Here is a 72,089-nt window from a genome sequence, read left to right on the forward strand (position 1 = left end):
TATTTAGTTTTTGATATATTATAAAACTCTAATCCTGTAATCATATGAATTTTTATTATATATATCTCGATATTATGTTGAGTTATTGTTAGGTTTGAGGCTACGTACTTTGGGTGACATGATGATCGTGTAATTATCCTTATTCTTGAGGATTTGGAGTGTGACAAAAGACTTTGAGTCGCCCACGGGATTAACAGTCATGGTGCCTTGCCCAGCCCTGGTCCTCGCAAGCATAACCGAGGTACTCAACAGCCTAGACTCAGGACTTGATCACCCAGTGACCCAACTTAGGTCTTGGCATCCTTGAACGGGGTCCCCGAGCCACGATCCAAATCCTTGTGGCCTGAATAGTGGACCATGCTGGCGCGGGAGCACAACACAGACCGTGCCAAGGTGACCCACTTCGTAAATGCACTGTGCCGGGGCGTGGTAATTGGATTGTCCTCCACTTATAAGAAAAACATTACATGAACTCATTAAGTGGACCGATATTGTCATTATCCAAATATGCAAACTCGTAATGAGATCCACGTGATTAATAGCTATAATAATGTTTGTCCATGTGTCATTACTTCTCAACTTATAAGCATATGGTTTGAGCTAGAACTTTTTCAATATATGCTGTTAAATCCTAAAGGAACTCAGGTTTAGCAAAAAATGGAGCTTTTCATTTTCTAATTATAACCAAGGTTCCATGTATGTACGTAATGAGGTCATCCTGCACTTTGCATTCCTTGACAGAGAAGGGAATGTGGTGGGAAGGCTTCCAAGGCAATACCTGCTTGAGAACCTTGTATGCCCTTGCCGGCGGTGGAGCATCCTCATCTCACGCACGTTCGTTATGGAGAGGACAATAAAACCCTGAAAAATGTACATTTCAAGAACATTGTCATTAATTACTGGGGTTTACCCCAGCGGGCCACCTTTCTACTTGGGAAAGGGGAGGTGGAGAATTCGATTCCCCACCTCCGCAGAGGGGCTAGGGGTGGGAACGTTTAGTTTCATATGTGAGTTTTGACTCTCACGCTCTGAAAGGAGGCAAGGCAAAAGTCTGAAAGTGAGTTGAAAAATAGAATAAGATAGACAAAAAAAAAAATAAAAGAACATCATCATCAGCCTTCACTATTGTTGATAGAACCTCTACTCTGGCTTTGTTCGGAGATATCTGTGTCTCAAATTACTTGCCTCTCGGTGTATGCAGGCTGGAACGGACTAGGAAGATCCGCAATTTTGCTGTGGAGCATTGAAATGACAGTCGAAATGGTGGGCCTATCTTTTGCAAGTTGTGTGCAAAGAAGAACCACATTTATGCACCTTAAAGCCTCTGTTTCAAAGCATCTAACAGATATTTTTGGGTCTGCTAGTCCTAGAGCATTGTCTTCTTTCCGCAACTTCCATGCCTGCATAAAACTGGAGTCAGTTTACTACTGTGATGTCAGTTTATGGAAACGAATCAAAGTTCTCCATCAGTAACAGCTTACAAATCCAAAATGCAGAGAGGTACTAACTCGGTCCCCACAACTCTTCGTGTATATGCTCGATCTTGTTGCCTACAAAGATCCTTGCCATCCCAAATTCTGAAATTTTTGGATTGAGCTCTTCATCCAATAGGATATTACTTGCCTTTGGATCTCTATGAATTCTCGTTAGTCTAGAGTCCTGGTGAAGGTACAGTAGGGCTCAACAGATTCCATCAATGATGTTGAACCTTCTCCAATCAAGATGTTCGCGCTGGAGTGGATCTGAATAGACCACATAAGCAAAATGCAGACAATTTGTATCATTTTGTGACTGGGATAGAGTGAAATGCACAGAAAGAAGTTTAAATGCAAGCTGAAAATAACAATTATTTGTCAGCACGGTAGAGTCCAATGCATGGCTGACATTAAGAATGTCAAGTGGGATTAGTCGACAAACATTAAAAGAAGAGATATCTTACCAAAAAGAAAAGCGTCAAGACTTTTTTTTTGGCATGAACTCATAGATTATTATATTCATATCTCTTTCGACACAACAGCCAAGGATTCTGACAAGATTTCGATGTTGGACCTTAGAAATGACCTCCGTTTCATTCATGAATTCCTGGAACCCTTGTCCTGAAGCTTTCGATAGTCTTTTGACTGCTATTTCTTTGCCATTTGACAGTCTCCCCTGCATGCAAGGACTCGTGAGTCGAGGAAATTAGAAAAGGGAAAAGATGTTACTACCCTTTGCACGATAAATTGTTACCTTGTATACTGGCCCAAAACCACCCTGCGCTAGCTTATTAGTGTCGGTAAAGTTACTTGTTGCTGTGGCCAATTCTTCCAATTTATTATAGCACTAGCTCCAGGATATAGCACAGACAACATCACCCCAACACAGTTCATCAGAGACCCGGATGCTGTAACTTCAGAAGGCAGCGTCTTTAGGCTGGGATTCTTCAGCTCTCTGGGTCCTGCCAATCGATATGTGGCCATATGGTACAACCAAGTCTCTGTTGTCTCGGTAATTTGGGTGGCCAACCGAGACAAGCCTCTCAAGGATTCCTCAGGGACTGTGAAGATATGTGAGGACAGCAACAACGTGGTCTCCAATGGACAGAATGAGGTTCTCTGGTCGTCGAACCTGTCAGGCATCGCAATGGCAAATAGCACTACTCGCGCGCAGCTTTTTGACACGGGGAACCTGTTGTTGCAATAGATCATTCAAGCAATAACAGTACAGTGACTGTTTGGGAGAGTTTTGGGAATCCCACGGACTCCTTCTTGCCGAGCGTGAAAATCACCAATGGCGAAGGAAAGGAAGCGCTTAGATCTTGGAAAAGCTCTTCCGATCCATCTGTTGGGAATTTTTCTGCAGGTTTAGACACTCAGAATATTCCTGAAGTTTTAATCTGGAAAATGGGTAGTCCGTATTGGAGAAGCGGGCCTTGGAATGGTCTAGTTTTCATTGGAGTCCCAGATATGAGTTTGGTGTATCTTAAAGGCTTCACTCTTGCGGATGACAAGGAAGGAACTATTTATCTTACTTACACTGTTGTTAACCAGTCATTCTTGTCCAACTTTGCATTGAATCCTGAAGGAAACCTGGTACAGAAATACTGGGATGATGCGAAGCAAAATTGTCACATTTCATGGTCAGCCTTAAACTGTGAATGTGATGTTTATGGAACTTGTGGTTCCTTCGGGTCTTGCAATCCGAAGAGTTCACCGATATGCAGCTGTTTGAGAGGCTTCGAGCCGAAGAACGTAATGGAATAGAATGCCGGAAATTGGACAAGTGGATGTGTTGGGATAACACAAATACAATGAGAGATGACAAACAGTAGTCCCGAAATTGGCAAAGCAGATGGGTTTTTCAGGTTGGAGAACATAAAAGTCCCCCACTTTGCAGAGTGGTCAAGTGGGGATAATTGCGGAGATCGCTGCTTTGCTAATTGTTCCTGCATAGCTTTTGCATACTTTTATGGGCTCGGCTGCATGATATGGACAGGAAATTTGATTGATATACAGAAGTTCTCCGAAGGTGGCATCGATCTTTACATTCGTGCGGCAGATTCAGAACTGAGTATGCTGCACTTTGCTCATTCATTCAATTATTCATTGTCCTTCAAGAGTCGAGTTTCAATAGTTCCGGTTTGTAAACATTTCCATTCTTAATTTGCAGATAAGAACAGGAACGTGAAAGTAATTATATTTGCAATGGTGATGACAGGAGCGGTTGTCTTCACTTTCTTCCTATGCAGATGCATGGCTAAGAGTAAAGGTAAACGCATGATGAACAGTCTGCTCAGTTGTGTTGGAATGCACCGAAACCCGGTCAAGAGGTTGTTACTTACTATAACTTTTGTATCTAGCTGCAAGCAAGGAATTATTACTCTCCAGAAGAGAGAAGGCATATCGAGTGTATTCTGGTGGAAATATGCCGGTCGATGAGATAAAGAAGATGAAACTTCAGAACCTACCGCTCTACACTTACGGTATGCTGGTAATTGCTACAGACAATTTCGACTCATCCAATCTGCTCGGGCAAGGGGGTTTTGGTCCAGTGTATAAGGTACTGGTTCAGCTTCTGAAGTGATTGACTAGTGCTGTCTAAATGCTCTTGAAGCTTATATGTATGGTTGCTTTCAGGGGAAAATGCCAAATGGACAGGAGATTGCTGTCAAGAGATTATTGCAAGCCTCCGGACAAGGCCTGGAAGAATTCATGAACGAAGTGGTGGCGATCTCGAAACTCCAACACTGAAATCTCGTCAGGCTACTTGGATGCTGTATCGAAGGAGACGAGATGATACTGATATACGAGTATCCGCCAGACAAAAGTTTGGATGCGATTCTGTTCGGTAAGAACATACTCGTGCCATATTGTTTTACTGTAGCATGAGCATTGAACAAAATAAAACCAAAATGCTAGAGTTCATGCCATTGATTAGCTAATCATTCACCGTGTTTCTTGCTTTGCTTTTGATACTGTTCCTGTAGATCCCCTCGTGTGTCATGAGGTCGATTGAAGGAAGCGACAGAGTATAATCACCGAAATCACTCGAGGCATACTTTACCTTCACAGAGACTCCAGACCGAGAATCATACGTAGGGATTTGAAGGCCGGCAACTTCTTATTGGATGAAGAGCTTAATCCAAAGATATCAGACTTTGGATTGGCGAGGATATTTGGAGGAAATCAAGACCAAGCCAAAACAAGAATAGTAGTTGAAACATTGTACGTATTCCCTCCTTTATTCCCAACTAATTCACATTGCTCTTTGAAGAACTTAAATCTAATTCTATTGCAAAATATGCAGCGGATATATGTCACCTGTATATGCCATTCATGGTAGATTCTCAGAGAAATCCGATGTATATAGCTTCAGAGTCCTGTTATAAGAGATTTTAAGCGGAAGACACTGCACCAGTTTCCATCCCGACGATCAGACCTTGAGTCTTCTAGGATTCGTGAGTCTTATCTTGTTACTTGCATTGTGACTCAAAGTTCTGGGTTGTTCCGGGCTCCATTATGACTTTGCTAATGTCTATAGGCTTGGAAATCGTGGACTGAGGAGAACATGGCAGCTTTCGTCGACCCGGTGATATATGCCCCAAGTGATGAAATTGCCATTTTAAGGTGTATTCATGTGGGATTGTTGTGCGTGCAAGAACATATGCGAGATAGGCCATCCATGTCAACTGTCATATCGATGCTTAATAGTGAAATTCTCGACCTTCCTAGCCCGAAGCAACCGGCATTCACAAGCACTCAGGCTGATGTTTATACTCAACAGGATCAGAAGCCGTGTTCTGTTAACAATCTAACTGTTACAATTGTCGAACCTCGATAAAAGCAGGAAATTACTGGGAATTGTACATGTAATTCGGCATGAATCATTGTTCTTCAAATTTATGTACGAGTGCTTTCTTTAAAAACTTATCCGTCAAACAGACACATCTGTAAGTAATTCACGCAGAATAGCAATTATTGCAAAGTAGTAATCTACTGAGTGATTCCTAAGAGGGCCATTCCAGAAGTATTCGCTAGACATTCGACGAAGTTGAGTTAGAAGATATTCCCATCATAATGCGGATAGATATTCAAGATAACAAGGCTCCTGAAGCTCTCCAGCTGCAGCATAGAAGGAGAAACTAATCTTCACGTTTCCTATGACTGTTATGAGAATCGTTCACAAAATGTAGAAAGAAAAAGGCAAATCAGTGTGACGTACTTCCCTCCAGTGTTACCGAATGAGAAATTAGTCTGATTACACCATACCCTTCGTAAGGATTGTCTCATTCATTTGACGGATTGAGTGCATCAATTGAATCTTTACTTTATCTGATATCCATCATTACTTAAAAAGGCAAAAATCACCAAAAACCTTAAATTATGCCTACTGTGACACAATTGCCTTAAACTTTAATTTCTTTTGTGATACAAAAAATCCTAAACTTATATCTATATGACACATTAACCCTCCATCAAAGTTTTGTCAATGAAAAGTGTTAAAAATTTGCCTACATAGACGTCAGAAAGCAAACGGTGTTTACATGGTAGCCACAAGACTTAAGTGAAATAAAAACGAAGTTGTTTTGGGCGAAAAGGAAACTTGACGGAGAGTAATTCGTCACATAGGTACAAATTTAGGATTTTTTATATCACAAAAAAAGTTTAGGATGGATGTGTTTTAGTGGGCATAGTTTGGAGTTTTTAATGTCACAAAATAGAGTTCATGGTAAATGTATCACGATGGGCATACTTTGGAGTTTTTTGTGGCTTTTTCCCTTCTGCAAATGGGTTAAAGGCAAAACTAAAAATAAGGAAAAAGCCACAAAAAACCCCAAAACTATGTCAACTGTGACACATTTATACTTATCATTTTTTGTGACATCAAAAACTCCGAACTATGCCCACTATCATATAGTTACCCTAAACTTTTTCTTGCGATATTAAAAATCTCAAACTTGTATCTATGTGACATATTTACACTGAACAAAGAAAATTTTCATCGTCCATAAGAATGTTTAAACATAAATTGTTGTTGATAATGAAAATATTTCTCATTACCTAATAATTTCAAATGATCATTTTAAGGAAAATATTTTTCAAATCATTCATTTTCTGCGATAAACTATATACGGATGATATCAACGTTTAGGGTCCATTTGTCTAAAGGAAAACTATTTATAAGATATTGTTTTCCACCTTTCTAGTGTTTGGATGATGGAAAACTAATCAATCAACGGAAAATTTTTCCATAGACTAAATACCAAACAACAAGCTTAGATCGGAGGGAAACTACTGCTCCTTTAGCAATAAGGAAATCACTTTCCCTAAACCATCAAACAAATAAAAACTAACCAATTTCCTTGAAAATGACTTTCATAGAAAAAAAATTTTATCATAAAATTTTTAGTGAAATAAACATACACTTATAGTTTATATACACCTATCAGAAAACTTTTCTATTGCCAGAAAACGTTAATCTTTTAAAGTAAAATATGCAAATGCCAAAGGGATAATAACACAAATGGTTCCTAAACTTTGACACAATGTGCAATGTGGTCCCCGAACTTTAAATTTGTTCAATACGGTTCCTAAACTTTAGCCCAATGTGCAATGTGGTCCCCGAACTTTTAATTTGTTCAATGTGGTCCATGAATCTTTGATATATGTTCAATTTAGTCCTTAGACTGTGTGAAAATGTTCATTGTTGTCCTTCCATTAATTCAAGCTCGAGGACAACACTTAACATTTTCATACAGTTTAGGGACTAAATTGAACATGAACCAAAGGTCCAGGGACTACATTGAACAAATTAAAAGTTCATGGACGACATTGCACATTAAGCTAAATTTCTGGGACCACATTGAATAAATTTAAAGTTCGGGGACCACATTGCATTGCACATTGAGCCAAAGTTGAGGGATTATTTGTGTCATTTACCCAATGCCAAATAGCAAAAGAGAATTTATGTAATTTTTTTTTTTGGTAAAAAAAATCTACGCAATTTAGAAGTTGTGGTCTCAAGAACTTTCTTACGGATTTTAGAAGTTGTGGTCTTACGAACTTTCTTACGGATTTGGTACGTTTAAACCACCGGCACCCTCTTGTCTGTGTCCTTGAAGCTGAATAACAGCAGAAATGGGCATGAAAAAAGCATCTCTATTCTTGGCCTATATAAGAAGGTCATCAAAATGTGCGGTTCTCAGCTCCGAATCCTCCCGAAAAGAAGCAACAGACCTCGTGCAAAATGTGTTTCGACAATAAATTGAAGTGAGCTCAAATCTTTGACTTCCCAAAATCATCTTCTTGCTCATCACAAGCAAGAAGAGACCTGGAACTGATACATCAATGGTTTTGCTTGGCATTACAAGCTTCTTGGTTCTTGTTCTCTTCCTCGTCTCGTGTCATCTGAAGTTTCTCACTTGCGCATACTCCATCACCCCGGCATAGTTCATCAGAGACCCGGATGCTGTAACTTCAGAAGGCAGCGTCTTTAAGCTGGGATTCTTCAGCCCTCCGGATTCTGCCAATCGATATGTGGCCATATGGTACAACCAAGTCTCTGTTGTTTCGGTAATATGGGTGGCCAACCGAGACAGGCCTCTCAAGGATTCCTCAGGGACTGTGAGGATATCTGAGGACGGCAACATCATGGTCTCCAACGGACAGAATGAGGTTCTCTGGTCATCGAACGTGTCAGGCATCACAACAGCCAAAAGCACTACTCGCGCGCAGCTCTTTGATTCTGGGAACCTTGTGTTGCAAGAAATAGATTCGAGAAATAACAGTCCGGTGACTGTTTGGGAGAGCTTTGGGCATCTCACGGACTCGTTCTTGACAAGCATGAAAATCACCAATGGCGAAGGAAAGGAAGTGCTTAGATCTTGGAAAAGCTCTTCCAATCCATCTGCTGGAAATTTCTCTGCAGGTTTAAACCCTCAAGAGTAACCCTGAAATTTTCATCTGGAAAATGGGTAGTCCATATTGGAGAAGTGGGCCTTGGAACGGTCTAGTTTTTATCGGAGTCCCTGACATGAGTTTGGTGTATCTTTATGGTTTCGATCTTGTGGATGAAAAGGAAGGAACTATTTATCTAACTTATAATTTTGTGAACCAGTCGCTCTTGTCCAACTTCGCATTGAATTCTGAAGGAAACCTGGTACAGATATATTGGGATGATGGGAAGCAAGATTGGGAAATTTCATGGTCAGCCTTAAACAGTGAATGTGATGTTTATGGAACTTGTGGTTCCTTTGGGTCTTGCAATCCGAAGAGTTCACCAATTTGCAGCTGTGTGAGAGGCTTTGAGCCGAAGAACAAGGAGGAATGGAATGCTGGGAATTGGACAAATGGATGTGTTAGGAGAACACCACTGCAATGTGAGAGGACAAACAATAGTCTTGAAATTGGCAAAGCAGATGCGTTTTTCAGGTTGGAGAACATGAAAGTGCCGGACTTTGCGGAGTGGTCATCTACATTTGATGATGAATGTGGAGATCGCTGCTTGGCTAATTGTTCCTGTATAGCTTATGCATACAATAATGGGATCGGCTGCGTGATATGGACCAGAAACTTGATTGACATGTAGAAGTTCTCTGAAGGGGGAATCGATCTTTACATTCGTGTGCCAGATTCAGAACTGAGTATGCTGCACTTTGTTCATTCATTCAGTTTTTCATTGTTCTTCTAGAGTCGAGTTTCAATTGTTCCAGTCTTGTATACTTTTGCCTTCTTAAATTGCAGATAAGAACAGGAAAGTGGAAGTAATAATACTTGCAACGGTGATCCCAGGAGCGGTTGCTGCTTCTGTCTTCTCTTTCTTCCTACACAGATGGATGGCCAAGAGGAAAGGTAATCACATGTTGATCAATCTTTGCTCAGTTGTGTTGGAATGCACCAAAATCTGGTGAAGTGTATTTGTTACTTACTATAACTTATGTATCTAGCAGCAAGCATGGAGCTATTACTCTCCACAGGAGAGAAGGCATATCGGGTGTATTCTGGTGTTAATATGCCGTTCGATGAGACAGAGAAAATGAAACTTCATGACCTACCGCTCTACACTTTCGGTATGCTGGTAACTGCTACAAACAATTTCGACTTGTCCAATCTGCTTGGGCAGGGGGGTTTTGGTCCAGTGTATAAGGTAAGGGTTCAGCTTCTCAAGAGGTTGACTAGGGGTTGCTAAATGCTTCTGAAGCTTATATGTATGGTTGTTTTCAGGGGAAAATGCCAAATGGACAGGAGATTGCTGTCAAGAGATTATCGAGAGCCTCCAGACAAGGCCTGCAAGAATTCATGAGCGAAGTGATGGTGATCTCGAAACTCCAACACCGAAATCTTGTCAGGCTACACGGATGCTGTGTCGAAGGAGATGAGAGGATATTGATATACAAGTATCTGCCGAACAAAAGTTTGGATGCGATTCTGTTTGGTATGAGCATGCTCGCTCCATTTCTGTAGCATGTGCATCAAACAAAATAAAACCAAAGTGATAGAGTTCATGCACTGATTTACTATTCATTCACGATGCTTCTTCCTTTGCTTTTGGATACCGTTCATGTAGATCCCCTCACGTGTCATAAGCTCGACTGGAGGAAGCAACAGAGTATAATCACCGAAATCGCTCAGGGCATACTTTACCTTCACAGAGACTCCAGATTGAGAATCATACATAGGGATTTGAAGGCCAGCAACATCTTATTGGATGAAGGGCTTCATCCGAAGATGTCGGACTTTGGATTGGCAAGAATATTTGGAGGAAATCAAGACCAACCAAAAACAAGAATAGTAGTTGGAACATAGTAAGTATTCCCTCATCTTTCCCCTACTTATTCAAATTGCTCTACGACAAACTTAAGTTCGATTTTATCGCAATATTATGCAGTGGGTATATGTCACCTGAATATGTCATCCACGGTAGATTCTCAGAGAAATCCGATGTCTATAGCTTCGGAGTCCTGTTATTAGAGATTTTAAGCGGAAGATGCTGCACCAGTTTCCATCCTGATGATCAGACCTTGAGTCTTCTAGGATTCGTGAGTCTTATCTTGCTACTTGCATTGTGACTCAAAGTTCTGAGTTGTTCCGTGCTCCATTATGACTTTTGCTAATGTCTATAGGCTTGGAAATCGTGGACTGAGGAGAACATGGCAGCTTTCGTCGACACGGTGATATATGCCCCGAGTGATGAAATTGCTATTTTAAGGTGCATTCATGTGGGATTGCTGTGCGTGCAAGAACATATGAAAGATAGGCCATCCATGTCGACCATTGTATCGATGCTCAATGGCGAAATCCTCGACCTTCCTAGTCTGAAGCCACCGGCATTCACAAGTACTCAACAGGACCAGAAGCCCTGTTCTGTAAACAATTTAACCGATACAATTGTTGAAGCTCGGTAAAAGTATGCGATTACTGTATAGAAGGGGGAGGGTTCATGACTCATTATTTGGGAAACTAAACTTCACTTGATTCTTAATGACTGTTATATATCAGAACCAGTTCACAACAATGGAGATGGAAAATGTGAATTAGTGTGCCACAAAATGCAATTAAGAAGGGAAATTGGAAGTAGTTCTGCACAAACCACATTCATTAGTCTCTACAGATCACCCTCCATGAAGATTAGCACATTCATGGTATTAGCGTGCTCCAATTACTTGACGGACGAGGGAAATTGTCCAAGCAGTCCTAAACCTATAGTACGGATCCAAATTCAGTAGTCCTCCCTGTCAATTTTCGCCGGAAATTGCCGACGCTGCTCTATGCCATGCAGGACGGTTGGCGAAGAACGGAATGCCACGTCAGGGATTTTCGCACAGTAGGCGTAGGGCTGATTGTATAATTGTCCCTCGACGGATGAAACCGAACGCAAACATAACAAAATCATACAAAATCCGTGAGTACTTCCGATTGTCGAAAAGAAACAGAAGTTGTCTTGTGGACTTTTATGTCAATATTTATTTTGTTGGCGTTCCGTAGCGGCAAATTCACACGGGGGCAAGTACGGTCGGGGAACCAACCGATCGGAATTTGGAACTGGTCAAGATGGTGCGCCAAAAGTAAGTTAAGGAGAAAGATAGAGTAGACCTTGTGATAAAAATATTCCCATTATTTTAGACAACCGTTGATTACATGGTCATTTCCCAAGTCCATAAGGCTAGCGGGACCCCTATATATTACTAGTTTGTATATGAAAAGTTTGGTATTCGACGTCTGTGACACGGTTTAGAAAAATAGAAAGACCGCAATTGATCGTCAGGATAAAAGGTCTTGGGGAAAATTATGGAAAAAATCATATATTTATTGTACGACAGCCAAATTCGATCGTAAACCTTTCAGCAATTTGTCAATCTAGTCCTTCCGGCCCAATTTTAGCCAGAAATTGCTAATGTAGATGCCGGACATTCTATGCACATCTAGCGTTAATTTGGACAATTTTTGCAATTTCTTTAAATTTTTCTGTACTTTTATTTCTTTTTCTTTTCTTTTGGTTTTTACTTTGGGTAGGCAATTCCTTCTCGGCCATAGGCGAAGGCTAGCGACCCTCGGCTGGTCTAGGCATGCGCGTTGCAGCCCTCGCCAGCTACAAGCGAGGAGCTCGTAGCCCTTGCTAGCCAAAAGTAAAAAGGAAAATAAAAGGAAAAAAATTAATAGAATAACAAAAATTCATAAAAAATTTTAAAAAAATTGTTTATGTCAATGTTGACCGTCTGCCGGCCATGTCACGTAGAATGATCGGCATTCACGTCAAAGAATTCTGGCCAAAATCGACCGAAAGAATTAGATTAGCAAATTGTCAAAAGGTCGGAACTAAATTAACACAATCAAAAAGTTTAGTACTAAATTGGACACCACACGATATGTTTAAGATTTTTTCGGTAATTTCCCCGAACGCCATATGGGTCGGGAAAGCCGGGGTACGAAATCCTTTCGGATTGCTTGTATTCTTATTTTGTATTTGCGAAAATATCACACGTAATAACAAGAGAGATAGGGCCGTGTTCAAACCCCCGTTGAGTGTACGGTACATCTGGAAATATATCTGTACATTTCTGGCAAAGTTACCAGAAGCGTCTGGTATTCCCACCAACACGTTTGGGCAAATACAGACAAGTTACGGCGTAAGCAAAGTTGCATTGTTAAGATATTGACCAAATCTCTCCCTCTCTCTCTCTGTGTAAGTTATTGCTTGAAATGGCGTTATCGTGCATTGCCGTCCAACCCAAACTGCAATAAAAGGAAAAGTAAAGACAGAAACTTCTGCTTCTGCCATGGATACCTGTGAAAACGCACCTTCCCTCGCAACTTCGACGAAACTTGGGGCTCTCTCTCTCGTTCATCAAGAGAGAAAGAAACAACCCATGAAACTCTTTATGAGCATCCAATGACGGCAGCCATCTTCACATGACATCTGTGTCTCTGATCTGTACCTTGGTTGTCAACTGATGCCCCAGTTTCCTTGGCCTCCAAGACCTTTTCCACGGCACACGCGCAATTCAGGTGAGGTTCCTCTATAATAACCATCTTCCCATCTCAAACCAAATCACACCCGAGTGCACACACACGCATCGGCTTTTTTTCCGAACGTAACTAACGACAGAGAGATGGCGGCGCGAGACGGGGCGGTGGCGTTCGAGGACTTCTTCCCGGTGATGGTCGAGAGGCTGGGCGCGCGGGGGTTCATGGAGGAGCTGAGCAAAGGGTTCCGCCTACTGATGGACGAGGAGAAGCGGGTGATCACACTGAAGAGCTTGAAGAGGAAGGCGTCCCTGCTTGGGTTGCAGGCCATGACCGACGAGGACGCGAGGTCGATGGTGCGGGAAGGCGATCTCGACGGGGACGGGACCTTGGACGAGAAGGAGTTCTGCGTGCTCATGTTCAGATTGAGCCCCGGCTTGATGAAGGGTTCCAAGGAGATGTTGGAGGAAGCCATTGATTCTTCTTGACTTTTTCGATTGCCTTGTTACTATCGATCTACCATTTCATACTTTGGATATAATTTAGGGACGGTATGTCCCGATACTGCTTTTTTCTCCTTTCCTACACAACTCGTTTATCTCGAATTATTCCAATTACGAACCATCCGTCTAATTTTCAAGACGATGCGACGTAGAATCTATACATTTATGCTAAATGAAATTTTGGGTTGATAAGAATATTGGTCCGGCACATACGGAATTTTGCATAGAACCATTCTCACGAAAGGCGAGACCATCTAGACATTCAAATTCGGCATTTTGAGATCTGTATCGGTTGAGCCTATCTTAATTCGCGCGAGATATTTCGATTTGTTTTCCTTCGAGCAAGCTAAGGGAAGTGACTCATTTAATGAGCTTTCTGCTAGGGATTTATCCAAGTAGAAACACATTCTAATTATTTTTTATTCCAATTTTTATAAGATAATAGAAATTTTAAAAGGCGTGGATACACGTCATATGGGACTTAGGATGAGGCTATGTAAACTGAACTCCACGTGCAGAAGAATACTTTAGCAAATCAATTCTTGTAGACTAATATTACCCATTGGTAAATTGATCCAAGGTAAAATTCCACCTTCCATCCTTGAATATGAATACTTTTATTCCAAGTAAATTCTTGAACTTTTGAATTGTCTAATCTAATTTGACCAAATAAAATTGTCTAATCTAGATTTGTGGGACTTACCTAATCTCTCCAATCGAATCGAGTTAATAACTGTAGGTATACCTGTCGGTATTGGCAAGAGTTTGACGTTGAAAATCTTTGGCCAAAGTAAACCATCAGATAAATTGCGAGACTGAAAATCTTAAATGATGAAGATCGTAATTGGAATTTGAGCAATGAAATTTATCAATGCGACAGTGAAGCTTCTTACGTCGAAACTCTTGTCGGCTCCAATGGAAACGTCAGCTCTAGTCGTCCGAATTTGGGGTTGGAGCAATTGCTTTTCTATTTTTAGTCAGGCTTTTTGCCCATGCCTTTCTTCTCCCACTTTTAAGAGTTCGAGCACCTTATCAAATAATTTAAAATTCAAATAGTTGATTGATAAAAATCTGCAAAGATCCAAAGTGAAGTTTTACCTCAATCCAAAAATTCAAATCCATTTGAACACATTGTTACATTTGTCCAATTTGTTTTTTTTTAGCCACAAGGAAATTTGATTTTTTCCTACATTTATAATTTTATTAATATGGTTCTTTTACATTTCCATTTCATCATTCAAATTGAAAAACAAAATTGCAGTCATTATTTTTTTTCCAAATTTTAAGCAAATTGAAAAGTAAAAAGCTTAAATTTGTTGCATTGGAATATCAAAAGGCTTTTGAGATATTTTTGTTTTCCCAAACGACAATTATACCAAAATTGCGTTCTAATGTATTTTTTTCAAGGGTTAATACCACGAAAAACTCTAAACTGGTACACTTGTGACACATTTACCCCAAACTATTTTTTTGACCATAAAAAATCCCAAACTGGTACACCTGTGACAATTTTACCCCGAACATACCACAAAAAACCCCAAACTGGTACACATGTGACAATTTTACCCCGAACTAATTTTTAATATTATTTTTTTGAATTTTTTTGAATTTTTTCTTTTTTCTTTTCTTTTCTTTTCTTTTTTTTTTTTTCCTTCACCTTCAACCTCTGGCCGGTCGCCGGTCCGGTGACCGGCCAGAGGCGGAAGCCGGCAAGGGCCGCCCTCGCCTGAGTCGGGTGAGGGTCGCCCTTGCCCTGGGCTGGCGAGGATGGTCCTCGCCCGACGCGCGGCGAGGGCGGCCCTCGCCCGACGTAGGCGAGGGTCGCCCTCGCCGGCTTACGCCTCTGGCCGGTCGCCGGACCGGCGACCGGCCAGAGGTTGAAGATGAAAAAAAAAAAGAAAAGAAAAGAATAAAAAATAAATAAAAATTCGAAAAAAATAAAAAATAATATTAAAATTTTAATTCAGGGTAAAATTGTCACATATATACCAGTTTGGGATTTTTTGTGCTAAGTTCAGGGTAAAATTGTCACAGGTGTACCAGTTTGGGGTTTTTGGTGGTCAAAAAAATAGTTCATGGTAAAATTGTCACATATGTACAAGTTTGGGGTTTTTTATGGTCAAAAAAATAGTTTGGGGTAAATGTGTCACAAGTATACCAGTTTAGGGTTTTTCGTGGTATTAACCCTTTTTTCAATTATAGCATACTAATCTCAATTACTTTCACCCAATGTACTTTTACTCAAAACACTTTCTTGAACTGAGCTATTTACACGTTAATGCTACAACAAAACAATGCTTGAGATTGCCTTTAAATGAAAGGATCAATATCACGAAAAATCTAAACAGGTTTACGTACGATATATTTACACCAAACTAATTTGTGGATCATTAAAAACATCAAACTGGTACAGTTGTAATAAATATATCCTAAACTAATTTTTGAGTCACCAAAAATTCATATTTACCCTCCATTAGCTTCCATCAAATCTTACCTTGAAAATATTAAGTTGAATGACACATGAAAATCCATATCAGTTTGGGGGTAAATTTGGCATAAATGTACAAATTTGAAATTTTTAAAACGCGAATGATAACCATTCTCTTCTCCGGTTCTATTTTTGGCTAGAAATAAAAAAAAATCTATTTCTATTTCCTTAATGAGTTTCTGAGCAAAAAGTAGCGTTCAATAACGACAGAAATTTTTTGTTCCTAGAATAGAAATTCGTTTGGTATGTTATTCTTAAATTTTTGTTCCTCGGATGGCCGGCGGGCGGCGGACGGTTGGCGGGCAGCGGGCAGCGTACGACCGGCGTGGTGGGAGGCGGCGAGGGCAAGCAATAAAGAGAGCTATTATTTCTGTTTCTATTCCAAAAATAGAAAAATAAAAAAAATCTACTTCTCATTTCTGTTCCAAATCTATTTCCGGGCTTAAAATTTATCTCATAAATAAAAAAAAGTTGAAATTGCGTTGCCAAACGGACTTCTATTTCAAACCTGTTGTCGGAAATAGAAAAATAAAAAAAAAACAAAGAAACAGAATGGGTGTCATCATTAGCGTCTCTGAGATAAATTAATTTGACCCAAAAATTAATTTGAGATAAATTTGGTATATCGCCGGGTTTTTTCGTGGTATCAATGAAAATCTTCCCGAAAGCGGGGGGGACAGAAAGGGAAAAGCGACTTCTATAAGACGGTTCGCGATTCAATGTCTGTAGGGCACCGATTTCATCCCCAAATTTCATTCTCTGCATCACCTTCTTGTTCCTCAATCCATCGTCCCCCTCTCTCTCTCTCTCTCTCTCTCTTTCTCTCTTAAACACTTTCGGAGAAGGCGGGCGCGATGCCTCAGCGGCACTCGAAGAACAACAACGACCTCGCCTTCTTCACGTACGACGAGAAGCGGAAGCTCGGGTACGGCACCCAGCGGGAGCGCCTGGGGCGGGACTCCATCAAGCCCTTCGACGCCTGCTCCCTCTGCCTCAAGCCCTTCGTCGACCCCCTCTGCTGCCTCAAGGGCCACGTCTTCTGCAAGGAGTGCATCCTCCGCTCCCTCCTCTCCCAGAAGAAGGACATCCAGAGGTAGGGTCCCCCTCTGGGGGTTCGCCCCCCGCGTGTGGATTCGTCCGGGTTCCGTCGGCGGCGTGTGCTTGGTTTTCTCCGTCCGTCGAATCTAGGGTTTTGAAGGGGAATGGAATTTTTTGGGGTTTTGGGCTTTTAGTGTCTTTAAAGGGTATTCAGGTGTCCGAATTTGAAATTCAGCTCGTTCGATTCCTGCTTGGGTCCGAGATCGTGCGGGGCGTGTGCTTGGTTTTCGTCAAATTTAGGGTTTTAAAGTGGAATGGTATTTGGGTTTTGGGCAATTAGTGTCCTTAAAGGGTAGTCCGATGTCCGGAAATGGAATTCAGCTCGTTGGGTTCCCTGCTTGGCGTTCTGACGGGTCAAAGTTTGATTCTTGAATATGTACTTTTTGTGCTGTAGGAATCTTTTCTTTGCGTAAATTGTATTTTGAACGGTTTGGGCATATAAGACTTGAAGCTTGGTTGACGGTTCAAGAGAGTCGATTGATATGTTGAACCATATCACAGTCCAGTTGAGACCTCTAGCAATGTTGGCTGTTTTGTGTCTCTTTAACTTGGTCCGTAAATACTTATGTCAGTGTTCACGGAGAGCTTGCGGAATTTTTTTTTTTTTCCTGTTCGATCTAATGAGTCGGCGCTACTACTTGGACAACTTAACTATACTAATTGGGATCAACAGCTCAGTCTTTAAAGATGTCACTTTCTACTGTGTTCGAGAGTATTGGATTGCCGAAGGCGTAGCTAGAGGTTATTGGTCCCCATGATAGGTCTTCCTCAGGTAGGAGCTTAATTTTTATAGCAATCAGAGTCCTGAACTGTTGGTTATCTGAGCCTTTGGGCATGGGCATTACTTGGCTTGTGGAAGGTTGTTGAGTGGGCATTGTCATAATTTTGTAAGAGCATATCCCTTTTCCATCTTTGTGCATCTGTGCCACTGTATGTGCATGGGCTTTCATGTGAGAAAGAAGTCTGTGGTGTGGAGGGAGAGGGATTGTGGTGGCTTTTGCTGGGATATATAGGTTCTTCTATTGACCCAGAAGTAATTTAAAATTCTTATGGCTGGTTCAGAGAGCAAGATGAATTATTTTCCAACCACTTGGTTGATGGTAGGGGTTGACACTTTAATGTTCGCTGACATCTGAGCTGTCCCCTCGTCAAAAGATAATTCAGTAACATGCTTTCTGTGGTATTTAATTCCTGTCTGAATCACTAGAAGTCTCCCGATCATTGCCTTGATGAGATAGGAGCATTAAGTGCTGGTGCCTCTGGGAAAAGAATTATGTACAACAAGAGATGCTCGATCGAGACTTAAAAAAAGAAAGTGGGAGTTTTCTATAGCCAACCATACTATCTGGATTTACAACTATCTGAGTGATTTGATCTTTTTAACTGTGGGAAAAAAGACTGTAGATATCATTTGACATCCAACATTTTATTGTTACCTTTTCCTCCCTATTACTGGTTCCGTGCTAAAAGTCTTCTTGAACTGGCAGAAAACTAGCTGCTCATGAAGCTCAGCAGAAGCATGAGAAAGAAGAGGAAGAAGAGAGGCTAACGCTGCAGAAAGCTAGGGAACTAGATGCATTCGATCAACAAAATCATGGTGCGGTACCTCAATACACTGATAAAAATCACAGCCGAGACAAGAATGGCTTCCATGGTGCAAACAGTGTCAAGGTTACTTCTTATGAGGAGGAAGCACTTCGAACCATGAAGGCATTTTGGCTGCCCTCAGCTACTCCAGAAGCTCCTCTTAAGGTAGACGCACCATCCACCAGCACAGTCTGCCCAGAAGGCAATGAGAAACTAAAGCTGAAGACCCTTTTTCCTATTTGCTTCATAGAAGACACCAGTGAGAAGAAGAAAGCCAACTCCCTGGACAAGACATATATATGCCCTAGCTGCAAGGTCACATTGACCAACACGGTGTCACTATCTGTGCTTAGCTCCTGTGGGCATGTCTACTGCAAGAAATGTGCAGAGAAGTTTATTGTTGTCGATAAGGTTTGTCTTGTTTGCGATAAGCCGTGTAAAGAGAGGAATTTGGTGAAGTTGGAAAAGGGCGGGACGGGTTTCTCTGCTCATGGGGATCATCTTGAAGCGACTGACTTCAAACATTTGGGGAGTGGTTCAGGATTAGGGCTGGTGAGACCTGCAATGAAGACCTGAATCTTGATATTTTAAGTTTTGTCTCAGCCAACATGTTTATTTTCTTAGAGGAAAATGGGGCTGGCTAATTTCGAATTTCTCTTAATTAAGATATCCAGTTGTGCTCTGCATCCTTTTTGTTGAAGATGGTGTTGTAAATGTACCCATCAAATGAATTGTTTTATCCTAAGTGCACCAGATTGTCTTGAACTGTGTTATCAATTCTCAATTTAGTCCTAATACTTCTGTGTTGGGTAAGTGCCGACTCAAGAATTGACATTGTAAGCCTTAGTCAATTGAGGATTTAAGTGAACATTTTGGCTATCTAGTACCTTGCATCTTTGAAAAGCGTTGATCAAGTATTGATCTTGCCCTTCGTAGATTTTAGACGTCGGAAAATTTATGTCGGGTCGAATGTGGAAATTTTTGAATCCGACGCCTCGCCATCTCACTTTTCTCTAAAAAAAAAAATCCAAATCAAATTTGAAAGCTCAAACCACAGCTAGTCGTGGTTTGTTTTTGCCAGTTGAGATCGTGAGCTAAAATCGAAGATAAAGCCTACAAAGAATCAAAGGCATAGGTAATTTTTCGCTTGGTATTTGGTGTGAGTGATATAGGTCAGTGGGCGTCCAGTCATAGATGTGACATCGTACAGTTATAGCTGAGATTAAACCTGTAGCGGAAGTAGTCTTCCACATTTTTTGGGTTTGGAGCGATGCATCAGAAAATGTACCCATCACAAAGGAAGAAAAACAGAGAATTTCACTTAAGTCAATCTGCCGCTCTATCAAAGACCAACTCACTGCATATGCCGCTCATTCTTCACATCATGAGGATTCATGTTCTGATACCATTTGCGACGATCTCGCTTGAAACATAGAGGCCAAGGCCCCCTTGTGCTTCATTATTTAACACCAGTCAGTGATGTGTGCAATAACACTAGAGGTCGAAACGTTTCACCAAATTCTGCGTACAAAGTGTTTGTAGCAAGGACAGATTAGGTGTTTAAGTAAGGCGTGTGCGTGTGCCCAACATCGATAGAAGACTGGTAGTTTTTACTGAACATATTATTTCTGTTGAAGTTTATATGTAGGAAATAAGTAGCCTGGTAAAGCTCAGATAAGGCAGGGCACTTCAGAAGAAAGGAGCAACATTTCTCATTGAAACCAAAGTATTTCTGGATCCAACTCCACTGTGAATCAGCATAATACAATCTGTGAAACAGAATTATTAGACACATCACAATAACAATACAATCCAACAAAATGAAAAGAAAAAGGATCCAAATGATATAGAATGAAACAAGGATACAGATGAAAATCACAAACTGGTACAATCTAACCATTGACGCTAAGCTTTGCTCTAGCATGGCCTTCATTGATTTGATACTGCTCTCCAATGCCTAATTGAGCCATCAAGAGCCGAACGAAAGTCACGAGCTCCCCGCCTTGACTATGTACTTGGGCATGTGTCTCTGCTCTGCAATGACTTGCAGCGTAGGACAACAACTCCACCCACACTCTACACATGATCTTCCACTTTTCTGGCTCTCGCTTTTCCAACTCTTTGGCCAAGATGCATCCGTCAAACAAGACCGATTGGTTATTCTTTAATCTACAGTATTATAATACATCTTAGCAAAAGATATCGACATTTTGGCCATTCCACACCTGTTCATGTTAGGATTATGCAAGCAAGTTTTTTGTCTAGTCGGTTTCATATGTTCTGGATTTGCATTTGAAGATTATTTGCCGTTTTTTTAGGGTTTATTCGTCTTCAATAGGACATGCTTTCATTTCCAGTTCTTGTGTCATGAACCACAAAAATTGCCCGTGCTTTAAGCAAAAATAACATACCATTATAAATTCTAAACTCGTACATTCATGACACACATACCCCAAACTAATTTTCGTTCTGCAAAAACTGGTACCTCGTGACACATTTATTAAAAACTAATTTTCATCTTACAAAAAATCTCAAACTAATACCCTGTGATACATTTACTGCAGACTAATTTTAGTTTCGCAACAGAACCCAAATTGTTATCCCCGATCCAAATCTACCATCCGTTAATAGTTCATCTAATATCCTGTTAAAATACATACTTGTCAATACACGTAACAAACGAATGCAAGGTGGATTTGTGACGAGGAAAATCCAAGTATTGACACTATGCAATTTAAAGAAGGGTAGATTTGGACCATCAATACAAGTTTGAGATTTTTATGAGACGAAAATTAGTTCGAGGTAAATATGTTTTAGGGGTACCGATTTGAGATTTTTTGTGAAATGGAAATTAATTTGGGGTAAATATGTCAACATTTATTAATTCAGTTGTAAGGAAAGCTTTTCAGTAAACAAGGAATTTAGTAGCTACCTAACGCCGGTTCTGAAACTCCTGCCTCCTTTGATGCTCACTCTTTGAGAAGATTTCTCTTGGAGTCATAAAATGAGTGAGAGACAATGTGGTGGTAGGGTTTTTAATATGGAGAAGTGGTTAGAAACGTGTCCAAAAAAATGATTTTTGAGGCCGAAAATCTTGAATTGAACTTTTGGCAATTTTTTTGTCTCACTCCTCTCTATTATGTACATAAGTGTGGGATGCTCAAGGGCTCATATCCTGGACTTGGTATTTTCCGGTCCAACCCCCAATCCCTTTATTGGCAACTTTGGCAATTGGCCTAGTGACATCTTGCTCTAAATGAGCTTTTTCGTAGAAGTGGTAAATGGGTCAAGAACCCATATATTAACCCATATGTAATGATTGTTGGTTATGAGTGGGTTGGGTTTAGTTTTAAAAATAGAATTAAATTGGTCATTAATGGGTTGTTTATTAACTTAATGGGTCTTAAATGTGTATTAAATGGGTCATAAATGGATTACCCAATAAGCTTAAGTGAAATTTTCAATGTTTTTTTAATTTTCTGATTTTTGTAATTTTTATACTCTTTTTATTCTTTTTCTTTTTCTTTTTTCTTCTTCCCCTGCCGGTGGCCGACCACAGGCACGGGGTGAGCTCGCTAGAGGCCGACGAGCTCGAGTCTCACCAGGCGAGCTCATCCCTCGCCTATGGCCAGCTGCCATCGGTGGGGGAAGAAGAAAAAAGAAAGAAAGAAGGGAAAAACGAAAAGAAAATAAGAAAATAAGGAAAAGAAAAAGAAAAATAATTAAAATGTGATTTTTAAAAAAAATAAAAATATTACAATGAATGCATAGAGGAAAATATGATTTTTCATACTAAACGGCGGAAAATATTTTCTAGTTCATTCCAGGTTTCAACCAAATATTGGAAAATATTGTCATTTTCCTGAAAACATTTATTAGAAATGTTATATTTTCCGCGAAACAAACGGAGCATCAAGTTTTTTTAAAAGATTTGTATTGCATGAAGATGTTTCAGCAATACAATTTTTTTAAATAATTATTAGAAATAAGTTTTCCTAGATTCCGTTAAATGGGTCGGGTCGGGTATGGGTCAAGATTTTTGCCTTGCGATAAATGTGTCATAAACGAGTTAAATGGGTGAAGTTGGGTCGGACCATTTATGACCCGACCTATCCGTTTAATAAGTCTACTTTTCCGGTTGTACTTACTTGCATTGTAACTCTACCTGGATCAGACTCTATGTTCTATTCATTATATAGAAAGCGTAAAAGTCGCTGCATTAAATAACCTGCAAAGCTTTCTTGGTCTAATTGTTGAATGAAGAAGTGAGGTTAGGTACAAAACTTTCAAAATGAAGTCCTCGAGATTTCGTATCAACGTGACTCACATGTAGATCTCGTTTGAATAGCCATATGTTGCTCAAAAACAATCTGTCCTATGGTATCTTCAAGAGTACACTAAGCAGCTAGCGTGCGCTATTTATCTCATACTTTAACATGGCAACTAACTGTTGTTTGTCGCGGCTCGTTTACTCTAGTTTAGGTCGAGGCATGAAGTAATTGCACAAATCATAAAAAACCGAGCTCTCCATATTCCAAAAAGTTAGCGTGCGCTAGCAATTGCACAAACCATAAAAAATCGGCTCTCCATATTCCGAAAAGCTAGCATGTGCTATTGATTTCGTGTTCTACATCGGAACCGACTAGAGACACATTTATTCCAGGTGAAGGCATGAAGTAATAGCACAAATCACAAAAAAAAGTTAGTGTGTGCTATTTATCTCATATTTAACTAGTAAGATGCCTAATGAATTGCCGCGAGCAACTCGCATTACAAGTTGTACTTAAAATCAAGTTCAAAAGTCATGAAAGTAAGTCAGCTTGAACATAAAATGACCTGAAGCCCGCCAGTGCTCGGGCAAGTACGTTAATGTCCGGCCTGCATTTTCTTTTCTCTTTGTATGGCCACCGTCTGGCATGGTCGGACACCATTTTGTGTGCTTGGTGAAGTGAGATCGCGCTCGTTATGATACTATTTTCAAATTGTTGGCAGATGCCTTGATTCAGGAAACTTCATGTGACGTCTTGGATTAACTCACTGAGATATTGTTTACTTTGGCCCATCCCATACTAAGCCTCACGGTTTTGTTTTTTGGCATACAGGTGGGCACCTTCCCTGGAGTTCATCCATCATGGGACTGCTTTCACCTGAGCATGCTTAACTTTGAAATTCCAAAGCAAAGTTTGTCGTTACGTTAAATGGCGCCTCCGTGAGTTAATTTCAGTTTTTACATATATAGCTCAAAATTGTTTTCCTCCTATTCGGTACATAGTTCGGTTCATTCTTGCCCTCTTCGCCATGCCTGTCAGGAGCCGCTCCTTGCCCAGGCCCTCTGGCCTCGTCGACTACTATCGACCCTCGTCGGACTGGGTTGTTAGACTTCATATTCATTTTTGTAATGGATGTTTCATTGAATCGCGCAACTGGGGCTGGACACTGATCCAAAAAACTGTGTGTGTGAGGTTGAGAGGCTCTTTTGGAGTTCTATAGCTATCGTTATTACACAGGCGCAACTAGGACATTGATTTGGTTAAACTATGACGATCACTCTCCATTCGTGGACATAGTTCCTTCGTGAAGGAATTTTGATTTAATTGTCCCCTAAATTTTATGAACATTCTTTATCGAGTGACGTGGATACGTATTAGTCACTAATTAAAGGATGTAGGGATCTAGGACAACAAGCGTGTTATTCAATTCATGAAAAATCACATACGTATTAGGCTCTGTTCGTTTGGCGGAAAATATTCTCTTTTTGGAAAATATTTTCCCGGAAGTCATTTTCCTGAAAAATGTTTTCCCGGAACACAATTTTCTGGTGTTCGGCTAAAATCTGAAGAAGTTTCGGAAAATATTTTCTGGTGTTCGGCGACCGCCAATCCGGCGGCGGCGGCCGGCGGCCAACGACCGGGGGGCAACGGCGGCAACCGGAGGGGGAAGGAGGAGTTTGGCGGAAAATGATTTCCGCTTAGCGGAAATCATTTTCCGCCAATTTGGTCATGTTTTCCCTCATTGAGGGAAAAATGTTTTCCGGGGAAAATGTTTTCCGCCTCCGAACACCGGAAAACACGGAAAATGTTTTCCTGGAAAATATTTTCCGCCAAACGAACACAGCCTAGTCACTAATTAAAGAATTTTGAACTTTTTATTGCGTATTTTATTTTATGCATTTGTCTTCTATGGCTTGTTACTTTCGGCAAGTTGAGATTTCTGTTGTTGCTTTATCTTAGATTTTTGTTTGATTTGTAACAGTGTTCACTATTTGGTTGTTCCATATCACATAAACGATTGACATGTAATTTCAAAGAGCACGTTTGTCGAAATACAAAAAAACGAGACAAAAAAAGAATCGATTGATCTTTGGTTGACCTTGGAATCGGACCGAACCCATAAAGTTGGTTCAATCCTTGGTCCCCGGTTCAACATCGTTGGTCCTCAGTCCCAAAATTTGGGGACCATCACTGTGCGGGTTGGTCCCTCGGTGAAATGGTGGATCGGCCCAACTCGGACCATGCTCAACCCTGTGGATGGGGGTGGATATTCACCAATCCTAGAACATCTCCGATTGGTTTGACCACAGGCCAAGCCTCGAGGCAGTTTTGCGGAGGCCGATTCAAATGAAGTAACTTATGCTAACTATACTTTACTATAAGAGAATTTTCATTTTCTTTGTTCCTAGTAAACTTTACTTGGATTGTGGTAAATAATGTTAATTGGAATAAAAAAGCTTACTAAGAATAAATACCACGGACAAACGATGTTTATTAATGATTGTTCTTACTAGGAAATGAGATGATTTACCATGAACCAAGTAAAGTTTACTATGAACAAATATATTTTACTTACAAATACACTCACTTTACTCTTAACGAAGGGGATGTACCACAAAACAGATGAAGTAACTTATAATAACTATACTTTACTATAAAAGAATTTTCATTTTCTTTGCAAGATGAAGATCTACTAAAAATGAGATCGATTTTACTTTTCGTTAAGACGATTTTTTATCAATGAACTTTGGACCTGTTAAATCAAATAAGAGACCTCACCTTGTAGTGCGGTGAAGTCACCTTACCCTAGAAGCCCACCTCTCGAACCATATACATCCAATAAATAGTCTTGCAAAACTAAACTGAGCACTCTAGATGTTAATTCAAACTGGCTGCTACAATTATCAGCTAAGTTCTCCATAGAAACGAACCATGATTGCATTGGAAGATATATACAAGGTGTTCGCAGCCATGGTGCCTCTCTACGTCGCCCTGATGCTCGGCTATGGCTCCGTGAAGTGGTGGCGCATGTTCACCTCGGAGCAGTGTGACGGCATAAACCGCATGGTCTGCTACTTCATCTTCCCTCTTTTCAGCTTCTAGTTCATGGCCGCGCACGCCAATCAGATGAATTACTCCATCATAGCGGCGGATGTTATCTCAAAGTTCCTCGCTGTCCTGATGCTTGCCTTGTGTGCCAAATGCAGCAGCAAAGTGGACTATAGCTGGTGCATCACCACCTTTTCCTTGCTCACCTTAAATAATCTCCTAATTGTCGGTACACCAGTATTGAGATCGATGTATGGTCAGGTGGGTGTGGATCTTGTGGTTCAATTAATGGTTATGCAGACCATTCTTTGGTTTCCGCTTCTTTTGGGTTTTCTCGAGTTTTGGAAAATGGGGATGGAATTTTCTCCAACGATCGCGAACACTGATGATTCCATGCCAAGCGAGAAAGATATCAAGGGAACGGCCGAGGCTGTGGAGACCAATAACACACGACCAAGATTGTGGACCGCCGTGATAATTGTGGGTCTGAAAATGGCTTTGAATCCTAACATCTACACTTGCGTCCTCGGCGTCGCTTGGGCAGTAATAGCACAAGGGTTTGCAATTCAAGAGATGCCTTTTGTTTTCGCAAGCAATGTCAGATTGTCACCGAATATTCATCTACTCACGTAACTATTTCTCTTGTAAGGTTCAAAGTGAAAATGTCAGGCATCGTCAAAGAATCCATACAGATTCTATCAAGAGCTGGGTTGGGAACTGCTATGTTCAACATTGATAAGTAAAGAGTTGGCTTGAACTAGAACCATGTGTTGGCATGTTATTAAAAGGTTCGGCCTATGTCTAAGAGGAACTACATCTAGTTATTTTCATTTACAAGAGTAGGATTTCATATTTGCTCTCATCTGATGTGTGCAGGTATATTCATCGCAATGCAGAGAAGGGTGATAGCTTGTGGCATGAAAATGACATTTTTGGGAATGGTCTTTAGGTTTATTGCTGGACCAACTCTGATGACCGTGAGTTCCCTTGTTATGGGACTGCGCGGCGATGTTCTCAAAATCGCTATCATACAGGTAATGAAACTAAAGTTCATTGCCTATATTCGACCGCGGGATGCCATTAGATTCATTCCATCTTTTGAACTCAAGCAATCGATAGCTCATATTTTAAATCCGCCAATGTAAACTAGTATTGCTTAAGTAAGCCTAGTGATAGAATTTTCAGTGCTATAGCTCTGGTTCTGTCACTTTTATTTAACTTCCATGGATCCATAAGAGTGGTTGCCTTTTCCCCGGGAATAAGAACAGCAGGAGTGCCATAACTTTTGTACAGTGCTCACTTGAGTGCCATAACTTATTTTTCGATCACTTAAGTGCCACATCAGGGTAAAATCGATCATTGAGTGCCATTTCCAACAAATCATCCTACACCAATTTTTTTTTATTAATTTCCTATTCCGACGTGGAATTGTTTTTTATTTTTGATTTTTTTTATTAATTGTTTATGTCAGCACCAGCTATGCCACGTCGGATTTTCCGACGAGGCAAATTGCCGATGGCACTTAAGTGATTGATTTTTCAAATTTGTGTCATTCAAGTGAGCGTCGTACGAAAGTTATGGCACTCATAGTATACTTATCTAAAAAATGCTTATCCATAGGAGTGATTATTTAAATATTTAGGAAAATTATCAATTTAGTTTTAAACCTATTGTGTGGATGTCAATTCAGTTTTAACTTTCCAATTTTGTCAATATAGTCATACACATTTGCACGATATTTAAATGTAATCTTTCCTACCAATTGTCGTCGCAAATTACGACATGGAAATCAACAAATTGCCTACGTTAGCATGCCACTTAGGATAGCCAGCGATGACTAGACACCATGTCAGAGATTTTTTTGTGGCAATTGGCAGAAAAGACTACATTGAAATATCACCAAAAAGTTTATGACTACATTAACAAAACTGAAAAGTATAGCTGATTAATTGGAATAATTAGTTATTGACAAGAAAATTATGACAATTGTAATTGCATTATAAGACAATTCAATCAAACCATTGGCAAACATATATTTTTTTGTCAATTCTAAATATATCAGAATTTCCAAAGAAAGAAAAAAAAAAGGTAATAAATAATCTTAAATCTGGGACCTGCAAGAGATATTGTGATCAATTTAAGGTAATAGGGAGCGTCGGAAGTCAAAAAATGGATAAAAAGAAGGCCTTTATGTGTTTATCTTATTCACATAAGTGTTCATTTAAATGTTAAACCTAACCTACTTATTTATATTTGAGCTTATACGAGTAAAATAAGGAGAGAGTATGATGATTTCTAGAGTCAAGGGACGTACGGTGGTTGGGAAAAAGGAGAGGCAAATGAGGTAATTTATAATTAATACTACTTATGTCATAATAATTATTTTGATGATAGCTTAATTTCGATCTTTGTTGAAAATTAAATTTAGAATATTTTGGATTTTATATGCAATGGGCCTCATTCATGAGAAGTACCTAGATTTATATATATGGTACCAACTTTTATTAAAATGTCTTATAAATAATTAATTAATGCAAGGCATTTGTCTACGTGGGACCCTTATGGTAAAGTTCAGAGGGATAACTGCATTAATTGGCTCTCCCCAATCTTTTCACTTATAAATAAAAATGTTTGGGATAAGAACAGCTAGAGTGTTATAACTTTTGTATGGTGTTCACTTAAGTGCTACATCGGAGTAAAATCGATCATTTGAGTGCCATTCCTGGCAAATCGTACTACGTGAATTTTTTTTATTAATTTTCCATTCAAACGTGGATTTTTTTATTTTTGAATTTTTTTATTAATTGTCCATGTCAGCGCCAGCGATGCCACGTAAGATGACTGGCGTCCACGTCGGATTTTCCGGCGAGGTAAATTGCCGATGACACTTAAGTGATCGTTTTTTTCAAATTTGTGGCATTCAAGTGAACAAAAAAAAAGTTATGACCCTTAAGTGAGCGTCCTACGAAAGTTATGACACTTATAATGTACTTATCCCCTTTTCCCCATTCGCAGGCAGCACTACCACTGGCGATTACAACTTTCATCTTCGCCAAAGAGTACGGATTACATCCAAGTGTTCTCAGCACTGCATAAGTTGTCTGAATTCATTCAAATTAGTTCCATCCACAATGTTCACCCAAATCAACTTTCATTGGTCTAAGGAAGGCATCTGCACTTGTATACTTGTAGGGTGGTCTTTGGCACATTGGCATCCCTTCCACTGCTGATAGCCTATTATGCCGTTTTAGAGGTTATATAAAAGCTGATCCAGATCCAAAGATTACATAAGAAACATTTTCAGACAGGAAATGGAGGATCAATGCAAGAGCGATGAGAAAATTTGTGGCAATTAACTCATGAATTATGTAACGTCGCGAATTCCTTAGTTGTGATTTGTACACCCCAGAAATTCCCGAGTTCATATACAGAATTCACGTTAGAAAAAGAAATTTTAGGGGGGTTTTGATTGCAAACTTAATAGAAATGAATTGTGGGTGATGTCCATGCAACTCACCAACTTCGGAAATTAGAATGTACTCTTTCAATGCTTTGATTAGGAACATATTGCAAAATCCAATATAAGTATATACAATGTTTATTTTTTGAGATGTAACGAGTGCCACGCTAATGGTTAAATAAAAGTTCAGTCGGCCCCGCATAGGATTTTTTTATAGGTTATATAAAAGAGATACAGGTATATTAAAAGTCTTAAAATTTATAGACGTCGGGTAATCAAGTCTTAAAACTTTCTAATGCTGTAAGCAAATCTTAAAACTTAAAAAAAATAGTACAATAAAGTATTTCCATTAGCTCGTTAGTTTTAAGAGACGAAAAAATTTAATGTGACTTTTTAAAATATTTACTCTCTCTTGTTAAGATAGTGTTTTGAAGACACTTAGTGCTATTTGTTGTCAAAGTAGTTGTCACATTAGAGAGAGAGAGAGAGAGAGGTGATAGTGGACAACAATAATGGCTCGAAAATGATCCGATTCATATTGATCCATTTAACCTGTTTTGATCCATTTTCATACAATACAATTCTAACGATCTATATCTGACCCAACCCATACCCATATTTCATATAATACAATTCTGGCGACACATACCCAAACCCAACCCTACCCATATTGCTAAAATACATAAATATTAAATCCAATTTAGAAAAACTTGTCTCTTATAAACTTTATATATATATATATATATTTATATTTATATTTATATATTGCTAAAACATGATGGACAATTTTTATAATTTAAAAAAATTCTGATTTTTTATATCTTTTATATTTCTATTTTTTTCTTTCTTTTGTTTTTTTTCTTCTACATCCGTCGACTGGTGGTGATCGGTAGGTGTGATCAGTTCCCGATCCGGTCCGGTTCAAAGGTGGAATCGGGAAACAGACCGAAAGGACCAATTCCCAATTTTGAGAACTGGGGATCGGACCGATTGTTCCTGGGACTGGGAACCGAACCAGATCGGTCCGATCCAGTTCCGGTCCGATCCAATGTAACCGGTCACTTTTTTTATTTTTTTCCCACCACAACGAGAAAGAGTGACAAATCTCAACATATTGACAAAAGTGATGATGAGTGATAAGTTATTGTGGTGCGACGATAAGGGAAAAGCGTTGTACGTGAGTTTAGTTCACATTTTACTAATATTTTTGGAAGAAAGAAAAATAAAATAAAAATATATATAGTTGGTCCGGTCCGGTCTGGTTCCCCTTTGGAACCAGGAACCGGACCGCCTGGACACCTGTTCCACTTTTACGAACCGGGGAATAGGACCAAACTGGTCGGTCTGGTCTGGTCCAGGTGGTCCGTTTTGCACACCCCTAACAATCGGCGACTAGCGGTGACCGGCGGCAAGGGGATGACTGGCGACCGGCGATGACCAACGACCGGCGGAAGCCGATGATGACCGGTGACCTCCAATTGGCCGGCGATCGGCAATGACTGACGGCCGGCAGTCGGTGGTGATCAATGACGGCGGTGACCGTCGACCGGGCAACGTCGTTGGGGATGAGAGCTCTAGATCTTCATGTCAGACCATGGTGATTTGAAGGTCTATCTTGGTGACGTGCACATCTACTTGATGCCTCATGCCCACCTAGTTGATAACACATCCTCACCTCCCAGGAGTCCTCAGAATTATATTGCAAGAGAGAGAGATTATAACAACAAATGCATGTATAGTTTCCATCTATCAAAACCGACCTAGTCACCAAAAATATACTTGATTGTACTATTTTCTTTTATAGGTTCTAGATTTATTAGATTGCACTATATGAAGTTTCCAATGCTTGATTAAACTTCCACTACAAAAAAAACTGGATTTTTGCCACGAAAATTTGCGATGAAAAAATTTTCGTTGCAAATTTGCGACAAATTTTCCAACGAAAAGTAAAATTCGTTGGAAATTTCCAACGAAAAATTTTTCGACGCAAATTTCGTTGGAAATTTCCAACGAAACAATTTTCGTCGCAAAATTCGTTGGAAATTTCCAACGAATTAATTTTCGTCGCAAAATTCGTTGGAAATTTTCAACGAATTTTGCGACGAATTCAAAAAAACCCGTTATTTTTTGGCATTTTTTATATTTGTTGGAAATTTCCAACGAATTTCAATTTTCCGGGCAATTATTTCAGTGCGTACAATTTTCGTTGGAAAATTCGTTGGAAATTTCCAACGAATTTTTTTTTCTTTGGAAATTTCCAACGAATTTTTTTTCGTTGGAAATTTCCAACGAATTTTCCAACAAATTACAAAAAAACCCATTACTGTTCGGCATTTTTGATATTCGTTGGAAAATTCGTTGGAAATTTCCAACGAATTTCAATTTTCCGGACAATTATTTCAGTGTATACAATTTTCGTTGGAAAATTCGTTGGAAATTTCCAACGAATTTTCCAACGAATTACAAAAAAACCCGTTACTATTCGGCATTTTTTATATTCGTTGGAAAATTCGTTGGAAATTTCCAACGAATTTTCCAACGAATTTCAATTTTCCGGACAATTATTTCAGTGTATACAATTTTCGTTGGAAAATTCGTTGGAAATTTCCAACGAATTTTCCAACGAATTACAAAAAAAACCCAATAATGTTCGGCATTTTTTATATTCGTTGGAAAATTCGTTGGAAATTTCCAACGAATTTTTTTCGTTGGAAATTTCCAACGAATTTTCCAACGAATTTTAATTTTCCGGGCAATTATTTTAATGTGTACAATTTTCGTTGCAAAATTCGTGAGAAATTTCCCACGAATTTTGCAACGAAAACCCTACTTCTTCCTTATTCAATATTTTCGCGCTCGTTATTCCCGCAACTTTCAATTTCCACGTTCTCTCTCTCTCTCTCCTTCGCCTTCACCTTCTCCCCGTCTCCCCTCCGCCTCCCCTCCGCCTCCTCCCCGCCCCCCTCCTCCTCCTCCGGCCCCGGCTCAAGCGCCATGGACACCTAGCCTACAAGCCTCCGGACGCCCGACGGCCCCGACGCCCCAGACGCCACCAAGCCTCGTCGCGGCGAGGCTAGGAGACGACGACGGACTTGACGGGCGGCGGCCTCGAAGCCTGCTCCCGCCCCTGCTGCTGCTGCTGCTTCTTCTTCATCTTCGGCCATGGCGAGGGCCGAGCTCGCCATGGCCGGCGAGCTCTGCCCTCGCCGGCGATGAGCTCGAGCTCGCCATGGCCGGCGAGCTCTGCCCTCGCCGGCGATGAGCTCGAGCTCGCCCAGATCTGGGCGAGCTCGGCCCTCGCCGGCGACGAGCTCGAGCTCGCCCAAATTTCGACCAAATTTTTTTTTTTTCGATGGAAAAAAAATTTCCACGATTTTTAATTCGACCAAAAAAAAATTTGTAGCTTCCAACGAAAAAAAATTCGTCGGAAAAAAAAATTCGTTTCCAACGAATTTAGCCACGAGTTTTCCAACGAATTTTCCAACGAAAAAAATTTGTCGCAAATTTCCAACGAAAATTGAAATTTTTCATTGGAAAAATTTGCGACGACTTATTACCAACGAATTTTTTTTCGTTGGAAAATTCGTTGGAAATTCGTTTTCCAACGAATTTTTTCAAATTTTTCGTTGGAAATTTCGTCGGAAAAAATATGTTTTTTTGTAGTGTTCGGGTAAAAGTTTTAGGACTTATAATGATCCTACAATAATGAAAGAGATGTTGATTTTAATTTATTAGATACTACCAATATAAATGTAGAACATTATAATTACACACAATTCAGCAAGTACTATACTGTAAAGAGTTTCGAGTGAGTTACTGATCACAAATAACCAATTTGGGATACGACCGAAGCTTTGAACTGCTGGACTTTAAAATGAGAAATTACCTTACCTTATGCAAGGGCCTCCTTAGATCCTTGGTGTTTGATAGGATTTACCTCACCAAGGAGGGTTGTTTCCTCCTGTGAGGGCTACAACGCCTTTTTTAAAGAGCCGGCGGCCGGTCTACCCTCAAATCACTTGTCCCTCCCCCTGTGTCTTTTCTTTCGGGGGAGGACTGAAATACTCTCTTATTTTTTACATCCCGAGGTCTAAATGAAGCTTTTTAATGACCTACTCAAGTCCAACGATCGATAATAGTAGAACACATCAACTTTTTTGACAACTTTAGAAAGAACATTTTTTTAGTAGCAATAAAGTCACCATGAAATTATAAGATTATCTCCAAATCAGTGTGGCCGTTCAATTCAAAATTACCACTAACACATACAAAAATCCTAAGAGCAACACATGTTCCATATAAGTGGATCTCTATTTAAAAACGTTCAAAAGATCAAGCAAGGTCACATTTATCAAAGAACTTTCGGTGGGCCATGAAACCCTGGTTTTGGAATACCATGCATTGTCATGATCGAAACGCCGCATACGATGCGACTGTTGAAGTCAAATTGAATCATTCACGATCGGATTTGCTTGTGTAATTCTATGCTCAAAACAGAAGAGGGGTCTTGGATTCGCAATGAAAGGCTCTTACACCAACAAACGACAAATTATTTTAAAAGCCTATATCGTTCAGTGGGTAACAGAAATTTTGTTCCGGTTTTAGACATCATTCCTACAATGGTACATGAAGAAATGAATGCATCACTAACCGCTGAGGTCACTTTGGAAGAAGTCAAGCATGCTGTTTTCCAACTAAGTCCTCTAAGTGCCCCTGGACTATATGGTTTTAATGGGAAATTTTTTCAGTTCCACTGGGAGACTCTTCAATTTGAAGTATTTGCGGCAGTTAAAATTTTTTTCATATCAGGAAAATTGAATCCTGATTTAAATAAAACCCACATTACACTAGTTCCAAAAGTTCCTAACCCCAAAACTCTCGATCAATTCCGTCCCATTAGTTTGTGCAATTTTGCCTACAAAATCATATCCAAGGTAATGGTGAATCGACTCAAACCTTGGTTATCGAATTTAATCGCTCAAGAGCAAAGTGCATTCGTAAGTGGGAGACTTATCCAGGACAATATCATGATAGTGCAGGAAGTGTTGCATCAACTAAGAGTCAAGAAGAGGAGGAAAAAATTTCAGGCGATCTTGAAACTTGATATGAAAAAGGCGTATGACAGAGTAGAATGGGGTTTCTTGGAGGCATGCTTAAGAAAACTGGGCTTTGATGAAAAGTGGATCACATGGGTTATGCAATGCGTGTATCTTCAGTCTCATTCAGTGTTAAATTTAATGGGAATCCACTCCCTTACTTCCAGCCTTCCAGAGGACTTAGGCAAGGTGATCCATTATCCCCTTATCTGTTTATATTGGTAGCAAATGTTTTATCTCTTATGATGAAGGAAGCAGTAGAGGATGGCAGTATAAAGGGTATTAAACTTAACTCTTATTGCCCTACCATATCACATCTTCTATTTGCGGATGACTCCATCTTCTTTTTGGATGGGAGAATTCAAGAATGCCAATCTGTATCAGATGTTCTGCAGCAGTATTGTTTTGCTACTAGACAGGAGATAAACCTAAACAAATCAGGAATATTTTTTAGCTCAGGGTGCCCACATACCTTAAGAGCAAATATGGCTTATGAACTGCGTGTCCCTGAACTGGATAAAACAGGAAAATACCTTGGAATTCCGTCGAATTGGGGAGAGTCTAAGAAGAATATGTTTGCCTGGATACTTGGTCAAGTTAACAAAAAACTGGAAGGTTAGAAGGAATCTTTAATTTCTAAAGCGGGGAAGGAGATATTACTAAAAACAGTAGTGCAGGCTCTTCCTCAATATGCAATGTCAATTTTCAAGATTCCTGTTTCCATATGTAAAGCGATTGAAAAGAGAATGACAGCATTTTGGTGGAAAAACAGAGAATCTCACTCTGGAATTCATTGGAAGAGTTGGGAATTCTTGAAACAAAGGAAAGACAATGGAGGCATGGGATTCAAAGATTTACTTTCTGTTAACAAGGCTTTCTTAGGAAAGCAAGCATGGAGATTAATGCATCAATCGTCCTCTTTATGGGGTCAAATTTTTAAAGGGATTTACTTCCCAAACAAGAGTTTCTGGCATGCTGGGAACGGGCATAGACCCTCTTGGGGCTGGCGAAGCTTATTATTGGGAAGAGACTCAATCTCAGAATCTTCAATGTGGACAGTGGGAACAGGAGAAGCAATCGGTATCAGAGAGGACAGATGGTTGAAAAGAGGAGTAATTGGAGGGCCATCAAATGAAAATGACCCACAAAAGGTAGTAGAGCTTATAAACAACGAAGAAAATTCCTGGAATGAGCCTCTTCTTCGAAATATATTCGAAGAGGAAACAGTGAAAGAAATTCTCGCTATTCCTCTAAGCACTCACTCCATTCAAGACAAACTGGTGTGGACATATTCATCAACAGGAAATTACTCAGTAAAGAGTGGCTACAACAACATAAGACTTACTGAGAATATCCGAAAAGCTCCAAAGGCGTCCTCATCTTTCTCGGCTCCTCGAGCTTTGTGGAATAAGATCTGGAAAATTGGAACCATCCCTAAAATTAAGTTCTTTCTATGGAATGCATGTCAGAACAGTCTACCCACAATGGAGAACTTACACAAGCGAAAAATAGTACCAGATCCATTATGCTCACTGTGTAAAGACCAGGTGGAATCCATAGAGCATCTCCTTCGTCTTTGTCCCTGGACAAGAGAAATATGGGCTCAACCATCCCTAAACATTCAGGTTTCTTCCCAAGGGTTCAGCAGAATAGAGACATGGCTAATGCAATTCCTTAAAAGTACAGGAAACCTACCTTCTTTGGAACTTGTTGCAACCATCTTCTGGTTTATTTGGACTTCCAACAACACCTTTATCTTTCGAAAGAAACTCCCAAACCCAGTTCAAGCACTACAAGGAGCTCTAACTTCTCTCGGCAATTACAGGAGATGGAATTCAAAGCAAAAATCGGACCTTGACGCACCCACCTCTTCTGAGATCTGGAAACCCCCAAAGGGCAGATCTTTAAAGGTTAATATTGATGGATCCTTCGTCGAAAGCTCCATGGAAGGCGCAATCGCTTGCATCGTTCGAAACTCAGAGGGGACACTTGTGGATGGCTTTGCAAAGCAAATCCATGTCTCCTCAGCCTCTCAAGCGGAATTTGTGACTCTCTTGGAAACCCTAAAGTTCTTAGTCCCTCGAAGACACTATCCCCTTGAGTTAGAGTCAGACAATCTGACTTTGGTAAAAACTATGGAAAACTCAGACCTTATTCCATGGGATGCACGTGCAATTATCTCCCAATGCCTTGATCTGTCCTCTAGCTTCTCATAGTTCCATATCACCCATTGCCATCGTGAAGCCAACTCCATTGCGGACTGGACCACAAAAGCTCAGCGCCATAAAACTCTGCCAAGGGACTGGATTTCTTCCCCTCCCCAAATCTTGTTGGATTTACTTTGTAAGGAATTAAGCCCAGTTTATGGGCTCTGCATTTTCAAATTAAATAAAAGTTAATCAGTTTACGACCCAAAAAAAAAAAAATTTGGGAGCCGTGGAAGAAATTGATGCTACACCTGTTGACTACTGTAAATTCTAAGATTTACAATCAAATTTAGGAAAAAATATTAGTTGATCTTGAAGAAATCGGATGCGCAAGAGGCATTGTTTTCGGCAAAATCATTACTTGCGACCTTGCTCTTAGGCATGAGCCATTATTTAATCAGTTGCATATAAAGTCTTCATTGTGTTGAGAAAACTTTCTAATATGTTTCAAAGATTGACAAAACCTTCCATCGTATCTATTGAATCTGACGAAAGTATTTTCAGGTAATATTTATGAAGAAACGATATTCAGATAGCCTCAACACATTGAACCACTATTGAGTACATCGAGTGTGTCTGCGCCGCCAGCCTCACGTTCCTCTAAAGTTTTAGCCTAAATTTGTGTATTATAGGAGAAGCGTCCAGTACCAAAGGGAAATGAAATGTCTCATTTGGCCTTGATCAACACAAGTAGGAGCAATTCTTGCACAAAATACTCTGCAATCATAGTTTCAAAGTCCGCTCAATAATTAGAATATTAACATGCATGAAATTATTTATTCCCTCTTTTTCCGAGTTAAAAATTTCCTATGAACAAACTCGAGCTCAATACTCAATAGGCAACTTTTTCTGAATTATCTAACAGGAAAATATCGACGACTTCATGGTGATCACGTCATAGAGGAATATATAATTCGAGTTCCGCGATCAGACCCTGTTTTAGTACCTGGTGATAAGCATCTTTCTTCATGAAAAGACGATATTCACTTTTTTTTTTTGGTCTGTTAGATGATATTCACTTACCCTCTCACATTTGGGAGCTTCCATATAAATATCATGATGGAAACATTTTAGGAAAAAAAACTGCAGTTCCTCACATATATAGGATTCTGATAACAGTGGAGTAATGGAGATTATTGCATCTTCCCAATACTTCAGCACATGGTTTTCTCGCGTGATACCTCATTGATAATACATTCTCTCTTAAAATCTAACGTAACGCCCATCCTTGGTTCTACAACCACAAATTACGCAGCTCATCAAAGTAATGTTTAACCTGGTATTTATGAAAGAAATCAGCTATAATCTCAATTGAAACCAGAATTCAGTTAAGAAATGTAATTAAGAGCCTCAATGTGTAACAAATTAAAATTGGTGAGTTCCGGTAGAGAAGTATGACAACACTGTCATTGCAAAGTTCTCAATCTACCGGGGCTTTGAATTAGCAGAAATATGGAAGCATCCATACAAAATGAGGAACCTCAAACCAAACATGATAGAACAGTGTAGGCTTCACAGATTCCTTTATATGGAAAATTATGTCACACTTGACATCAAGTATCTAATTCTATGCTGCATCACATCCCTCAAGGATACATATGCAAGTTAAGTTGGAGCAAGTGCGGTTGGACATTGCAGCCAGTAAGCCTCCAATGTTTTCTCTTTCCATACACGATGGCCATGGATGTTAATGCATTACAGAAGGAAAGAGCTGCCAGACATTTAAAGTGAAATTTCGCTTGCGTTCAACGAATCTTCCCAGATTCACGACCCAAGAAATGCCTGCGAAATGGGTAAGTTCAGGAATTACACAATGATGAGATGACAACACAAAATTCCATGGAGAGAGAGAGAGAGAGAGAGGAACTGCCAACTGAATGAGATTCTAAATGCATTGATCCGTGAGCATCATATCAATCAATTTCTACGCATATATCAACTTACCTCTCACTTAACCAGATCGGTCTATTTGCAGATTTGGGCAGTTGAAGTCAACCTGACATTGAGGTGGTACTTTGAACACAGTTTTGCTTAGACTAGGCAAGCTGCGCAGTCGTAATCTTTTCAGTGAAGAAGCTGATGAGCTGCCAGTGAATATAGTTTCCAAGCTTTTACATGAGTTTATCTCAAGAATCTCCAGGTTTGGCAGTGATTCGGATGAGGGAGAAACTTCTTTGAGCTGGGGACAAGATTCTATTTTAAGCTGTTTTAGATTTTCGAAGCTCCCCGGCTTCACTTCCCGACTGCATATGGTCTTCAGCCTAGCAGCATGGGAAATATGGAGAATTTCCAGATTTTCAGCTTCTCCAAGCACTTCCTCTAAATTCTTCAGATTCTGACACTGTCTCACTTTCAGTACTCGCAGGGAGACCATCTTAACACCAATTATCTCGAGCTTAGGTAATTCCAGAAGATCCAAGGTCTGCAAGTTACATTTTTCTGACATACCAGGGTTGAATAGCTTTTCCATTTTCTCACAAAATTTGATTTGGAGGTTTTCGAGCTTCTTTGGCAGCTTGGACAATGAGAAAACATCGGCAAGCATCGGGCAACAATCTACATACAAGCTCTTAAGACCTCCGAAGACCTCGGAGTGCACTTTATCATCACATACGCTTCTTAAGGAAGAGAGATTACACAGATAAAGACAGTCAAGCTTTCCTGAAGCTCTGGCATCTTCTTCACCATCGACTATACTACGGATATCTGTGCACCTATCAAGCCAACAGCTCTTTATTGATCTCAGATTCTCTTTAACAAGTTCAGATAAGTGCCTCAAAGAGCTATCATCCATTAGCGATATGTTATCAGCATGCTCGAGAACATGTTCAGGTAGACTGAATTCGCAATAGGATCCATGGATCTCCAGATACCGCCCTGGTTCTTTATGATGAGGAAATCTTCCTTGAGATTTGATATCTACCAGTAGGCCCCTGTCTCCGAGGTTGTCTATCCTTCCATCTGAATTTTTGGGGAGCCAAATAGAAAAGTGGAATTTTTGGAAGCACGTATCCCACAACTTGGGATTTTTCTCCACGAACTGGAAAAAACTGGTACCACATATCGATATGGAAGGCCAGTCAGAAGATGCAGCAATCTCAGAACTTAGGGATCGACAACCTCCCAAGTTGAACTCCTCTGGAATATACTTTATCTTCTTCCAGTCAATTTCTTTAATATGCTTCGTATCCAGCAGATTGAGCTTCCTTAGACTAGTCAGATCCGAGATTTCATAGGGAAATTCTTTTATTTTTGTACCTGAAAGATCTAGAACCTCCAATTCGGTAAGAGACTTCAAATTTTCCAAACTTTCCAGATCAGCACAATCTCTTAGCAGTAGTTGTTGGAGGTTGCTAAAAGTCTCTAGGGTAGGTAAGGACTCAACCTTGGTCCCCGATAAATCCAGCAGCTCAAGCTCCTTTAGGGCATCCAGCTTCGACACTTTACAGGAACAATTCGTCAGAGAGAGCTCCCTAAGGTTAGTGAGGTGGGACAGAGATGGCAATTGTTCAAATTCAATTTCAGAGAGGTTCAGAATCCTTAGTTTGCTCATATGGCGAAGAAATTCAAGTTTTATATTGCTCAAAGATTTTGCACCACAGAGGTTGAGTACCTCAAGGTTCAACAGAGCTTCCAAAGAAGGAAGGTCATTCAAGGAGGTGCAATTTCTCATTATTAGGTGGCAGAGGCTGATAGGAAAGCAATTTGAAGGAAGGCTTTCAATTTTAGTCTCTGAAAGATTGATGGTCTTCAGGTGAGCCATGCCCCAAAAGGAGTCATTCCTTGCTATCTCCAACTTAGAGCATCCCGAGAGATCAAGAACTTCCAGTTTCTGAAGTGTACTCAAGTTTTGCAACTTAGTAAGGAGCTTGCAATTCTTTAGCGAGAGCAAACGAAGTTCAGAATGCTTGGAAAGTGATGGCAGAGCTGTTATTTTAGTATTTGAGAGGATGAGTCGGCGAAGGGAATTAAGATGTTCAAATGACTCATCTTTAAATTCTTCCAATATAGAGGCATCAGACAGGTTCAGCTCCTCAAGGCTTTGGAGGCCTTTCGTGGATGGCAATTTTGGAAGCCCAACACAACCACTCAAAAGAAGATGAGATAAGCTGCTGAAGTTGCAAGGTAGCTTATTTACAGTACTACCCGTGAGATCCAGAACTCTAAACTCAGTCTTAGTTTCCTGGGGATCGTCTTGTACTTCTTTCAAAGATGTTGTCTTTGCAAGATCGAGAATCTCAAGTTTAAGTAAGGGTTTTAAGGAGGGAAGTCTTGACAGGAATGGACAGTCACTTAAGAGGAGTCGAGTGAGCTCTTGCAAATCATGAAAGAAGGGAAAGCGCGCAATGCTGGTCTTAGAAAGATTGAGAGTTTGAAGTTTTTTGAGCGGAGAGATGGTCTTGACCAGGGTACTTCGGAAGGAGTATGAACCAGAGAGATCAAGCACTTCCAGCTTTGCCAGTGAAAGCATTTCCTGTTTTGCCACTTCCTTCTTCTTCAATAGTTTATCATCACACAATTTTTCCAAATTTGGACAGTTTCTAAGAATGAGCCAACGGAGTTCGCCCCGATTTAAGACAGACGCAGGAAGCCACTTAATGCCAACTTCAGATAAGTTCAGAGATCTAAGATCTTTCATTAGCTCAAAAAGATCGTCATTGATTTCCTTCACGAAACAAGCCCCAGATATCTCAAGAACTAGTAAGTTTGTAAGCTCACAGATCTCATCAACATTCTCCAATAGACGACAGCCCCTCAGAACAAGTACTTGAAGCTCCTTCAACTTTGAAAGTGGTAAGGGCAGCTTTTTGAACTTCGGATGTAAGATGACAAGGACTTTAAGTTGTTGGATGCGTTGGAAGAATGTTTCAGGAACTTCTCTGCAAAAACGAGCACCATCAATAAGGAGGGTGGACATCTCACTCCCTTTCCCACAACTTGTCTTGATCATCCCGTCGGTCTGTACAACCCTCCCAAGACCAGCCCAAGTTTGGTCATGTAGCACACTGGCCACGCCAACACATGCAGACCCACTAAGTCCATCACGTCGGTGATCAGTGACACCCAAAGCATCACTGTCCATATAAACATAACCATTCTCTTTTACTCTTAGAAATCCACGATCTTTGAGCTCCATCAGAGTATGATGTGCTTCCTCGTAAGCCATTTCAACATGATCATGGTGATCAAAATACCCTTCCAGTAACCAGTGAGTTATCAGCTCATTGTAGTGGATGCTATCACGTTGGAGGAACGAGAATCTACAGTGCCAACAGCACTTATTGAGGGTGCTTGGCAACATTTTATACACATGCTGCATTACTGTTTTGATATCAGCAGATTCAATAATAGAGGCCGCTTCTTCAACTGCCTTGTCCAATTCAGAGTCGTTAACATGATTTATGGCTTCTGCTATAATAATAATTGCCCCAGGATGACCTGAGCTAACTTTTCCAATAGCTGCAGAGAGTCTCTCAAACCCAGTTGCCCTAGAAACTTCTGCCTTGACCCTATTCCCCAGTAAATTTGATGACTCGACATGAGACAGGACTTCGATTTTATAAAATCTTTCACCGTCTGTCTGAATTGTATCCCCATTTCCTTCGTTGCCAATACCGATATCACTGCCACTTCTCGTGATTAAAACCTTAAGAAGGTGCCCATCGCGAGAAAGGAAGTCACTTAAAGCAAGAAGTTCTGGTTTGATGTCAATAAAATCATCCAGAACTGCGAGCAGATATGGATCTTTTTCAGTCCCGGGAGGATATTTCAGAAAATCTTCCATTTTTGCATTTTTTTTAGGCTTTTCAGATTTCTTCTCTTCAGGCTTTGCAGTTTTCATTTCTGCAAGTTTTGCAGATTTCATCAGCTTAAGCTTTTCCAGTATACCCTGTTTTAGATCCAAGTCCACTTCTTGCTCCTGCTGCTCCATCTCAGCATTGTCATCTTCCTCCCACTTCTCATTAGAAGGTAATACAGACAGCTGAATGGCAAATTTTTCAAGAAGAGATTGGCCTTCATAATCATATCCCGGGACCACCCAAATAGTTCCATAGGAGGATCCGTTGAGGCAGACAGAATTACTTATCTCTTTTGCCATCCATGTTTTACCCACTCCAGCTTCTCCAAAAAGGACAACTGTTTTCACGCTATCATCACTTAGAAGATCTAAAATATCTGCTTTCCGAGTTTCCGGAGAATTTTTCGGGTTGGCCATCGCTGGCAAATTCAACTGTACAAATAGGACATTGGTTAAGGATGTTTTTTTTCCTTTTCCTTTTCTGCTGAACTATCCTTCTAAGGTAACCATTGAGAACAAATTTAATACAACTGTTCCACATACACCATTCAATATAGTGCTTCAATACAAGCATGATTGTCAAATCTCAGCTACAAAGGCTCTAAAAGGGGGGAAAAGACCTTCAGGAAGAAATTTTAATTACTCCAACCTGGAAACTAGGCGATGCAAAATGTTTATGTCTCATCAAACACGAATGTCGCATATTATTATTACTTGTAGCCTCTAGGAGCCCAAGGTACAAGAACAATTATTGCATTACTTATAACCAATGTGCCCAATATTTTCAAAATGAAATAAGATGGTTATAGCCTAACCATATGGTTTTCGAATTCTTGCAGACATCCTAACAAATCCAATATACAAACAACGAAAAACTAAAGTAATCACTATACTCCACCACATCATCAGAAAAATCAGCATGCAGGGGTTTGAAATCTAACTTGCACATTCAGTTAAGTTCTGATCAATCTGCCAAGATAAAAGAATAGCACTCCATAGCTGTCCTATGGCAGACTTGAAGTTCTTCCGACAAGTTCATTGCAAGAATTAGGTGAAGTTTGTCAGCTTATAATCATCTCCCAATATCAAAATTCAAGGCTTTTACTTGGATGCACCCATTGCATTAGTAAACCGCTTTGTTTTTAATAGGACTTATAAAGAACTCTATGCTACCAAGATCTTTTGTTACAACAGTTGTTCCCAAGAGTATTACTTGCAAAAACAAGTTTAAATTTGGGAAAGTTTACATCTGCATTTTATAGCAGATTAAGGTTGTGTTGAACAAAGAAAATAAGTTGGAGTTGGCTACAATAGTTGTTCCCTAGAGTCCTACAGCTAATCACCCATACACAAAGAAAAGTTTACATTTTTTTCATTTGACAATCACAAAAAGAAGCAGAAAAACACATTTTTATCTAAAGCTTTCTCCCTGTCTCGCTTTATCACAGAAGTTTGTTTTGCCTCACTTGCCTCCCTAAGTGAAGGTAATGGCTAAAGACTTGCCCATAATTACTGAAGTCAACTACCAAAAGATTCTTCGTGTGCCAATCCCGTCAAAAAACAGTAAATCTCCCAAAGTGGGACTGCAAAACCGTTAAGGTTTTGGCTAAAAGTCCAACATTTAATGGCAGACACCAGTGTCAAACAAACTATTTCAACGATTGCACATATTTGTTCATCACTAGTCATATGCTTCAAGATTGACTCATTCCTGATGAAACATTCAGTAGGGGAAAGAACTCAAGACAAGCTGATGTATGTTGTGAACGCACAAAGGTAAAGTAGACAAAATAAGCTGTAAAAAACAAATCAGTATAGATGACAGACATCAACAAATGGATATTTCCTATGAAAGAAAGAGGGAAAGAAAGAGTGAAGTTGCAACTACAGGTTGAAAATGGGCAGGTCGAGTCTGTTTCGTATTCATATAGTTTTAGGGTTGGTTCAGGTTCTGCTTTCTCGGATGTGAGTTTGGTTCTGGTTCGGCATCTTGAATCATCTCGTATTTCAGTTCCCTCAGCCATGAGTCGAGAACTATTCAGTATGTGCTCTGTGGCTTTCTGATAATCCAAAATCAGTTTTCCTTCGTTCGGGTTTAGTCGGGTCAGAGTTGAATTTTCAAAATATCTAGCATCTTTTATACCTTTTAACTTGTTAGATCCAATTCCATTCTATTTTAATGGAATGCATATACTAGTTAGTATAACTCTGCATACTGTTGAAGAAAGCGGCCACGTCAGAAGCGAATGCACGGGAAACCGGGAATGTGGCAGTTTGGATTAGTTACTGCGAATCTCAACCTCTCAAATTCCCCATACATCGTTCCAATGCCACAAGATCACTCAGATGCAGTACTTCGCTATTGACCAACCATACATTCAAGAAACACTGTATCAATCCGGAACACAAACAACGCCAAAAGAGAAAAACAAAAGAAAGGAAATTCGTTCATCCAAATGAACAAAGATTTCTGCAACTAAACAAAAAAGGCAAGAGAAATGAGAACCTGAAAGCTTGTTGCCGCTGAGACCGCAAAAGGCAAAATATAGTAACTCTCACGGATCTCTCTCAAAGCTCTCTCTGGGCTTAACCAATCTCGCGCATCTTCTTCATTTGACGCTTCTACTATTATACTCCTGCCAGAGTCAATGGACAACGGTCTGCTGGGTCGTCTTCTTCGTATTTGCTTTTTTCAAAAACGTGTAAAGTCGTTTAGCATAGCTAATCTATCTTCTTCTTTTTTTGTGCTAATATCACCAAAAATCGCAAACTGGACACTCGTGCCACATTAAACCCAAACTAATTTTCATGTAAAAAAAATGTAAACCGATACACCCATGCTATACTTCCCTCAAACTAATTTTTATGTTGTGCCACATTTGCTCCGAATTAATTTTCGTATTACAAAAAAATTTCAAAGTTTGGGATCAATGCGGCATGGATATACTAGTTTGAAATAAATGTGACATAGGTATACTAGTTTGAAAAATAATTTTCTCATATAATATAAGAAACTTCTTCGATGTGATAATATTCTTTTCATGCATGAAGTTCAATGTGCATTATTTTTAGCAAGTTCAACATGTTATTATAAATTTATCGAGGGAATAAATTCCTAATAAAGTAATACTTTTTAAACTTTTTTTGTACTTCAATGCTTATTAATAAGACTAATATATAATAATGTTAAATAGTTATTAATCATCTAGATATTTTTAGCGGAAGATTCTTTTCCTCTCAGTTTTTGTTTTATTTTCTATAGTTTTGACGTGGGTCCCATCTTTCTTTTGAATTTTTTTGCCTCACTTCTTGTGAGATCTACTAAACCCCACTTTCCTCACAAAAGCAAAAGGGATAAGTGCACTAGAAGTCCTAAAACTTATCAAGAAAGTGCAATTGAGTCCTAAAACTTTCAAAAAATGCGATCAAGTCATAAAACTTGTCACGAAAATGTAATCAAGTCCTAAAACTTTCAAAAAGTACAATTAAGTCCTAAAACTTATCACGAAGGTGCAATCAAGTCCTAAAACTTATCACCAAGGTGCAATCAAGTCCTAACATTTTCAAAAAGTGCAATCAATGGAAGGACTTAATTGAACCAATTTGACAAGTTTTAGGACTTGTTTGCACTTTCGTGACAAGTTTTAGGACTTGTTTGCACTTTTTGAAAGTTTTAGGACTCAATTGCACTTTTCTAACAAGTTTTAGAACTTAATTGCACATTATAAAAGTTTTAGGACTCAATTGCACTTTCGTGACAAGTTTTAGGACTTTGAATGCACTTATCCCAAACCAAAAATACTGGAGAAAACGAAAGGAAGAAAAGAAAAGAAAAAGAACAAGCAAAGCCAAAAAAAAGGTTGGGTCAAGGTGACCATTTACCATGCGTGGGGTGAATGAATTGGTTAAGTACAACCCCGCTTTAGTCTATAGATGTCATAACATTCACACGGAGTTTATTTGAATGTTCCAACTTTTTTTGTTTTTTGATCACTTTGTTGATACCTAAATTTTGACTATCATAATTAGTCATTTAATCGCATAGAAAATTAGGGGCCAGGGTCCACGCGTAAACAAAAATATCATTAGCATTAAAGATATTGGGAACATGTTCATTTAATAATAATATGTCCACTTAAATTGCATTTGAGTCGGTCGGGTCATAAATCGCTTTAGGCTTAGTTCAAAATGCTAAATGGGTTTAAGAAAGGAGGCCCTACACTTAATTGAATTTCCAAAACTCAGCCCATATAGACTAGGCCCCCCGTGAAAATTCGGCCAGCCCCTAATCCCTTAATGTGGCCGAAAATCGGGGTGTTCTAAATTATGATAGTGCATCCTTTGATCAATTTAGGAAGCAATAAGGCTATGTATCACTTAACTTTCGGTCACATGGGGATAAGAAAGCGGGATGTTTTAATTTCCTAACATGGGTGGATTAACATATTCTTTGAATCTAAATTAGGAAAGTGAGATCTTAAGAAAGCCCTAAGGTTGTGCCTATATAAACGCTCTATTCTTTTGATGTCGATGGGGAGACCACCTTTGATGACTACAATAGGATGAGAACAAGCGGCCGGGAGAGGCAACACGTGTCATCCGGATGATGGCAACGAAAGATCAATCGCGGGGGGTCGAAAACCTAGAGTGGATTATTCGTTGGGGAGTAATGGCGTTTGCAAATAGAACGTGCTCAAAATACAAACCGATAAGCACCAATATTGTCTCTCGGGTTCGAGACAATACCTTTCCAATTTCTATTAGAAGAGTATATATTGATTTTTTATTATCAAAATTTACCACGAAATTTCATTGTTAATCCTCATGAAAAACTCAAGTCGTCCTCCTTGTTTTTTTTAGCCATCAAAGTTCCCCGTTTACTCTATTTTCTTCCTCTCTCAACTACCAGCATTTCCATTTCCTACGGGCGCGGATGATACGCTCTTTTACAAGTATATATATATAACACATTATTTTCCTTTTAGACGTCAACATAATAACAGGATGAAACAAATGGACAAAATCATAATTAATCCGTCGAGCGAATTATCAACATAACTCATAAATATCTCTGAATTTCCAAAATAACATTCAAATCTCACGCACCTTTGGATCATGTAAAATTCTTTTACAAAGGTAAAATTCTATAGTTTTTTTCTAAACTTAATCACCTTTTTCCTGATCAAGCCTTCCAATTTTTTAATTTAACAATCAACTCCTTAAACTTGTATAAGCTCCTAGTCAAGTCCAACAAGGACTAGGCTAACGCAATCTTCAGACCATCTCAAGAGCATGATCGATGCAGAGAGATCTTGCCCTTGTGGACAAATCACGATGTGAGCCCTGTTTGGGGACGATCTTTCGGAGACCGTCCTCAATTGCTTGCGCTTAGAAACAAGTTCTTTTGGTTTCTAAGTTTTCTTTCTTTGGATTACCGTCCGGCCCCAGTTGCTCGATTCCATGAATCTCCGTTACAGAACCGTATATGAAGCTTCCTGAGTCAAGGCATATGCCCATAAATCGAAAATAAGATCGGAACCGGCGCCGATCTCACTTCACTGAAGCACACGGTATGGTGTTGGGCCATGATTCATCATCACCATGCAAAGAGGAAAATAAAATACAGGCCCGACCACTGGTGGGCTTCAAGCCATTCTATATTCAAGCTGATAGATTCCCTCGAAGCAGGGCTAGTACTAGTAGTGATTCGCGATAAACTTTCAATAGTTACGATGTTGATGTGCTAATCTTTTGGAATTGCTTCACTCCTTGACCTATACTAGGAATAAATGAGTCGCCACAAACTTCCGGTAGTTACGAAGTTAATGTGCCAACCTTTTGGAATTGCTTCACTCCTTGACCTAGACTTGGAATAAATGAGTCGCGATAAACTTTCAGTAGTTACGATGTTGATGTGCTAACCTTTTGGAATTGCTTCGCTCCTTGACCTAGACTTAAAATAGATGAGTCGCGACAAACTAAAGCAGGTACGAAGCTGATACGAAATAAAGATAGCAATAGAGCAAACGTTGTCAGATATACTAAACCCCACTTCTTGTGTGAAAAGGTGACTATCCCAATCATCTTTCTTTTTGAGTTTTTTTGCTTCACTTCTTGTGAGACCCCACCCTCCTGACAAAAGCAATAAGATCGGGGCTCAAATAATACAGACTTTGAAAAGATGGTTACGGACAAAGGCAGACTCGAACTTAAGGCACGTAACAGCTCAACTGAGCATTTGGCCCCAGACAAACAGCATTAATAATTCACAACTGTTTCTCCGGTTCATTAAAGTAGTGGCCTCGTGATCTTCGACAGCAGGTTCCTTCAATGACTGCCGGGTGATCTATGGTCCGGGTCTTCACGAGGTCTAGCTACCGTGTGTACCGCACTTAGGTTTGCCATAATTCCATGAGTTTTGAGAAAAAGTCTTCTGTCTTTAAAAACGTGTTGCACGCGTAGGAATAATGTCATGAGATCTCATCCTGATAAGCACTCGGTCACAAGAATTTGGGAATGATGTCATTTCTTTTCATACAAGGATCCTTTGAATCTCTCCATGTATTCCAGGGATTTCTGTTAAACTGCATGTATAATTCGGTAATAAAAGAAACACCATTAGTTTGACTTGCTAGTCCTGTAGTAGTGTAGAGTTTGCAGTGCAGCCTTCTTTTTCTTATTCACCAAAATTTGCGCCTTCTTTCTGGAAGGTTTTGATGACGTCATGTGCCACACGTCACCAAAATCATGCATAAGTATATTGGACTTAATTCCAATGGACCATGCTAATAAAATAATAATTATTTTTTCTAGTAGAAAACTACATGCAGTACTTAAGGAATGGAACTTAGTGTGTTTTAAATGCGTGATGCATGGAAGCACAATAATATCTAACGGCCTTTCTCATGACCACAAGTCATTTTACTCAGGATGTAAAAATGTTTTGATTTTGAACGTTTTGGTTGTGTACATATTAGAATCAATAATTTTGTTTGCGTTTCCCTCTACAGTTCTTATTTTAAGTTCGAGTTGAGATTATACAAAAGCAAACGCCACCACCTAATTGATGCCATAAAATTGACATCTTAGCTTCTATCGGTAAGTTAAACATGACTTGTAGAATCAACAAACGAGGGGTTGGATCCATTTTTGATCGAATTGAATTCGATTTCATATCATATTCGGATACGAGTAATTCCGGCTTATAAAATGTCAAATGCGGGGATAAGTCGGACTATATCGGGTTGCAATACCGCGATCAAAAGTTGGTACGATCTTGATATGAAATAAATATAGCACATGATAGCATCTACTCTAGAGGGTACCATATGACATATTGATTTTAAACGCCATTTGCCTATTTGAAAGAGATGTACATGTGAGTCACGTTGATACAGAACACAAAGACTTCTCTTGTTTTTTTGCAGAAGTCTTGTAACTAACCTCATTTCTTTATTTAATTCTTGGAATTTTATTGATGAGTGTCAGAGGACACTTATTAAGAAACCAAAGAAACTTTATTGGTTTTATTTGATGCAATGACTATTTTGCCTTATTTGTAATCATTGCTTAAACATATCTTTATCAAGAATCCTCAACAAGTAATTCTAGAGGACTCATTACTCACTAGTACGACGTTTATTTATTACTAGTAATAGAGCAAACGTTTTGCGTGTGAAAATGAATAAAAAATTTTTTGGTCGAAAAAATGAATATAATTAGATATGTTGAAGATATATATGTTGAGAATATATGGTTGTAGAGTTGGTCCATTTAGAAGAATGCACGCAAATTTTTGTGAAAGCAAGAGGAATTTTACTCCCCAAAGATAACAAATGTTTAGATCTAAATTCAAGAATTATGATGTGCTAGAGATTTAATTTACTGGTTATAATTATACCCCCTATTTGCTATTGTACTATTATGATTTACTTTGTATAATATGTGGGCTTTCCTTCAAAAATAAGAATTAATAGTAGAGGTTTAAATTTTTTTTTGGGGTTTGTATAATCATATAGTTAGATTTAAGAGCACAAGCATATGCGTGTTCAAAGAAAGTTTTGAATGTGTGTGGGGGGAAAGAAAAATTATCTAAAGATAGGAATCGGTTCGGAAAAGATAATATTCTTTTCAAGCATGAAGTTGAATGTATTTTATTATTGGCAAGTGCAAAACGTTTCTATAAATTTATCGAGTGAATAAATTATTAACAAAAAAGTAATACTTTATAAACTTTTTTTGAACTTCAATGCTTATTAATAAGACTCATTTATACAAAGTTGAACATGCCTTGTAGAGGCAACGAACGAGGGGTCGGAGCCATTTTCAATCGACTGGAATTCGATTTCAGATCATATTCAAATATGAGTTATTTCGGCTTATGGAATGGGAAATGTGGGGATAAGTAAGACTAGATCGGGTTGTAATACCGTGATCCAAAGGCAAACTAATTGGATCCTGGTTTTTACTCCTTGGTTGGAACTTGAACACAATGTTATCAAATTCATCGATTTTTCGAGAGAAAATCAGGTTGTGCGATTGCAAAAGTGATTGAAATGCAGAAAACTTAAAATGTTGAGGAATCGAAAATGCTTGCGAGATTAAAGTATGAGAAATCGAAATTCTGATTGGAATCAAAATAAATGTGAAACTTATGTGTTTACAGACGTTCAACCTCTAACTTTGAAACTAAAGCGAAGTCTACATTGGGAATTAATTCTCTTTCTTCAAAGTACAACAAACATCAAGTAGAATACTACAGAAGTTGGAAGAAATCCATATTAGAATTTCTCATGAATGAAACACGTGTGAGCCAATACTGCAGTCCTTTGTAGTAATATGCTTCTTTCCATTAGCAGAAAGCCATTCAAGATAAATCAAGCAACAAGTAATAAATAATGAAATTTTATTTTCTATTAATTTTCATGAACCCAAGTTATTTAGAGGCATTTATTACATTTTGACCATTTGAGTTTTTAGCTTTAAATATGCTTCATTACTTTTGTTAGAAATACTTATGATATTCAAGATATTTAGGTTATTTTGGATATTTTTCTGATTGATTTGTAATATTCAGTTATCGTAGATAATCAACTTGTAAAGCCTATATAAATAGGTTCATGTACTCTTTATTATCACATCTCGAAAGATACAGAAATTCTGTAATTCATTTTTCTGCATTATTCTTAACTTAGTATCACAAAGTTGTCAACACGGCAGCCGCACAGGCTGCCATAATGCCTTAAAATTCATGACATCGAAAGCTGCCTCACGCGCCCCCACATGCTGCCGTCTCGAACTCACCGGAACTCGACCCATGTAAGTGCTTTTCCGATGCCTTACCCTAGTTATTGTCAACATAGAACACCACCGCTGGGTTCCCTATCTACGAAGGAGTGGCACGGGATCAGACTCCGACCTCACGTGTTGACGTCACGCTTACGCACTGCTTGCGTAATCTGCCAAGTTACCCGCTACGTCATGGCCACACAGAGCCACATCACTCGCCACACAGTGCCACGTCACTATTAATCGTTGACCGTTGACCATCCACCAGTAGTTGACCGATCGGTTCTCTAGGTATTTTAACATGCTGATTCCATTTTTGGCGTCATTTTTTTTTTTTCCATATTTGCACTCCAAGTACTAGTTTCTTGGTTTTTATTATATAAATTAGTGTATTCAATGGATAAAATGGAAGTGCCAATACCCTCAAATCGTTTGTAATCGATCAAATTATATTTTATGGGTTCAAGAAAAGTCAAGTTTTCTAAGAGGATGCAGACTTTGGCGTTATGTCACTGGTGAAATTTGTGCGCCTACGAGGATTGCTGAAGAAACTAGAGAAAAACGTAGTGAGCATTTGGAGGAGTGGGACAACAAGAACCAATACTTCGATTCCTTCTATCAGGCTTTTAGGAAATCTGCATCGCATTCATCAGGAGACATGTTAGTTTATTAATGATTATTTTGTCCTCTATGCATGCTATTTAGGATCAACTGGCTTTATCATAACCACAATGGGAACTGGATGCTGATGTTTGTAAGTTTGCTGAATATCGTGATCGTATGCGTCGTATGCAATTTCTAATGGCACTTAATGATGACTTTGAACCTATATGGGTTTCACTTTTCCATCGAGATCCTATATGAGTTTCACTTCTCCATCGAGATCCGTTACCTTGTCTTGAGGCAGTTGTTTCGTAATTATTGACTGAGGATATACTGTTCTAAAGCATACTTTTACAGCAGCAATAAGTTGAAAGTATAGTTTCATCATACTTTAAATATATCATATTGAAACTTTATTGTTAATTCTAAACAATATATCCTGCTTCTTTTAATCCAATTTCTATTTTTTTTTCTCAGAGAGATGTTAAAGTTTGGGCCGCCAATATTTGATTATTGTGACATGAGTGTCTATAGAACATAGTAAATAGTAACGTTAAGTAAAAAAATATTAACAAATAATCACAATACAACCAATTTTAAAATTTGCAAAGTTGGGAAAAATAATTTTTTCTTTGGTCCGTCCTATCTTTAACTCTCCTTACTCTCTGACTTTTATTCTGCCTCTTGTAGAGCGTAGTCGAACCCCGCGCCTGTGATACTAGCGTGCTCACCCGCCCAATCCAATCCCTTTACCAGCAGAGCCGCATGCCTATTGTTGGGAAAAATAATTGTTGAAGCATCAATAAATGCAGAAGATATCAACAACCAACTCTTGGCAACAAAGTTTAAATGAAGGAATATGTGAATATATTTATTCTGAAAATAAATCACGTGAATTCTAAATATGCATTATTGGGGAAAGAGGGGAAATAATTGAAATTTTCTTTAGAATATAAATTTGCATTGCATATTTTTCAAGATATCTAACAATTCTCTTATTGATATATTGTCATAGATGATAAGATATCCATCAAGTCTTGCCAAAACAGAAAGATAGTGGCTTTAAAAAGGAAGATAGATAATAAAATAAGATGAAATATTTGGAATTAGAATATTATCTCAAAAAAATCACCTCTAACTCTCTGTAGATAAAAAGGAGAAAAGCGAAGAAACCACTTTACTATCAAGAAGATCCTACAAAAATGACTTGCCCGCCTTTTCTACGCCAAGTCAAGGACCCAAACGAGAAGATTATGACGTATGGAGGAAAGCTATCGAAAGAGGGACATTTATATTCTCACTTTTTGCTTTTACGTTTCTTATTGATTCATATTCTTTTACTTGCTAGCTCGAAATATTGCATGTACCTTATATTATGAATTTATAAAAATTGCAATTTTGTGTCCGATCTTGTTTTTTAATCGTAGGATGACCCTGCATAATGGGTTCGGATCTACTTTATATAAAACTCCACATGAACTCTAAAGGAGTTTTTTTTTATTGATGTGAATATTTTTCTTTTTCTTATAATTCTTTGCATATTATTTCTTTTGCGAAAATTCACATTGATACCAATATTCCGTATGATATAAAATATATAGTTTAAAACTCGTGCAACACTCGGGAACTTTGCTAGTTGATAAAATAAACCCATCCACGAAAAATAGAGGGGTAAAGTTGAATTTTTTCGCGCTTTGCCAGGGTTTCGAGCCCATGACTTCAGATGAATATGATACTGTGCAGCGTGCAAGTTCTCTTGCGAGGATTGTACGCTGCCGATGGTCACAAGAAGTAAAATAACAACAGAGGATAATGATAGCAGTTTGATTGGGGAAATGCAATCAAATCAAATCTAAATAGAAAAGCAGGAACTTATGCCGAAGGTCACAAGAAGTAAAATTAAACTGCGTGAATGCAGAAACAGAACAATCATACAGACATACAACATAAAATTGCATGGAGAGTTTGCTCATTTCTCTTCCTTAGCATGGGGATTCATCCAGACGCCATAGCCATCGCATGGGAAAAACTTGAGCTTTGGACACTGAAACTTTTCCAAGTAGACCAGAGATGGGAAATGATGTCGCAGGTCCAACCACTCGACCTCGCAGTTAGCGAGGAACTTGAGCCGCAAGATCTTGACCGCCCACTGATTATCAGGGTGAGAATCCAAGTTGAGATTCGCAAGGTTACCTCCTCTGATGTAGAGTTTCTCGAGTTTTTCTACCCGTGAAGGAGTTACCCACTGCGGCATGGAAGGTCTAGGGTAGCCACGCAAATCTAGCTTCATCAGTTTACCAGGAAAACGCTGGCCTCCTATCGAACTGTTCTCTTGTTTTTTGTGCTTCTTAGAGGATTTCTTGCGTCTCTTTGACTTGCTGCCAGCTCCCCTGTAAGATGAGCTGGGAGCTTGGATCCATGTGATCGTCAATGACGTCAATTCGGGCAACTGCGATAGATCATTTATATGTTTATGTTCTAAATCAGCTGCTTTATCCAGTCGCAAACTCAATTTCCACAATTTCTGCATACTTGCCAAATCAGAGAGCGTGCAAGCTTCTTCATGATTTATTACAGAAGTTGGAAGAAAGCCAAATTAGAGTTTCTCATGAATGAAACACATGTGAGCGAATACTGCAGTCCTTTGTAGTAATATACTTCTTTCCATTAGCAGAAAGCCATTCAAGAAAAATCAAGCAACAAGTAATAAATAATAAAATTTTATTTTCCATTACTTTTCATGAACCCTGTTATTTAGAGGCATTTTTTACATTTTGACCATTTGAGTTTTTAGCTTTAAAATATGCTTCATTACTTTAGTCATTCATAATCAAACTAATAATATGACAAAACACATTATTTTCCTTCTAGATGTCAACATAATAACAGGATGAAACAAATGGACAAAATCATAATTAATCTGTCGAGCGAATTATCGGCATAACTCATAAATATCTCTGAATTTCCAAAAAAACATTCAAATCTCACACACCTTCCAATCATGTAAAATTCTTTTATAAAGGTAAAACTCTATAGTTTTTTTCTAAACTTAATCACCTTTTTCCTGATCAAGCCTTCCAATTTTTTAATTTAACAATCAACTCCTTAAACTTGTATAAGCTCCTAGTCAAGTCCAACAAGGACTAAGCTAACGCAATCTTCAGACCATCTCAAGGGCGCGATGCAGAGAGATATTGCCCTTGTGGACAGATCACGTTGTGAGCCCAGTTTGGGGACGATCTAGTTCTTTTGGTTTCTAAGTTTTCTTTCTTTGGTTTACTGTCCAGCCCCAGTTGCTCGATTCCATCAATCTCAATTACAGAACCGTATATGAAGCTTCTTGAGTCAAGGCATATGCCCATAAATCGAAAATAAGATCGGAACCGGCGCCGATCTCACTTCACCAAAGCGCGCAGTATGGTGTTGGGCCATGATTCATCATCACCATGCAAAGAGGAAAATAAAATACAGGCCCGACCACTGGAGGGCTTCAAGCCATTCTATATTCAAGCTGATAGATTCCCTCCAAGCAGGGCTAGTACTAGTAGCGAGTCGCGATAAACTTTCAATAGTTACGATGTTGATGTCCTAATCTTTTGGAATTGCTTCACTCCTTGACCTAGACTAGGAATAAATGAGTCGCAACAAACTTCCGGTAGTTACGAAGTTATTGTGCCAACCTTTTGGAATTGCTTCACTCCTTGACCTAGACTTGGAATAAATGAGTCGCGATAAACTTTCAGTAGTTACGATGTTGACGTGCTAACGTTTTGGAGTTGCTTCCCTCCTTGACCTGGACTTAGAATAGATGAGTCGCGACAAACTAAAGCAGGTACGAAGCTGATATGAAATAAAGTAGCAATGGAGCAAACGTTGTCAGACCTACTAAACCCCACTTCTTGTGTGAAAAGGTGACTATCCCAATCATCTTTCTTTTTGAGTTTTTTTGCCTCACTTCTTGTGAGACCTACTAAACCCCACCCTCCTACAAAAGCAATAAGATTGGGGCTCAAATAATACAGACTTTGAAAAGATGCTTACGGACAAATGCAGACTCGGACTTAAAGCACATAACAGCTCAACTGAGCATTTGGCCCCAGACAAACAACTTTAATAATTCATGACCGTTTCTCCGGTTCATTGAAGTAGTGGCCTCGCGATCTTCGAAAGCAGATTCCTTCTATTGAGAAAAATTCCTAATTAATTTTGAAGAATGACAAAATAATTTATTACTGATCAGAATTATATTTAAGTTATTTGATGTAGATAAATACTGAATCATCAGACTTAATCGATGAAAGGACTTTGTCATCAGACTCATAATTCCTCGTCAGATTCAATAAGTGTTATTTTTAGCAAGTTTATACAAAATAATCAAATTGATATCTCAGGATATCCTAATTGGCAATCATAAGATCGTTCCTTAAACACAAAGAACTACACTTATGAAAACCTTGATTTGATTATATGGGCGATCAAATCACCTGAAAATAATGGTTTTTCTTCTAACGGCTATGCATTTTCTTTTGGGAAGTTTCTCCAACGAGTTGATTTGGAGATCAATCCTCTGAAGACTGTCCAACGGATAGATTGGAAGTAGAAGAGTATAAACGGAGTGCAAACGTCGTACAAGAAAAAACCAGAATCTAAAATTTCAAAGTTTGAATAGAGCTTCGATCTTACACACTTGTGATTACTATATTCCACATTGTGACTTTAGAAAGAAAATTACTTGAGTGAAGAGTGTACGTGATAGTATAGTCTATCATTTGAGAAGCACTGCTCTTGTAATCTTTTGGTGATTCAATAGTGAAACACAGCCAACAGGCTGCCAGAGTGGAGAGTGGACGTAGGCTTGATAAAGCCGAACCACTATAAAGATCTGTGTGCAGTATTCTCTATCCCTAAACTTTCATTTTATTATTGTTGACATTATACTGCATACATATCTGTCAAACAAGTTCATTAGAATATCATCTTAGTCATCAGACGCAATCATCTGACGACAACTTTTATACAAGTTTGTCATACGCATCATCTGATATTAATCATACGAGTTGTTGACCTCGACTATATTTATTCCGTACGTTTAAATCATACAATTTTATAAAATCACCTATTCACCCTCTCTAGGTGATAGCACTAGCCGTAACAATTGGTATCAGAGCTAGTGCTCATTTTTCTTTGAAGTGTTATTTTACTTCTGAGCTAACGATTTTGGATGGCTAGTAATGCTGAGTCAGATCACAACAAGAGACTGCCTTACTTCAATGGAACTGAATACAGTGTCTAGGAAAACAAGATGAAAACATTCATCTTGGGAATAGATCAGGATATATGGGACATCGTTGAACATAAAATCATTCCAACCGAAACAAAATCCCCAAAAACTTCAAAAGGGCAAAATGAGACGCCTTCTAGTGAAGGAACTAGAGAGCAAATCAGACCTCAAGTTCTACCACTCTCGGCCAAAGAAATTTCCAAAAGAATCTATCTGGATGCAAAGATTAGAACGGCCATATACAATGGTCTTGCAAGTGTTGAATACAAACGAATTGCAAATCTCAAAACTGCAAAAGAGATTTGAGATCGTTTCAAGCTTGTACATGAAGGAACGAAGAGAGTCAATGAGACAAATCTCAACATTCTTCTTGGGCAATACGAGTCTTTTACTCAGAAACCAAACGAAACAATTTCTAAGATGCAGAGCAGATTCACTGAGATCGTAAATGGACTAGAATTCCAAAACAATCCCATCTCAGAATCTATGAAGGTGAACAAGTTGTCGAGGGCTCTTTCAAAAGAGTGGAACAACATCAAAGTTTCTATTCGAGAAACTCAAGGGATCATACCACTCACGGTGGACGAACTTATCGGAACTCTTCAATCCTATGAAACCGAAAATTTTTTAGAAACTGAAGAACTCAAAGGTAAAAAATCAATTGCTTTAAAAACTAACATTGATTCTGATGACACGGATACAGATGAAGATGAAGATGAAGATGAAGAGTTAGCCCTAATGGTCAAGAAACTAAGAAAGATGGCAAAGAAGGTGAAGATGAATAAATCAAAGAAGCAATTCAAGAATTCTGAGTCATTAAAGGCCAAGAAGCTAAACTTTCAGAAGAAATCAAGTGCAGAAGATGAAGAAAACAAAGACATGATATGTTTCAACTGCAAAAAGAACGGACACATAAAGCCAAAATGTCCACTTTTGAAAAAGAATAAAGGGAAGTATGAACGATATAAGAAGGCTTTCAAAGCTGAAACATGGAGTGATTCAGAGGATGATGAAAGTGAACAAAAATTTGCCAATATTTGTTTGATGGCAAAATCAGACTCTGAATCAAGTTCTGATGAAGAAGATGAGGTAAGCAATTCAAATATTCCTGAAGCAGTTGCAAATTATATTGATGAGTTAATCTCTGTTAATAAAACTGCCTTCAAAAAGATTTTTGTATTGAAGAAGGAGATTGTGTCTCTAAGAAGTACAACTCAAAACAAGGAAATTGATGAGTCAATTGAATGTTTAAAAAAGGAAAATAATCTTTTAAAATAGCAAGATATTTCGTAAAAGGGTAAGATTGATTTCTTGCAAAAAGAGTTTAATCTTATCAAGAAGAATAAATATTTTCTTGAAAAGGAAAATGATTCACTGAAAAAGAAAATTTCTAATCTGAAAAATATTTCTAAGGAAAGTATTGATGGAATCTCTAATGAAAAAGAACTTTTGACAAATGATATTTCTAATATAACCAAGAAATTCTCAATAGATTCGAAAAATCTTCAACATATTTTATCAATTCAAGTTCCTTATTATAATAAATCAGGTCTGGGTTTTGAGAAAAATACTGAATTGAAAAATGCTTTTCCCAATGTCAAAGAAAGACCAAAGAAAAGACCTCCCAAATTTGTGTATCAAAATTACTTTCAAAAGCAATTTGTGAAATTCAACGGTCAAACTTCCCATAAATGCTCAAATTGCGATGATTTAAATCATTTTAAGAGTGATTGTCCCAAAGTTTGGAGACCTATTCAGAGAGACATTCTGAGAATGATTGATCCTAACCACAATGAACCCAAGAAAATATGGGTATCAAAGAAAAAGTGAGTTACTTATCTTTTGTAGGTACCAAAGAAAAGAAAGAACAAGTGGTACCTTGACAGTGGTTGCTCAAGACACATGACCGAATATCCTCTGAAATTCATCCATTTAGAAAGAATTAAAGGAGGAAGTGTATCCTTTGGAGGCAACAACAAAGGAAAGATAGTTGGCAAGGGAACTGTCAGAATCGAAAATCTCATCATCAATGAAGTCTCACTAGTTGAAGGTTTGAACTTCAATTTGATAAGAATTAGTCAATTATGTGATATTGGTTACGGAATCACTTTCCAAGAAAACGGCAAAAGGACACCAGAAGTGCCATAAGTTGTGTACGGAGGATACTTTGGTGCCATAACTTTTTTTCGGATCACTTTAGTGTTAACATTTTTGAAAAACGATCACTTTAGTGCCAATGCTGACATGGCTTACCGGAAATCCTACGTGACGCTGACATGGCTCGCCGGAGAGGTCCATGGCTTGCCGAAGAGGTCCAGTCAGAATTAAAAACCAAAAACGACGCTGTTTAGTCCGCTGACGTGTACTTTTTTAGAAAAATAAAATTTAAATTATATTAAAATAATTAAAAAAACAAAAAAAGGAAAATACCACCAAAAATCTCAAATTATGACACTTGTGATAATTTACCCTGAAATTTTTTTTGTGATACTAAAAACTCCAAATTATACTCATTGTGACACATTTATCTCACAACACTTTAACCCAAGGTTATTTTCGTCTTTTTCCTTTTTCTGTTTTTTTTTAATTTTTTTTTCTTTCTTCCGGCGTCGAGCGAGACCGCCCTCGCCGGCGTCGGGCGATGGTCGCCCTTGCCTGAGTCGGGTGTGGGCGAGGGTCGCCCTCGCCTGAGTCGGGCGTGGGCGACCCTCGCCCGCCCAGGCGAGGGCTTCCCTCGCCCGACGCCAGCGAGGGTCACCCTCGCCAGATCCGGCGAGCTTCGCCAGATTTGGTGTCACGCCTCGTACCCCGCGAAGCGCGAACATCCCACGAAGAGGTCGAATATGATGCGACGTCCCAGGACGCGTCGCCGACCCAACGCCCAACAATCAGATAAACATCTCACATGCGGAAGCGACGTATATAAATATATATACACCCGTACACAAACAAGATAACCAAGGATAGCACAGTACTAAAACCATCATATTAAAAACATATACATTTCATTACTATCAGCTATATACAATATTCATGCCTACCCCATAATACATTTATAAGAGCCAAAACGGGCCAACAACCACCAACCAAAAGAGGGTACGAGGCACGGCGGTCCACACCATATTTAGCCGGGGCTTCTCCCAAAACGAATTGACACACTTGCCATCCTCAAAGCCGGGGGTTTGAAAATATGGGTTATTACAACCGTGAGACGAATCTCAGCGAGTACAACCCCTAAACCTAGGCTAGGCTAACATGCATTCTCCCGACAGGTATAATACAGTCAACAAAGCAATATCAATCACAATCATTCTTTGACCTGGGCCCTCGGGCCCTAGTCACTTACCTGGCTGCCCCTGCAGGTTAGCATTTCAATATAATGCTCAGTTCACATACACGAACACTCTATCCACATGTACGTCATACGCATGCTCACGCTCATTAGTGTTCGTATCACAAGCCATTCACCGAATCCCACACACTCACATACTGGTCCATGCATTTCTATGCATGCATGTGTTATTTTCATGCTACATTCATATCTCGGCCCACTGGCCCACACTAGCACACTGGCAAATGCTCAATTTATTATTACGACGCGAATGCCACGACCCGAAGGCCCACAATTGTTAATCCGACCCGAAGGCCCACAACTCTCCGCGGCCAGCGTAAAAACGCATCACATGGCCCAGTGTCTCTAGCCTGCTACAAAGTGCATGAGGCGCAACACCGATCTCCTTACGAACCAAAGCCTGCTACAAAGTGCATGAGGCTGGTCGTCTTCCGGACGTACCGGGCATTGTCCTGCTACAAAGTGCATGAGGACGGCACGACCCGAAGGCCTTAAGTGATCACACGACACACTGCCAATTTTGATCTGAACCCGGCGTAAAACGCATCGGGCAATTAGGTGATCACATGCTCATGGCAGGCACGCATTTCCACACAATTTCATCACATGCCCCACTCTCGGCATACACAATGCGTGACCATGAAAAATGCAACATGAGCATCAGCAAGGTACAGGCACTCAATCAAATCAAAGCCACTACACAGTGCCCAATTTATAAATAGCATGCTCACTTGGCCAATTATTACCGTGCGGCCCAATTCCGAATATATAATTCAAGCCATCAATTGGCCAATCACACTCCGCACGATTCAGCCACACAAGCACGCAACATGGCATTTCACAATTAAACACAATTGATCACCAATCAATCAACAGCCAATCATTCTGGGTAATCCCGGCCATACAGCTAATAATTCTTGCTATCCAATATAATCCGGTACATTCCTCAAAAATATGGACAGCCGCTATTTCCTCAATCCGAGCCCAATAATTATCTATAATAATCCCACAAAATTCTTCGGATTTTATTTCCACTAATCAGTCCTCAATCCAGTCCGAATTATACACTGATACTACCCAAGCCTGTCCAAAATACACCGATATACCTAAACCAGTCCAGAAAAACGCACTATCATTCCTAATCCGGGTTTAGGAGGTATACTCACTTAATTTCTAGACCACGGCGACGAGGAACGGCGGCCGATCACTGGTGAACAGTGAAACCGGCGGCGGCGTTCCCGGCGACGGCGTACGGACGACGTGAACAGTGACCGTACGGACGGGGGGTGAACAGTGACCGTACGGACGCCGTACGTACACTGTACGGGGGACGGCGATGAACAGTGACGTGCGGACGTCGGCAACGTCACGGTGGCAGCAGCTCGGCCGCGGCGGCGATGCTAACCCGGGAGAGAAAAAGGGAGAGAAATAGAGAGAAAAGGAGAGAGAAAGTGGTCGGGTGAGGCTGAGGCTGAGGCTGAGGCTGGGGACAGAGGTGGTCGACGGCGAGGCACGGTGGCCGGCGGCGGCGGCGCTCCGGTGGCCGGCGGTGAGCTCCGGCAAAGCCAAGCCGAGAGAGAAAATGGGAGAGAAAGAGTGATCGGGAGGGGAGAGAGAGCTCTGGCCGAGAGTGAGGGTGAGAGGAGAGAGAGAGGATTAAATTCTAGTAAAATAATAGGGGCTAGGGCGCCAAGTGTCGCCAATCTACGCAAAATGACCAAAACACCCCTAATCTAACGGCCCTAATTAATCCTTATCCAAAAAGTGAAGGGTAAAATGGTCTTTAGCCCCAATAATGCAGCTGATAATCATCAATAATTTTCCCAAATAATTTCCCAAAAATTCGGACCCGAAAATAGCCTAGGGGCAAAACCGTCATTTTTCCGGTCCCGGGGCGAAGTTCCATTTTTCACCCTTACCAACCCTCCATGTGCGTGGCCAACATAATGCGGTGTCGGAATCGCGAAATTCATAGCGCAAGCCCTCGAAAATCCACGTCAAAGTTTCGGGAATAAAATATTATTATTTTTCCAATTTTTTGTTGAAATTCCAATTTTTGGCCATAACGACTCCTGGTATGCGTGGCCACCCAAAAATGGTGTCGGCCTCGAAAAATAACCTCATTTGGCCTCGAAAAGCAACGCTGGCGTCCCGAGGGGCAAAATCGTAATTTTTCACCCCCGGACCGAAATTCCAAATTTTTACTTGTACTAACTCCAAACGTGTGTAGCCAGCGTGATATGATGTCAGATTCCCAAAAATAGCCTCTTAAGCCTTCGAAAATCGACATCGAAATCCGAGCCCAATTCCGTGAACAAAACTCGCTCGAGTTTCAATTTCAGGGTCTCTGGCTAACGGGTGGCTGTTTAGAACATACGCTTATCGACCTAGGGTTATCCGTATCGTAATGGTCTCGATCATTGAGAGAATGAGAAATTATCACTAGTTCCAGAGGTCACGATTGTTCGGTTCAAGTTCAGGACTGGTTGGCCACGTGTACTTTCGATCTTGCAGAATCACCTGCATCCCTATGGTACATTGTAAGCCTTGGCCAAACCCAATCCATTGCCCTTTCCTACGATCGGCCCACGTTGGCCCAAAATATTCACTCAGTGTTTCTCGTGATCAATATCCGTTTCACGATAGGGTCCCCGGTCCACGTACCGTTTCTTAGTTAGCCATACCCCATTGGTTAGTATCCCGAGAGTGATCAGCTCTGGGCGAGACTTACTAAAATGAAATGCGAAATATTGTCAATTTTATTGATCCCAAAATTACGTCGAAATTCAGGCTGTTACATTTGGCGAGGCCGACCTCGCCATCGCTTGGGTCGAGGCGACGGCGAGGTCTCACCTCGCCCGGCAAAGGCGAGGCCGACCTCGCCGTCGCCTCGACCCAGGCGACGGCGAGGTCGGCCTCGCCTTTGCCGGGCGAGGCGAGACCTCGCCGTTGCGACCCAGGCGACGGTGAGGTCAGCCTCGCCTTTGCTGGGCGAGGCGACCTCGCCCAGCCAGGGGCCGGCGAGGCTTGCCCTCGCCGGTGGTCGGCGTGGCGAGCTTCGCCAGAGGCCGGCGAGGTCGGCCTCGCCGGCCCTCCCCTTTGGCAGGTCGCCGGACCGTTGACCGGAAAAAAGTTAGGAAAAAAAAAGATTAAAAAGATTAAAAAATTCGAAAAAAAGCCACATAATTTTCACGTGTACAAGTCAAACCATTTTTTTAAAATATAAATGTCACATCAGCTTTTTGGCCGGAATTTTGGTCGGAGTCACTAAAGTGATTTATTTTCCTCCGATTTTGGCACCAAAGTGATCCGAAAAAAAGTTATGGCACCAAAGTGTCATCCGTACACAACTTATGACACTTCTGGTGTCCTTTTGCCTCAAGAAAACAAATGCTCTGAGATAAGTAAAGACAACAAGCAATTATTCACGGGTCAAAGACATAGAAACATCTACCTATTAGACACGAAGTCTAATGACTTGCAATGTCTCGTTTCCATAAAAAAAAAGAATCTGATCAATGGAACAGAAAGCTCGGACATGTTAGTGTCAAGTTAATATCCAAAATAGTTTCAAAGAAACTTGTCAAAGGATTGCCAGAATGAAAATTCAAGAGCACAGAGTTATATTCAGCTTGTTCTAAAGGTAAACGGGTAAGAAGTTTATTTAAATCAATAAATTATGTCAGCACTAACCAAGCTTTGCAGTTGCTTCATATGGACATTTTTAGACCTACTCAAACTCTAAGTTTTGGAGGTAAGAAATACTGTGTAGTTATTGTAGATGATTATACAAGATTTACTTGGGTGTTCTTTTTTTTTTTTTTTGATGACCCGGGAACCGCCGTACAGCCGACAGCCGGCGACGTAAACCCGGGGTGACGCTAGCGCAGGACCCACCACCATGGCGCCACACTTAAGAATCCCTAACGACTATGCTGGGATTCGAACTCCCCACCCTTCGTGAGGGGCAGAGAGCGCGAACCAACGCAGCTGCTGCGGGCGGTGGTTACTTGGGTGTTCTTTTTGGCTCATAAAAGTGAAACATTTGAATATTTCTCAAAATTTGCCAAAAAAGATACAAAATGAAAATGGCTATACTATTTCGAGCATTAAATTTGATCATGGAAGAGAATTTGAAAAATCAAAATTTTTCTTATTTCTGTGATGAAAATGGTATTCAACATATTTTTTCCTCACCCTATACTCCTGAACAAAATGGAGTAGTCGAAAAAAAGAATAGAACTTTGCAAGAAATGGCTAGAACTCTTGCTAGAACTCTTCTATTTGAAAACAAAGCTCTAGCACATTTTTGGGCTGAAGCTGTTTCAACAGCTTGTTATATCTCAAATAGAATTTTTCCAAGATAAATTCTTGAAAAGACCCCTTATGAACTGTTCAAAGGTAAAATTCCCAATGTCTCGTATTTTCGGATATTTGGATGTAAATGTTTTATTCTCAAAAATCCTAATGATCGTGTTGGTAAGTTGGTGAAAAGTCAGATGAAAAAATCTTTCTTGGATACTCAAAAACAAGCAAGGCTTATAGAGTATACAACCAAAATACTCAAACAGTGGAAGAATCATTAAATATCAAGTTTGAAGACTCAATTCAGACTCAACAAGATGATTCTGACACTGAAAATCCAGCATCTGAAGAATCTAACATAGCATCTGATGAATTTACGGCAAGTGAAAATGATCATATTCAAAGATTTGATGAAGCTCAGGAATCATCAAACCAACAAGACAATGAAGAATTATCAAATCTAAATGATGAAAACAATGAAAGATTCAACAAAAACTGAGTCATCCCAAAGACCTCATCATTGGAAATTTAGATGAAGGAATCAAAATCAGAGCAAATGCGAAAGAAGTTATAAATACACTGGCTCTCATTTCGGAAGTTGAACCAAAAAATGTCGAAGATGCCTTGAAAGACGAAAGCTGGATTGAAGCCATGCAAGAGGAACTTTTACAATTCTAAATCAATCAAGTATGAGAACTTGTTCCTAGACCAAAAATCATTCAGTTATTGGAACAAAATGGGTATTTCGAAATAAACTAGATGATCAAGGAAAAGTCATCAGAAACAAAGCAAGACTTGTGGCCAAAGGATATTCACAAGAGGAAAGAATAGATTAAGATGAAACTTATACTCCGGTAGTCAGGTTAGAAGCAATAAGAATTTTATTGGCTTATGCTTGTTTCTATGATTTTAAACTGTTTCAGATGGACGTCAAAAGCGCTTTCTTGAATGGCTACATTAAAGAGGAAGTATATGTAGAACAACCTCTAGGTTTTGAAGATCCTCATAAGCCTAATCAGGTATATACTCTCAAGAAAGTATTATACGGTCTCAAACAAGCACCACGTGCTTGGTACGAAAGATTGAGCAGTTTTCTGGAACAAAATGAATTCACAAAAGGTAATGTAGACACTATCTTATTCATCAAAAGGAAAGGTAACGACATTTTAATTGTTCAAATATATGTAGATGATATTATTTTTTGTTCTACATATGAAAAACTATGTAAGAATTTTTCTAAAATGATGCAAAGTGAATTCGAAATGAGCATGATAGGAGAATTAACTTTCTTCCTTGGATTACAGGTTAGACAAACAAAAAATGGCAAATTTCTTTGTCAAGAAAAGTATGCTAGGGAAATTACGAAAAAGTTTGGTTTGGTAAATTGCAAAAAGACAGAAACTCCAATGTCATATTCCATTAAACTAGATAAGGATGAAAAAGGAAAATCAGTAGATAAAAAATTATATAGAAGCATGATTGGCTCGCTTTTATATTTAACTGCTTCAAAACCAGATATTTTGTTCAGTGTTTTTTTGTGTGCAAGATTTCAATCAAAACCAAAAGAATCTCATCGTACTGCAGTCAAAAGAATTATCAAATGTGTTAGTACCAATCCTACACTTGGGTTGTGGTATCCTAAGGGATCAAATTTTATTCTTATTGGATATTCTGATGCTGACTATACTGGTTACAAGATAGACAGGAAGAGCACTTCAGGAACGTGTCAAATGTTAAGACACATGCTTGTTTCATGGTATTCAAAGAAGCAACAAACTGTAACTCTTTCAACGGCAGAAGCAGAATATGTCGCACTTGGTAGTTGCTGTGCTCAAATCCTTTGGATGAAACAACAATGGAGAGACTTCAACGTCAAAGACTCAACTGTGGAGATTAAGTGTGACAATAACAGTGTCATCAATCTGACCAAAAATCTTATTTTGCATTCAAGAGCTAAGCATATTGATATTAAGAATCATTTTATTCGTGACCATGTTTTAAAAGGAGATATTAATGTTCATTTGATAGACTCAAAACAACAATTAGCTGACAATTTTACAAAACCTCTAGAAAAGAAAAGTTTTGAGCTTATTAGAGACAAACTAAACATTATTAACCCACTTTATTGAGTTGTGCAGTATGAATTCACATTGCATCTGATGACTTATTTGATCAAGCACATATTTGAAGTGTCTGGTTTTGGTGCGCAACTCATCTTATAAAAGGTATGTATATCTCATATATTTTGTATGATATGATTGTTTGAAATAAATTGTCTTGACTGATACCGTTTGGGAATTAAAATCCCAAATTTTTCGGAATTTAATTTCCGAAATTTTCCTTAACTGTCAATTGACAGTTTCCAAAAAGAGTTTTGTAAAAATCGATATATTGCAATTCTCGGTTCAAACTCTTTTTATTCTTTCTCGCTATCACTCTCTCTCCGAACACATATTCTACAGCAAAAGTACACCACAAGTGCCATAACTTGTGTACGGCGATCACTTTGGTGCCATAACTTTTTTTCGGATCACTTTGGTGTCAAGTCGGAGGAAAAGAGATCACTTTGGTGCCAATTTGGCCGGAAATCCGACGTGGCATTTTTTATTCATTTTTTACGCCGACGTGGCTTGCCGGAGGCTGAGTCAGCGTGTACAGTCAGCATTTTTTATTTTAAATAATTTTTTTAGCGTGTACAGTCAGCATTTTAAATTTTAAATATTTTTTTCCTTTTTTTTTTCTTTCCTTTTTCTTTTCTTTTCTTTTTTTTCTTTTCTCCCCTCGCCTGCCGGTTGCCGGTGGCCGGCCGGCCACCCGCGAAGCCCGGGAAGGGCCGGGCGAGGGCGGCCTTGCCCATGGCCCGGGGCGGCCGACCCTTGCCGGGCGACAGGCGAGGCCGGCCCCGCCGGCCCAGCGAGGGTCGCCCACGCCCGACTCAGCGAGGGCGACCCTCGGCCCCCTAGGCGAGGGCTTTCTCGCCCGACGCCGGCGAGGGCTTCCTCGCCGACGCCGGCGAGGGTCGCCCTCGCGGCCTCGCCCGACGCCGGCGAGGGTCGCCCTTGCCGAGATCCGGCGAGGGCGACCTCGCCCGCCCAGCGAGGCTTCCTCGCCCGACGCCGGCGAGGGTCGCCCGTCGGATCCGGCGAAGGCGACCTCGCCCGCCCAGCGAGGGCTTCCTCACCCGGACGCCGGCGAGGGTCGCCCACGTCCGACTCGGGCGAGGGCGACCCGCCGGCGCCGGGCGCAGTGCCCTCGCCCGGGCGGGCGAGGGTCGCCCTCACCCGAGTCGGGCGTGGGCGACCCTCGCTGAGTCGGGCGTGGGCGACCCTCGCCCGAGTCGGGCGTGGGCGACCCTCGCCCGCCCGGGCGAGGGCTTCCGTCGCCCTACGCCGGCGAGGAGCGGCCTCGCCTGTCGCCGGCGAGGGTCGGCCGCCCTCGCCGGCCATGGGCAAGGCCACCCTCGCCCAGCCCTTCCCGGGCTTCGCCGGTGGCCGGCCGGCAACCGGCCGGCGAGGGGAGAAATGAAAAAAAAGAAAAGAAAAAAAAGGAAAAAAATATTTAAAATTAAAAATGCTGACTGTACAAGCTAAAAAAAATTATTTAAAATAAAAAATGCTAACTGTACACGCTGACTCAGCCTCCGGCGAGCCACGTCAGCGTAAAAAATGAATAAAAAATGCCACGTTGGATTTCCGGCCAAATTGGCACCAAAGTGATCTCTTTTCCTCCGACTTGGCACTAAAGTGATCCGAAAAAAAGTTATGGCACCAAAGTGATCGCCGTACACAAGTTATGGCACTTGTGGTGTACTTTTGCCCATATTCTACTATCTGAAACCCTAAAGATCTCATCTTTTTCTTCCGAAACCCAAAAATTTCTTCAATGGCGTCGAAATCGACCACTGAATCAAAGAAATGAATCGAGGGTTTCAGATGATCGAACCGAATCGCGAGAATGTTCACTGGGGCAGAAAAAGATGGAGAACCTAAGAAGATCAATATCTCTGACACGGGCTCTGACAGGGAGTCATATGAAGGTAATCAATCTCCAAGAATCCCTGTTCACGAATGTGATCGCTTTATTATGGCAAGATAACTGATAAAAACCATTAAAGTACTTCAAGAGAATTGGAGTGACCAGAGTACTGTGAATGCCGTGTGTAAATCATTAGGTTTTTTGTCTGAACGTGAAGTTGTGGAGGAATATGAAAAGGGTATGAGGATTGGAAGAATACCTGTTGCTAAAAAGGGGATAGTTCTTAAAGAGACCTATAATATTCAGGAAACCCCTATGCCTGTGAAGAAAGGAATTTCTCGAAAAGAAAAAGAGAAAGTAGGAGAAAAATCGAATGTTGGAGGTGATGAATCTGTTGGTGAGGAGGAACTCCAGATTTTGGAGAAAAGCCAAAACATTGATACTAAGAAGGAGGATAATGATGAAAAACTATATACTGAGTTTCTGCCCATTTTTGGAATTCCCCCTGATGACAAGAAAAACGACAGTCTGTTTAGAAACAAAACTCATCATGTTGCTTACAGCTCTCTCCTAGCTAGAGGAAGTAGATTTCAATTTCTTTGAAAATTTCAATATCAAGATTCAAGGTCTGATTGAAAATCTTGATTTTCAGAAGATGTGCTCTCTCTCTCTCTCACAAAGTTTACCCTGTACTCACGGCTTACTTTTATTCCAATCTATCTTTCAATTCTGCTGCTGAGATTGAATTCTCTGTTTTTCAACAATATTATAAGTTATCAGCATTTGATCTCTCTGCCATTCTAAGAGTGAAACATACTGAATTTTCCTTTATTCCTACCACTTCTGATTTGGCATATCGATATCTGTTTGGTAACTCTTCTTTCATCAGAGGTTCCACATCTCATGTATCTCATTCTCTTTTTCCTCTCAATTCCATTGTCCTGCACAAAATCATTATCAATTATCTCAGACCCAAAGGATCTTCCAAAACTGATGTCTCTCGATATGAGGCAAAACTGATTTGGGTAATTCAAAACACATTTCCCATCTCTTTGTCCCATTTGATACTTCTTCAAATGTACCGAACTATCAAGAAGAGTAAATGTCAACTCCCTTATGGAGCTCTGATCACTGCTATCTTTGAGTACTTAAAAATCTTCATTCCTGCAAAACTCAAAGGTAAACCTCTTCAAACAATGACTGTTAGAGAACTTATGATGACTAAGATGGGATACAGATTTGATGGAGAAAATTGGAAAGATAAGAAGGGAAAGATTATTCCAACCGAGCTGATAAGTGAACAGAACAAGGGTTCTGTTAGTATACCTCATGAATCTGATGATGAGGAATCAATCAAACCTTTAGTGAGAAAAAGGAAAGTGCAGTTGACAGCCTCCAGAACAGACAGATCAGTCAAAAGAAAATTAGCTGTAGCCAGTGATTCTGATGAGATGGAGATATCCGATGAACAATCTGCTGAACAATCACATGCTGATGACAGAAGCCTTGAAGAAACAAGGTTTGTGCAATGGCTGCTTCATCAAGAAGCCAAGCATAAAGCTCATGCAGACAGGCATGCTGCCACTCAGCTAGAAATTCAAAGATTAAGAGATGAGGATGAAAGTTTGCTGCAATCCCTTACTGACCTCATCAACCAAATAGTGATGGAGGATCAGCAAGAACACATGACTACTGCAGAAAAAGAACCTGAGAATTGACCTTCTAGGAGACAGGGGAGCTTGAAAATGAACATGTCATTGAAACTGAAATGCAGGAGGAATAGGAGCAAGATAATGCTCAAGATGTTGAGGACAATTACTTTGATCTAGTTGCAATACAGGATGAACAAAATCAGAATGCACAAGAGGCAGTTCCTTCAGAAGCAATGTCTGAAGATTTTCCTCTTGAACGAGATGATCATGAAAATGTTCCATATGAAGCTGAACAAAGAGGTAAAGGGAAGGAAGCAAAATCTGTTGACATTCAGACCACACACACTCCTTCTGGATACAATATCTCATCATCTATGTCAGATCACACAGCTATTACCGATCTAAGGTGGAGACAAGCTGCAGTTCAGAATGAAGTCAGGGAACTCCGCAATGAACTCAAAGAAGGAATCCAGGAGATTAAGGACTTGATGGAAGCAAGGATCAACAATATGAAGATTCAAGTTAGAACTGATGTACAAATTGCAGCAATTAACACTGCAGGCCAGATTCATCAGCTCTCATCACATATTGAGCAACGATTGAACCAACTTTCTAACTTCAGTCTTGTCCAAATACCTTTTCTATCTACACCTTTTGGAACTTCTTCATCTGAACCCTCAGGACCCTCCGCCCCTCCATACAATCAGCCAAACTGATCCCATTTCTTCCCAACTTTTAATTTCTGAGCTATTTATTTCAACTTTCAATATTGGTTTCTGTTATGTGTTTGACTTGGTGTGAACTTTGAATATCGACTTATGATTCGACGATGGTTATTCGACTTTTATACTGAACTCTTATTGCATTATACTATTTATCCTTTCTGCTGATGTCAAAAAGGGGGAGAAGTTTTATAAAGGATGGATGTGAATGCAAGTATGGGAGCGGCAGAATATGAATTGATATAATTTGATTCAAGAGCTTAACAATGTTTTATATGTTTCGAAAGTTATATCATCTGAATAGACTATTTTTACATCGCATATGGATTATTTTGTCATCATCAAAAAGGGGGAGAATGTTGAGAAAAATCCCTAATTAGTTTTGAAGAATGACAAAACAATCTGTTACTGA

General features: G+C 39.7%; 4 protein-coding genes, 2 long non-coding RNA genes and 2 pseudogenes across 6 annotated transcripts; 6 read left to right on the forward strand and 2 right to left on the reverse strand.

The window, feature by feature from the left end:
- Nucleotides 1–2,174: 2,174 nt before the first annotated feature.
- LOC130134590 (uncharacterized) lies at nucleotides 2,175–4,272 on the forward strand. Its single transcript, XR_008818430.1, has 3 exons — nucleotides 2,175–3,549; nucleotides 3,649–4,038; nucleotides 4,116–4,272. It is a non-coding gene; the product is annotated as an uncharacterized LOC130134590 (long non-coding RNA).
- A 530-nt stretch (nucleotides 4,273–4,802) lies between these two features.
- On the forward strand, nucleotides 4,803–5,483 carry LOC130134557 (uncharacterized). Its single transcript, XR_008818431.1, has 2 exons — nucleotides 4,803–4,936; nucleotides 5,020–5,483. It is a non-coding gene; the product is annotated as an uncharacterized LOC130134557 (long non-coding RNA).
- A 2,450-nt stretch (nucleotides 5,484–7,933) lies between these two features.
- On the forward strand, nucleotides 7,934–10,882 carry LOC130134604 (G-type lectin S-receptor-like serine/threonine-protein kinase At1g11330; annotated as a pseudogene).
- A 1,854-nt stretch (nucleotides 10,883–12,736) lies between these two features.
- Nucleotides 12,737–13,431, forward strand: LOC115661558 (calcium-binding protein PBP1-like). Its single transcript, XM_030583808.2, has one exon. The coding sequence runs from the start codon at nucleotides 13,088–13,090 to the stop codon at nucleotides 13,427–13,429; it is 342 nt and encodes a 113-aa protein (XP_030439668.2). The 5' UTR covers nucleotides 12,737–13,087; the 3' UTR covers nucleotides 13,430–13,431.
- Nucleotides 13,432–16,646: 3,215 nt separating this feature from the next.
- LOC130140411 (E3 ubiquitin-protein ligase CSU1-like) lies at nucleotides 16,647–19,362 on the forward strand. The gene is made up of 2 exons (XM_056319735.1): nucleotides 16,647–17,025; nucleotides 18,518–19,362. The coding sequence occupies exons 1-2, from the start codon at nucleotides 16,787–16,789 to the stop codon at nucleotides 19,191–19,193; spliced, it is 915 nt and encodes a 304-aa protein (XP_056175710.1). The 5' UTR covers nucleotides 16,647–16,786; the 3' UTR covers nucleotides 19,194–19,362.
- A 6,457-nt stretch (nucleotides 19,363–25,819) lies between these two features.
- On the forward strand, nucleotides 25,820–29,198 carry LOC130140373 (auxin efflux carrier component 5-like; annotated as a pseudogene).
- An 8,857-nt stretch (nucleotides 29,199–38,055) lies between these two features.
- On the reverse strand, nucleotides 38,056–45,108 carry LOC115694354 (putative disease resistance protein At4g19050). The gene is made up of 3 exons (XM_030621482.2): nucleotides 45,006–45,108; nucleotides 38,644–42,931; nucleotides 38,056–38,481 (listed from the first exon to the last, which is right to left on the reverse strand). Exon 2 carries the CDS (start codon nucleotides 42,914–42,916, stop codon nucleotides 38,651–38,653), a length of 4,266 nt encoding a protein of 1,421 aa, XP_030477342.1. The 5' UTR covers nucleotides 42,917–42,931; nucleotides 45,006–45,108; the 3' UTR covers nucleotides 38,056–38,481; nucleotides 38,644–38,650.
- Nucleotides 45,109–54,359: 9,251 nt separating this feature from the next.
- LOC115669012 (uncharacterized) lies at nucleotides 54,360–54,920 on the reverse strand. The gene has a single exon (XM_030590342.1). It carries the CDS (start codon nucleotides 54,918–54,920, stop codon nucleotides 54,360–54,362), a length of 561 nt encoding a protein of 186 aa, XP_030446202.1.
- Nucleotides 54,921–72,089: the final 17,169 nt, after the last annotated feature.

This window comes from Syzygium oleosum, unplaced genomic scaffold (genome assembly GCF_021117445.2).
Source record: "Syzygium oleosum isolate NSW1041296 unplaced genomic scaffold, Sole_v2.1 Sole_v2.18, whole genome shotgun sequence".
In the NCBI taxonomy this organism is placed as follows: domain Eukaryota; kingdom Viridiplantae; phylum Streptophyta; class Magnoliopsida; order Myrtales; family Myrtaceae; genus Syzygium; species Syzygium oleosum.

Coding starts and splice junctions, on each gene's coding strand:
- LOC130140411 (XM_056319735.1), top strand. CDS start 16,787: ATGCCTCAGCGGCACTCGAAGAACAACAACGACCTCGCCTTCTTCACG. Junction 17,026..18,517: donor CAGAAGAAGGACATCCAGAG/GTAGGGTCCCCC, acceptor TTGAACTGGCAG/AAAACTAGCTGCTCATGAAG.
- LOC115669012 (XM_030590342.1), bottom strand. CDS start 54,920: ATGCAGAAATTGTGGAAATTGAGTTTGCGACTGGATAAAGCAGCTGAT.
- LOC115694354 (XM_030621482.2), bottom strand. CDS start 42,916: ATGGCCAACCCGAAAAATTCTCCGGAAACTCGGAAAGCAGATATTTTA.
- LOC115661558 (XM_030583808.2), top strand. CDS start 13,088: ATGGCGGCGCGAGACGGGGCGGTGGCGTTCGAGGACTTCTTCCCGGTG.